A 60,948-nucleotide genomic window follows, 5' to 3' on the forward strand; every position below is an offset into this window, starting at 1 on the left:
TTTGGCTTATATTAAAATTATATAAATGCTTTTTCACAAAAAGTTTGGTTGAAATCGAATGAGCAGTTTCGGAGCAAATCGGATTTAAAAAAAAAAAAAACGGTTCTATGGCAAGTACCGTTAATAATGATTTTCAAAAATAGTTTTTTTCATTAGACGGTAGACCTTGTCTTAAAACTTCCAATTGAATTTTTTAAACAAAAATCGTTGGAGCCGTTTATTTGCATATGACTTCAGAAGCCTTTTGACAGCACTACTTTCAAAAGTTCCTTAAGAGTTGAGACATTCAGAAAAGTATATCTACAGAACAGTACACTTGCCAAACATTTGAGAAGGTTATCATATATGTACAATGTACATAAATGTACACAAATACTTACGTATAGATATTAGGAGTACAAAATGTCGTAAACAATTTACTGGCCTTGATCCAACCGGAAGTGCGCTTCTAAAACTTTAAGTTGAAATAAAAAATGACTGCAGCTACAAAATTAATTTTTAGCGCAACAAATTAGCATATTGGGCATTAAAAAAATAATAATTTTCCTATTTTCGTCTTCTAACTTCAATCTTATTTTAGCGGAATTTTGGTTTGAATAACAAAAAAAAAAAACTGTTGAGGCTATAAAAACCAATCTTAAGAAATTAAAATGAATTTAAATTGCTACAAATTTGGAGGTCAGCCAAACCTATGTATCTATTCATTGTGTTACAAAAATCAAAATATACGAGCGTGGAGACCTATCACGTTTTGTAGAGCTAGTCGCACTGATTACGAAACGGTATTTAAAAAGTCCCTAACACCCCCAAAATCTGGAGTTAATGGCAAAAAAACGGATTTTTGGACCATCACCCATTGAAAAAATTCTAACTTCTTGAAATTTTTACCCATTTGTACAAAACATGTGATTCAATCAAACCACCTAGAATTTATAAGCTGTCAAAGTTCAAAGATTCCATTTTTTTTGTCATTTTCTCAAGCTGTTTCAAAAATATATTCTTAAATAATATTCATTTCCAAATGAAACGAGGTATTTTTTATGAAAATCAGTTCAAAATTGGCTTAGAAAAATAAAATTTACGATTTCAACCCAGGCACAGAAATTCGAACGCTTGGGCACCGAACAAAAATGTTATTTTGGCACGTTGTACGATAACTTGGGCGCCAAGATTTGATAACGGTTTTTTGTAGAGGAGTTCAATACAATCATTTTTTACTATGGGAGGGGGGTCTATCTTCCCACCTTTAGGAGGGAGGTTATTTTTTTTTTTTTTAATTTTATTTAATTTTTAATTTTATTTTGTACGTTTGATTCTAATTTTTAAATCAATATATTTCAACCAATTGAAAAAATCAAAAATGGGTAAAAATTTGACGAAGCTAGAATCTTTTTGCAATGGGTGAAGGTCCAAAAAACCGTTTTTTGAACCTAACTCCAGATTTTGGTGGTGCTAGGGACTTTTTAAATACCGTTTCGTAATCAGTGCAACTAGCTCTACAAAACGTGATAGGTCTCCACTCGCGTATATTTTGAGTGTTACACAAAAAATAATTATTTTTATTCATTTCAGATTTTTTTCCGATTACTTCAGACTTTTTTTAACGGAAAATTCAATAACTCAAAAACTATGCGAGCTGCATTTTTTTTTTTGTTTGCGCAGCAAATAAATTAGTATTTAATTAGCTACAATTAATGAGAATAATTTTTTTGTGTAGCCAAATTTTTAAAAGGACAATTTTATAAATACCAAAAATGTCAGTGTATCTTGCCTGATATTCTCCTATCAAGTTCTTGTTAAAGAATATCCTCTCATGCAATTCGCGCATATATTATTCAAATATTTTTTTGTGATAAAAAACAAAAGTCCGGACAACTTTGTCAAACCGAAAAACTTTATTTTTTCAATTACCATTGTATACAGCTTGTAGGTTCCTCCCTTTTAAAGCTTTACAACATATTCAAAGAACAAGAGTTCCAGAAATTATGGTAAAAAACAAGAAGTACATAACCGATGAGTTTGTTTATGTTTTACCTGGAAATACATATATAAAAACAAATTTGTCAATTGTCATAATATTACACAGAACCACTTTCAAGTATAACTGATACCGACATTTATAGGAATCCTGAAAGGGCCAACAAACTTGCTCAGACAGACGTTCGCTTGCTCCTTCTTTAACACATGACGGATTAAGTTTTATTCTTTTAGATGGTTCCGTTTTTACTATAGCAAGGATATCTTTTTTGTTTCTGTCTGCATATTCTCGACTTTCAGGATAAAGAGTCCTCGAACCTTGATGTTTGTTCCTAGTATCGTTGCTATCGTTTCGTGAACGGAAGCAATTTGTCTTTTTAACCAATTTTTCTGTGTTTTTGCCCTCAAATTCTATATATTCCTATTTGTGTGTGTGTGTGTGTTTGGTCCTCGTCGGGTTGACAAAGCTGTTCTGTTTAATCATATCTCATCCTGTTTCCATCGTTCTTGAATCAACGCAAAAATGGAATTAAAGAATATCTTCACTTGACATGTGAACAGAGTTAGACCGTTTTCGAATTAAAACTTAAAAATTATGATAAAAATGATAACAATTGCCAGAAAAAATATAAACTGCTATCTCAGGGAAAGGATTAGGACCTTTTTATAAAGTTGCCAAAATTGTTCACAAAACCTAAAAAATTCAAAATCTAAACTATTCACCTAACTTTTTTCGCTGTACCTATGCAAGTTATAAATATTATCCGTTTCTTAACGCGATTTACATTTCAACAAAAACACAATCCTACAAAAAAAAAAAAAGAAAAACCTACAACTTATTATACTCAACTGCTAATTTCCATACCATGACCTCTCTCTTCCGTTGAGATATTCAAATAAAATTCCAAAGTCACTCACTTAAGCTCTAAAGCAGCAGTAAATACAAGGTAGGATAGCCAAGTTACAAACAAAAAAAAAAAACTCTAAAATTCCTCCATTCATTCATGAGTTTCTCGTCCGTCTCATAAAATCCTGGACACATTGTCTCCCAAAAATCCAGTGACATCTTCATTGCAGAAAGCGCATATATGCAAAAATATTTTTCGTCCGCGCTGCTGTCCCAATGCTACCTCTATGCACTAGGTTGGGAATACTAAAACATGAATTCCATTTCGTATAGAGATTGGTGGGTAGGCAAAGCCCATCCACAAACGAACAAACGCACAAAACATTATGCCCCAGCTGTTGTATATTTTTCTCTTCATCCCTGGGCATATGCAAAGTTTTGTCCAGAAAAAATGCAAATTCAAAACAAATATTAAACAAAAATAAAATAAAAAAAAAAACTCTGTTGGAGGATTAATAGATATTTCACCAGGACGTAATATCGAAACTTTATCGGAGCTTTACACAAGGAGGAATTTATAAAATTTTAAAATGTATCCTTACTCAAAGCTTTAATACAATGAAATATAAGAGAATTATAAAGAAAATTTGAAAAGCTTTTAATGAAACACAATAGAAGCTTTAGGGAAGATATAACTTCTTGCTTTGGGAAGCCTTACAGAAGGAAAGAGTTATACAATTTTAAAATATTTTAATATTTAGAGCACAAAGAAACTATAACTGACTGTTACTCCAAAAATTTGAAGTTTTCTTTAAGAATGTTAAACGAAACCTAAGGAAAGTTTTATAGAAACTTTTTTGAAGCTTTTTTTAAAGAAACACAGTAAAAGCTTTAAGGAAGATAAACTTCTTTCATTGGGAAGTCTTATAGAAGTAAGCAGTTAAGAAATTTTAAAATAACGTTTCAATTAAGATCCTAAAAAACATATATGTGCCCTTGATTATGAAAGTGGACTAAGGGCCGGTTTGTTGACACTCGATTATCTTTTAATCAAGGATTTTTGTATGGAATAATCCTTGATTAAAAGATAATCGACTGTGAACAAACCGGCACTAAGTCACTTTTTGCATTGTTTAAAGAAAAACTTAAATAATAATTTTCTTATAACGATTTAATTATATTTCTTTTATGAAATCACTAGAGGAGCAATAAAGAAGTTTATTTACTGCAATTTCGCGTTCAAATAAACTTTACCCCTTAAATAATAATTATTTTTAGGCTAGATTTGATGCCATTTTTAGGAGTGACTTAGTCCACTTTCATAATTAAGGGCACATATAGGACTGTTACTCCAAAATGTTTAAGCTTCCTTTCAGAAGCACAAAAGAAACCTTATGCAAGTTTTATACAAACTTTATGGAAGCTTTTAATGATTTTTCGAAATAAAGAATATTAATTTGAAATTAAAAAAAAAAACAAACAAACAAACGTAGGACTGTTACCCCAAAAACTTAAGCTTTCTTTCAGAAACAGCAAGAAACTTTACGGAAGTTTTATACAAGCTTTATTGAAATGACTTTTTAAAATAAAAACAAAATGTGAAAAATTGCACTTCCGCTGTAAAGAGCTTCAGCTAATGCAATTTTGCCCGTCAACCCCTTGAATACTGTTTAACCGGTAAAACTTGCAAACTGGTGAAATTCCTTTTGAAAGAAATCGGTCAAAACATGGGTTTTGCCAGATTTCATTCTTTCTTTTTTTGCTCGCCAACATATAACGTGCATGAATGGATGAGCCATCAGGAATATGCGTTTTGGATACCAAAACATCTTCTTCCCGAGTCCCGATGCTAAGATGTAGCCCCGCTCACATCCTTCGTATAACGTATGCAAACATTATACGGAAGGTTTTTGTAAGCCAAACACAAAAAACAACACAACAAAAACACACACAAAACATAATAAATGCGCGTGATAGAATCGATTGTGAATCAAATGGGGGCTACAAACAAATCGGCGCTGAATCCGTAATGAGCCTTGGCTTGGCCATCAGAGCCACAACCGCAAGATCTCTCTTTTTGCATTGATATTTATCGAGATATCAATATCTTTCTGGATAAATGTAGTAACATATTTTTATAAAAAAAAAAAACAAACAAAAAAAATCAGAAAGCAAACAGTTCTTTTGTGGAGAAGAAAAGTGTGATAGCCTCTGGACTTATGGTTAAAGCGATTGTGTTGAGGTGCAACATGTTGCCTCGCGTATTCATTCCACACTTTGTTTGTTTTCCATTGTTTTTCGGTTTGTTTTTCAGTTTTTCGGAGGAGGCGCATCTCTCGTCTCAGGTGCAACCCGCCAAGTAGAAAGATACCAGGGAGATCATCCTCCTCTCAGATGATGGCAAAAATGCAAAGTTTTTTATCAGTTCATTATGCAGGCGCGATGAGGAGGTAATCATGTGCAGATTATGCAGGCCTGAGGCCTTAAAAACATCTTAATCCATAAAGGAACGGTGCGATGCGATGGTGGCGGCAGCCAGCAATGGCAGCCGATTTGTACCTGGTGGCACATATCGTTGCTGTGGTTGGGGGCATGTTGGTTGTATTTGGACTGAGATTTGACTCTGCACACTCTCTCGCCAAGTGCCAAGATTAAAAAGGAACTTATGTAGGAACCTACTTGTCAAACCAGATTGCAAAGAACACGAAAGATTAATCTTTCAAGAATGGAATTTGCATGCAAAGGTGGCCCCATCGCAGTGATATTGAGTGTTAAGTGAGAGTTTAGAACTTAAAAAGGGTAGATATACAATACATACTTACAGGCTTTGTTCTTGTGTATTCGTGCTTCCTGTGTGGAACTAAATATATTTGCATCAAGAAGAAGATACTGAATTTCGACTACGGTTGTTTTTTATAAGGGAATTTTCTTCCTGCTGTGCAATGTACATTTTAAAAATAAAATTTTGCACACCCTTAATCAGAGAAATAACGAAAGCTTTGCTTTGTAGACCTGGTGCATACCAATACGGAAGAAGTCTTGGTTGAGTCTTTGTTATGCTCGTATATTACTCCCATTTTGGTCACATCCTGGTCTCATCTTATTCGCATCGTCTCGCACCTTAGTCGCATCTTGTTCACATCATGGTCGCATCTTGTTCGCATCGTGGTCGCATCTTATTCGCATCTTTATCGCATCTTGGTTGCATCCTGGTCAAATCTTGTTCGCATCGTCTCGCATCTTGGTCGCATCTTGTTCGCATCGTCTCGCATCTTGTTCGCATCGTAGTCACATCTCTTCTCATCGTCTCGCATCTTGATAGCATCTTGGTCGCATCCTGGTCACATCTTGTTCGCATCGTCTCGCGTCTTGGTCGCATCATGTTCGCACCGTAGTCGCATCTTGTTCGCATCGTGGTCGCATCTTGGTTGCATCTTGTTCGCATCGTGGTCACGTCTTGGTTGCATCATGATCGCATCTTGGTCAGATCCTGGTCGCATTTTTTTAGCATCGTCTCGCATCTTGTTCGCATCTTGGTCGCATCTTGTTCGCATCGTAGTCGCATCTTGTTCGCATCGTCTCGCATCATGTTCGCATTTTGGTCACATCTTGGTCGCATCCTAGTCGCATCCTGGTCGCATCGTCTCACATCTTGGTCGCATCTTGTTCGCATCTATCATTTTTAGCTTCTATAATTAAACATTTATTAGTATAGATTTAAAATATCCGCTTCATTTAAAATAAAAAATAATAAAATCTTCACGGAACTGATCACAAAATAATTTCTACACAAATCACGATCCTTTTTGCAACAAAAAAGTGCCTCCCGATTTTCACCTAACACACAGGTTATATTCTTAAGACCCGCAAAAAAAAAAGGAACAAATCTTCAAAATGTAACAACTATAAACCTATTCGTGTTAGTTTACATATACAAGATTGCGTGACTGGGTCCACCCTGTCAAATCCGCAGGCCTTTGTGGCAACTTTTTCGACATAATCCATATTCTACCAAAGCAAAGCATTTTCTCTAACACTCCCCAATTGTCATTAAGACAAACAATAGACCTCACGAATTGAATTTAGCGGGGGAGACGATGCGACGATGCGACGACGCTATACGGTTTAAGGAAACAAGTATGAGTCTAGTTCTTGCTATTCGTATACACGTTCGTCGTCGCGTCGTCATTGTTGGTCGCATGTTTTTCTAGAAGAATGAATTCTGGGCACAAAAACGCGCCAGCCTTGCATCACAGGCACACAGTGGATCGAAACTATGAAAAAGTGGTCATGGGACTGTAACTTCTGATCTAATGAGCGGATCCTAAAACGGTTTTCGCTATATTGCTTCTTGAAAATCGCAGAATTGAATCCAATAAAAAATCACAAAAAATGTTTAGTTCTTTAATTTTTTTTTACTTACAATAGCTGTTAACATACAAAAACTACCAAATCCTTATTTTACTACAAATAAAATTAATACATTACGTTATTGTCTTATTTATTAAGTAAAAAAAAGCGTTTACATATTTTGTTAACAGTCTTTTAAAATACCGATTATTTGCAAAAAAATTATTATGAATAAAAAATAGCTTAAAAAGGATTATCTTATTAATACAGTCAAATAAGGAGAAAAAAGGGGTAAATCTCGGAATGAATGTTAGTAGAAATTTTTTTTCCTCAATACCTTCCTTTTGCCATTCTATAACATATCTCAAAAGTCTAGAAAAATCTCATGTCCGCTTGTCGCGATTTCAAGGTCAAATCGCGAAATGGAGATTTTCAAAATTAGCAAAAATAGGCTATGGTATTATATACACATATGATACATGATTTCAAGGTATTTTTCAATGTTGATTCCAAAAAATCTAAAATCAAGACTATCTGACGTCTCTGGAAAAAGTTATACGGGTTTTTCATCTGTCAACTCATATTATTATAACAGTTGCAAACTTACTGCCGAAAAACCCTTAAAAGTTATGGAAGATGAACCAAATTTTGCATGAAGATTTTAGAATCCATCATTATTAAAAATCAAAACAATCCATTACAAAAAATATATGTACCTACGAAATAATTTTATTTTTTGATGGAGGGGCAAATTTTAGGATATGCACTAAAGAAGATTCTTGTTCATCTTAGGAATAAGTGCTAATAGGCTAATTTTTTCATTTTAATCTTTGTTTGGATATTCTTTAACTACCCTCAAAAATCTAAAAAAATCTCATGTCCGCAAGTTCTAATTTTCTTGGTTTGAAGATAAGGTGCAGATTTGAAAAAATTGAAAAACTACTCTTCAGATATTTGTGTCAGATCAACATGAATAAGGTACATTACTTTTCAGGGATGGTCATATTGATTTGATTGTGGGTTTTGTTGGAATCAGCGTTAAAAAATACCTTGAAATGATATGGGTTATGTTGGTATACATATAAGAATCTAAAGTTTTCTTATTATTTTTTTTTAAATCTGCACCTAACTTAGTTTAACCTGGGAAATTAGAACTTGCGGACATGAGATTTTTTTAGATTTTTGACATAAGTTATAGAATATCCAAACAAAGATAGAAACAAAAAAATTAGCCTATTACCACTAATTCCAAGATTGTACCAGGATGTTTTTTAGTGCACATCCCAAAATTTCCTCTTTTCTCAAAAAATACCATTTTGTCATAGATATAAATGTTTTTTTTGCATTGCATTGTTTTGATTCTTAATGATAATGGATATGAAAACCCTCATGCAAAATATGATTCCGCTACCATTACTTTTAAGGGTTTTTCGGTAGTAAGTTAGCAACTGTTATAATAATATGGGTTGAAAGATGAAAAACAGGTATAACTTTTTTCAGATACGTCAGATTGCCTTGATTTTAGATTTTTTGGAATAAGCATTAAAAAATACCTTGAAATCATGTATCATTTGTGTATATAATACCATAGCCTATTTTTGCTAATTTTGAAAATCTCCATTTCGCGATTTGACCTTGAAATCGCGACAAGCGGACATGAGATTTTTCTAGACTTTTGAGATATGTTATAGAATGGCAAAAGGAAGATATTGAGCAAAAAAAATTTCTACTAATATTCATTCCGAGGTTAAACCCTTATTTGACTGGATTATATGTAAATATGTGTTATTTAAAAATGAATTGGTATTATTATGAAAATACCAACATAAACATAAAAAATATGATAAAATATACATATTGTCAACTTAATAATGAAATTAATTTAAAAGATAATGATGGATTCATTAAAAAAAAAAAACAAAAAAGCAAACAAAATACGATAGGTATACCTACTTATACACTAAAATTATTTATCAAAAAATCATAAAGCTATGTACAGCTAAATATGAAAGACAAGTAAAATTGCAAATTAAAATGTACAATGTACATAAGAGCGACCAACGAATGATCAAATGAACGAACAAATGAAATTGTACATATTTTTAGAACAAATTTCTTAACAAAAAACTGGAGTTTAAATTTTTCAAAAAACCAAAAAAAAAAGTACATTTTATTTTCTTAAATAAGAAACAATTCAGAGAACAAATTGTTTTGTAAGACAAATTTTATTTCGAAACCATAACATTATTTTAAGCTACCCTAATACGCTGCTGAAGCGAAACGAAAATGTTTCTAAGCCTCCAAAGTCAGCAACGAAAGTCAAAATTAAATAATGTCAATAAATTAAAACTTGAAAATAATTTTGAAGAAATTAAAATTCACAAAGTGCAAAATTCTTTTGGACCAAGGAATTTTACCTGAAAAAACATTATTGAAAACTTTCCAAGTATTTAAGTACAGGTACCTAATAATATCATTTGTCAATCTCGTGTGCTGTGAAACGAAAAGCATAACAAAATTTTTCGTTGTGCTGTTTTTTTATACAAATTTCCGTTTCGCTTCAGCAGGATACTGGGCTTTAGAAATTGAAACATATGTATATATATTTTTTTTTTTAATTTAAACTTTAGTTAGATTGCTACTTTATTATCTAGATTTTGTTAGAAAATACATAAGCATAAAAAATTACAGTTCGTTCATTCGTTGATCACTCTGACAGTGCTTTACTCTTAAAAAACCTTAAAAACTAATTGTTTTTACTCACTCTTTCTTTATTTTTTTGGTCAATCTGCCTTACGTTATGTATTCAGTAGTTATTTCTTGGTTTAAACTACCCCATGTCGCTTTAAGCTTGCCAAATAACACCAACCCTCCCCTTTACAGATAGGAAAAAATAAAAAAAATAAATAAAAAAATACTACCTAAAGGGTTAAATTTATAAAGATGGTGCTCTAAAAAACGGGGTCGGATTCGGTCGGATCCAAATTTTTTAAAATATTATACACGAACTATTAAGCTTTCATTCTAGACTACTAAGAGAGCGGGCATATGTGAGCATTTTTTTAAAAGGATTTTCAAAGTTGAAGAGAAATTTTCAAAAAGGGTTATAGAAAAACGTGTTTTAGAATTATTTAGAAATAAAATTTTAGGATTTTTTTCTTAAATATATATTTTAGATATCAGTATCTTATCAACAAAATTTATTTCAAGAAGACATCTTAAAAAATGAGCCAGATATAAGAGTATGAAAATTTCTAAGAAAAACATCATTTTTTTTTCTTGTGAAATAGTCCCCACTTGAGACTCAGTATCTTGGAAACCAAAACATTTTGATAAAAATAACTTGTGGATTATGAAAGAAGGGACAATTTTCTATGATTAACAAACAAAAAATATGTACAAGAATGAAAAAAAAATTTTCACCCAATGTCCGGAATTTTGTACTAGACGTTCCACTGTGAGGCATAAGGCACAAAGGCCAAACTTCTACAACAAATAATAGTTCACGATTATTTTTCCATGTGAATACACTTTTTCGGGGTCTTAACGCTGCTATGCGATGTGATGCGATTCGATGTAGAAATTTTGTACCTTCAGGAATTCTTTGGAACGTGTGTATGTTTTTGCTCTAAGGAAAATGAATACTCCACCTACAATAAAATAGAGATGAGGCTTAACACACGAGAGAGAAATGAGTCAACAAGAGAAAAATTCATGAATGTCATTCTTTTTTGGGATCCAATGAGAATAAAATAATGTTTTTCTTCTCAAAAAGTATTATTGGCACAGGAGAGGACTTGATTCACCAACACACTCAGTAGATATTAAAGACGTCTTATAGAGATTTTATAGAGGCCTTAGACAGGTAGTAAAGACGTCCTTTAGAACATTTTATAGATGTCTGATAGAGGTGTTACAGGGGTATTATAAAGGTCTGAAAGAGGTCTTATAGAGGTCTGACAAAATTTTTATAGGGGGCTTACAGAGTTTCTATAGAGGTTTAGCATTGTATTTCAACAAGATCTGGCGTTTGCAATGCCAAAAGTCCACTTTTCAGATATAAATTTCATACAAGGGTCTTACAGAGGACTAAAGAGGTCTTATAGAAGTCTAACAGAGTCCTTATAGAGGTTTATGTGTTGTATGCCTGGTTTTTAGACTGTCAACAAGACCCTTTTGAGACTTAAATTTCTTATAATCATATTAAAGAAGGCTTATAGAGGTCTTATAAAGGTCTTAAAAAAATTTTATATTAAGGTTTAAACATTGTATTTCAACAAGTTCTGATGACACTTTTTAGGCTTAAATTTCTTATAAAAAGGTAGTAAAGGAATCTTATAGAGGTGTTAAAAAGGTCTTACAAAGTTCTTATAGAAGTTGCAGTGTTGTATTTCAACAAGTCCTGGTGTTTGGAGTGCAAACAAGGCCCCTTTTAAGATTTAGATTATCCAAGTTGCTCCTGTCAAACAGTATAAGAGGGAACAAAGAGACAAAGTAAAATAGTTTTTCTTTCCCTGAGTTAACTATTATAGAGTGCAAGTGTAAGAAAGTCGTGCATCTTATTCGATGTATCGCACTTGAGGGCACGCACGATTTCACTGCTCGTTCAGTCGCTGCCACACTCTTTCTATCCAAAAAACCAAAGAAAGCCCCAGACATTCCCTATTACGAGTCTACTACTACAAACTGTCCACAAAAGATATCACTACCCCGCATCACTATACAATGTCTAAAACTGCCCATGCCGATTTACAACTTCATATATCCCTGCCAGCAATGCATGCATATTGGGATGGCGGGCGCATCCCAGGATAAAAGTACTCCAACCAAAGCGCACACAGGTTGTTGTTGGGAAGAAACGATGTCAACAAATCGCGCGTTCTTCGAATACGCGCGCGCACGCTTTTTTTTAATGCAACGCGACAACGACGACACCGATCAGTACCGAAAATTCCAAAACTGCCAGGCGACACTCCTAAGTCGAGGCACGAAAAACTAATTTAAATTTAAATGGCCAAAGCACGACGACTTTAACCAAACTATCATCACCGTCGTCGTCGTTTACCCCCCTCCTCCCCTATTTACAAACTGAATGCCCAGATGGAGGTGGAAACAAGGTGGTGGCGGAAGGACTGTTCAACAGCCAGGAGGAGGTGAAGGTGGAGGATTAAAGGTTATCTGCGCACCGCTGCAATTAGTTGGCACCGATCGCGGAACCAATCACACGCTAGCCACCGGCTCAAGCGAAACAAAACGAAACAAAATGAAACAAAAAAAAAAAAACAAGCAAACACACAAAACAGCAGCAGCAACAAACATGACTTCCACTTTGTGTCCTAATTGAAATTATGTGATAACAGGTTACAACTGTTGTTTCCAAGTTTTCTCAAGGAGCAGGGAGTAGACAGACATACCTACAGAAAAGACAGATACCTCCAGAAGGCTGCTGAAGGCTTTAAAAGTGTTTGAAGCTGGTTTATGGGGTCCTGCCTCTTTAACGCGCGACACCAGTTTTCCATGTTTTTTAGAGCCAAACTAAAAGAACTTTTGTTGCTAGCAGCTTAGCTCAGTTCAGGTGTGGTGTTTGTTTCTCTACTTTTTTTTTTTGTTCAATTTATATTTCGTGAAGTTTTGTCTGTTGGCTGTCCTTATGGAGAGTTGGACATCTCAGCGAGACAGGGAATTCATGTCGCATTACATCAAGTGGATTTGATCAGGAAGAACAGGTACATTACTCTCAAAGTCCTGAGGAAATCTCAGTTACTTTTAGTTATAGTTTTTTTTTTCCTGTGTTTATTTGAAAGGCGGCAGGCAAAATGGTGCGGGTGAGAGAGAAATGAATTTCCTGCTTATACAGAAGGCGAGGAATCGGGTGCAGAAGAAGGCGAAACGATGCTGTTGACTGCTGAGTGGAAAGACACAAACAGTTCATGTCACATAGGCGCACATTAAATGAATGTACTACAAGCTGAATGAACGCCGAAGTCATTAGTTTGGTTTATGTCAATGGTGCTCTGGTGCGCCACAGAGAGAGAGAGGGTATGTGATGGAGAAACAAATGAGACATAGAGGCAAATTTCCTTTCAGAAATTGGATTTTCAGTTTGCAACATGGACAACACACAGGAAAATGGAGGAGGGATGTGTTGATTTTTGAAATTAGATTTGAGAGATTTAGTTTTTCTTGTTTTTCTAATTTGTTTACATTATTTTATCGAAATTAGATAATTTATCATTTTTGGACAATCGGTTACTCGCTTACGTAATGTTTAGTTTCTATGTATTTATTTTATCAACGAAATTTTGCAGTAAAATTTTCGGAAAAAAAGCTATTTCCAAGAGAAAGATATTTTAATTAAAAAAGTTATCTAAAAAAAATTAGAGGGAATATATAGCTTGTACAAGGACATGACAATATATCTATGGGAGATACACTTTCAAAAAGAGATATTGAAAAACAAAACAAAAAAAATTAACCTTGGAAATTACGAACAAAATTTCAAGAAAATCCGTCAGCAGCTCTATTATAGAGCAAGTGAAAAAAACATAATAACTTGGAGTTTAAGTAGGTACTAATGTTCTGACAGCACAGTTACAATTTTGAAAACAAATATAAGATTTTTGCATTAATTTCACCATTTTGCAAATCAAATTCACCCTCTTCCTCTTCTCCTCAGGGAAGGGATATATGCACATTCATGGCTACCTATACCTTAAGAGGAACGATATCGTGAGCACAACGCCAAAACCAGCCTTAAAGTTTTGGAAACTCAAACAAACTTATGAAACTCGTGCAACGGAGTTTAGGCAGCTAGGCAACAGATAGAGATAGAGAGTTGGGGTCGTCGCAGTAATAGTTATAATGTATAATTAATTTAACAGATTAGGTATTTTTGAAAGCGTTTTGCTCTTTAGCTTGTCATAAATTACACTTTATTATAAAAAATTTAATATACTATTCTGGAAACCAAAATCGTTATGTAAGGATTTTTACAGAATATAACTGCAAGTTTTGTTTCAATAAAAATGTTTTGAACCTTCAGCTATTGCACAAACTCTGCTCTTGTCAATTTTTAAACTGATTTTTAGATATTTGGGGAAGAAGGCGTTCAGACATTTCTAATGATCTATAAAGTATGTGATTTGGTACAAAATTCTAAACATTTTAGTTTTTTTTTTTACTATTTTCCGTCCCATGATACAATAACTTCACTGAGTCTCGTTATTTATTTTTGTATGTAGCTATTTGTTAAGGTTTCATTACTGTTTTCGGGTAAGATCTTTAGTATTTCTGTAAAATGTTTTATTGCTTCAAGTTCTTCTTAAAACATCAAAGAACCTGGAATATTTTTTTAATTCAAAGGTTGTTTATAGTATCATTATATAAAATGATATTTTTTTGGTGATTATTAGTTACATTAGTAAAACGTATTTCTTTAATTTGACGTAAGTTAAAAATATAAATCACAAAAAAATATCTCAAGGCCTTAATTTCTAAGAAACTATTGAAAAACATTTAGTCAAAGAATTCATTCACAGAATAATGCTTTGAGTTAAGACTTTTGCTTATCTCCAAACAAAATGTCTACCTTTTTCGGTAATAATAATAATAATGTCTCGATTTTTTGTTCATTCTCGTTTTTAATTAATCTTTTCGTTAGTGTCTCTAAAAACTTCTACTTTTTATAAAAGTTATCCTTTGATGCACTTTGGAGATTCTTATCTTATGCTCTGTCAAACATTTGGAATATATGCTAAAATCATTTGTTCATTTTTTTAATTCACATAACCTGCAAATGAGTTCGGTCCACAGAATATATCATCTCATTCCACATATATTTTTTCCGAAAAAAAAAACCCGAAAAAATAAGAAAAATTGAAATAATAAACATAGAGACGGTAAAATATCCTTCCACGAAGAAAGGCCCCTTCAATGCATAAGTACCCGAAAATTTAACAAAAAAATAAAAAATAAACTAACATGTTACATGGTTGTTGCTTATAGGTTATAGCAAATCTTATATCCTTCATATATGTATTATGCTCGCTGAACTTAATTCTGTTTTTATATTTTTCTAGCATTTCTTCTAACTCAAACCATTTCTTCGGAAAGCACATATCAGGCATTGGGAACCGAAACCCCCTTTATCAACCCCCAACATACGATTTTGGTTCAGTGCATTTATTATTATTATTTGTGAATGTCCTGACGGAGCACCAGAAAGCAAGCAAATAAAAATAAAATAAAGTGAAACTTTTTCGCCGAGTGCTCCCGCGGCACGGTAAAGCGGCTGAGATGGGGTGAGGAAGCCCCCAAATTTATATGAAAGAACCTACCCAAACATCTTTTCACTTCGGTTACTTCTTAATGAGGACCGAGGGATATTCTCGCGGATGTTTTGCTAATGGAATTTTTCGTCCTTCTTTCTCTATAAAAACCCAAGGTAAAACTATATATGTATGTATAAGGAGAAAAATGGATGTGGGAGGGATAAGGGGAAGAAAAACTCGTCGTGCAAACGTGCCAGTTGTAATTTTTGTCAAGAAGCTATAAATGAAATGGAATACTGTCGTATAGGTGAGTACTATAATGGGAAGCCAACAGACAGGGAAAGGGTACAAAATTCACCTTCTGAAGATGCAAGAGTGGGCTTGAATTGAGGCCGAAACTAAAAAAAAACAATAGCAAATGCATTTTTAACGTCAATAAAAGGGATACATATACCTACACAAGGAACATCACGAACCCTTCTTCTTTTACTGATGCTGCCTGTTCCTGCTCTCTCTGTTAATTATTTTTAACATCCTGTATATGTTGCCAAAAAAAGACTAGAAGAAGTTTTTTGTTTTCCTTGGAAAAAAAGGACATACTAAACGGATGGATGAACGCTATTCCTATTGCCTGATGCTGTCTTTGGTTATTTCATCTAGCAAAGTCTTATATGGAATAGGACAGAGCAGCACAGAGGAAAAACAAAAAGGATCAGTGCATTAATTTTTAATATGAAAATAGCTTTGACAGCTCGTCGAAAGTGATTGTTATTTTTTTTTTGTTTTAGTTGATTTGTTAAGAAGTTCAGTGCAGCGAAGTAAAATTTAGACAAAATATCTTTTATTTTTTGTTGAATGCATTCGAGCAAGAGAGAGGTTTTGTTTTTTTGACGAAAAAGAATCAAATACATTTTAGGTTTTTTTGTCAAAAGAATTTTTTGGCATAGATATGGTTTTGGCAAAAAGACCAGAAAAGACGAATGTTTGCAGACCAAATTTTCTTTTTTTCTGATATTTTTTTACTTATGTACAATTAGCTAGTTAAAAAATTGTTCATTGAGCAGAAACATTAGGTACATTTGTCTTCATATCACATAGCTCAAGCGATTTTTTTTTAATCATAAATGTGAAAGGGAATACATTTATGTATATAAAAAGGTTAACTACAAGGAGTATTTTTTTTTTCTTCGAAAATATATAAAACTCGGACATTTCTTAAATTGTGTTTTTGGCAACACCTAGTGACCGTATTTTTTTTTTTTATATATATATATTTACTAAGGGGCAAATAAGGGATTTGTAAAAACGATTTGGTTCAAAACCTGCTAGTTATTAGCTTTCGTAACAAAATTACATTAAACCATAAATTGAAAAAGATGAAGACTTGACACCAGAACTTTTGTATGGAAATACCGAAACAGTACCGATATGGTACGTGGACATGGATATAGCTCCACAGGACATAAATCTATAATGGACATTTGTCTAACCTCAGTTGGACATTACTTCACAATTTCACTATGGACTTTGGTCTCGCTCAAGTGGGCCAAAATTTGATGTTTTTTTTTTAACCAATTTCCTTTAAAAAAAATTTAAAAAAATGAAATTTCATGTACATATTTCTAACGTTATCATTTTAACAAATTAAACAATAACAAGCAATTGGTCGCATAAATGTTTACAGAAGTATTTGTCATTTTTTTTGTATATATTTGTCAATTTTCTGTCACTTAATTGTGACACACAAACACATTTGTAAAAAATGTCCATCACATGAATAATTAATTTATCAAATCAAACACACATTTTTTATCAGTTTCACTATATTTAATTAATTTTTGCAATAAAAAACCACAAAATAACAAAATTATTAAAAAATTTCAGCTTAGGCCCATTTGCTGAAACGAGTCTTAAATATTTATGTGAAACATAAACCCTTAAGTTCTTCATAGCGATTTGCAAGAACTTCAAATTGTGTCATAAATTCCTCTAAGTTTAACATAACTTAGGGGGAAGAAATAGTAGAACTTAAGGATTTTATGTTACTTTTAAGCATTATTAATTAAGAAAAAAAGAAGTAATATTCCTTAAAAAATGATCTTGGTTGCAAAATAAAGAGCAATTTATTAGTCTAATAATAATTAACTTATTTTCATACCCCCTTATCATCAGAAAATGGTTTAATTTCCCGCACAAAATTTTTAACCACTGTTCATCATTTTTTTTCATATTTTCAAAACATATTTTGACACACAAACACATTTACAGATCAAATACATTCACATTAACACATTTTTTAGAATCAGATTTATCACATATTTTTGGTCACTTTCTCTATTTTAGGCTTTTTTCTTGCAATAAAATTCCACAAATGTTAAAATATAAAAAAAAAAAATTTATTCTAACTGCTAAATTGCTCAAAAACTGATTTAATTAATTGACATTTATTTCGATGTGACAATTAAATTTGAAGTTCTCAGCTATTTATATCATGAAAGTATATCATTGCTAGGATCAACCTAAATATTTTTTAGAAACGTAGAATAAACTAAGTAGAACTAAAGAACTATGTTCGACCTAGCTAAGATTAGAATTTATGACTAGTATGAGCAAATGGGCCTTAATTGCTCAAAAAAAATAAAATTAACTGACGTTTGTATCGATTTGACATTCGAATTTGAAGTTCTCAGCGATTTCTCGCATGAAAGTAAAACATTTCTAGGTTAAACATAAATTTTTTTTAACAACTTAGAATAAACTAAGTAAAACACAAGGACTATGTTCGACCTAGCTATGAATCAAATTTATGATCCGTATGAGCAAATGGGTCTTAACGAATTAAAATTTGTTCGTACGAACAACTTATTTTTTCCTATTTTTCTGATTTTAAAACTAAAACTTCAAAAAAAATCAACTTTCAAAACAAATTCTTCGAAAATTTTATTTTTCAAAAAAATCCAGGTTCCTACCGTATTTAATAATGATTTTCAAAAAATAAATCATGAAGATAGAGAAAAGATAGATCCAAAAACTAAACTTATTCAAAACTTGTACATGACAAGTACCGTTATTTTTTGTCCAAAAACTTAATTGCAAAAAATCCTCTTCCTCTTCCAAATTATGTCAATTGACCCATCCATTTAGGCCGTAGTTCAGACAGGTAGACTGACAGACGAACTACCGAGACCCATTTTTTTTGCAAGTAAAAATTCACAAATTTATTTGTTGGCTCTTATTTGTTGGATTATGTCTCATTATGGTGGGACATAAATCCAATATGGCATTATATCCTTGCGCCTTGCAGCTTTATTCAATTGATAAATTTATGAGTGAATAATAACTTTGTTACGGCTGCGTTGCAGCGTTTTTTCAATAAAGCCTCATTTTTGCTCGGTTTTCATTTTTAGCCTACGTTAACGAGAAATAAATTAAACGATGAACATAGGAGTATTTTCATTAAAAACCTGGCCAAAAACATAACAAAAAAAAGAAGTTTTTATATACTAGTTCTAAGCCTGAATTGTAAAAGAAAACACCATCTAATATTTCCAAAACTTTTTTAATGTCTTTAAAAGATAACGAGTTTAATTTTTTTTTAGATTTCTATCACAACTTTTCGATATCGCATATTGAATTCCACCTACCAAAGTACTGAACTCATTTTTTAACAAGCCACGATCGAAAAACATAAAAATAAATGCAGCATATTGAGATTGACCCATGTATATTTTGCACCCACTTTGCCAAACTTTTTGGTGTCAATTTTGGTTTTCAGAATTTGTTACTTGCGACTATAGGTACTGGCAGGGAATACAAATTTCTGTTGCGTAGGTAGAATTAAGGAGATTTGATGCATTTACTGTAGCTTTCAATTTTTTGCACGTCGGACGCTTCTTTGTGATATGAACTGGTAAAGGTGCCATGGAATCTCCAAAGACTACTATTTATGTACTTCCACAACTAACGTGAATTCTTTTTAGAAATAAACCTTTTTGATAAAGCTGAAAGATTTTCAAATTTCCAACCAAGATAAGAATTAAAAAAAGACTGCCTATACCTAGTACTGTTAAAAAACTTTCCACTTTATGAACGCATTTTATTATATTACTCTGAGGCATTTCTGAATCAAAACCTTGACTATCCTTTCTTTATAATTACACAACTAGTTCGAAAATAAGCTGTTAATGGTTTCAACCTATCAAAACATCATAAATCAATTCTACTACTATAATTGTTTTCTCAATGTCTTTATTGTAGCAATAACAGACCTTGAAAAGCCTTAAAATATGCTTACTCACTATAACACGCAATTCAAATCAAATCAATCCAATCCAAGTCGAAGACAATTATTATTTTCCTCTACGAATAAATTCAACGCACTTACTTATAGGCTCGCCAAACGTACAAAAGTACAAACTGCTTATACATAAATTTAGTTTTTATGTGTCGATAAGATATAAATAGACCGAGAGCCGGGAGCAGATTTCTTGCGTGAGAGGTAACCGATTCATATGAATGTCAGAGGTAGCGTGGGTCATGGTGATGACAAATACCTTAGTCTGCCTGCATTTATTTGGGCCGTTGTCGAGAAAAAGCGCATCAAAAGTACCATTTTTCTGAAAATCGATTTAGTGAGGGTAACCACTTAAAATTTATTGATAACCAACGCCACATACTCACTGATAACAAATATACCAATGGCAGACATTTTAAGTGTGGCCAAAGCCCCGGCAGACTGTCCCGAAAATGCGTTTTTTTTTGGCGTTTTTAGACTTTGGGGTAACCACCTAAAATTAATCGCATCCTGTAGCGGTGGACTCCCTGATAACAAAAATACCCATGGCAGACATTTTGAGTGTGGCCAAACCCCCGGCAGACGGTTTTGAAAATGCAGTTTTTCTGAAAATTGATTTATTTAGGGTAACCACTTGAAATTAGTCGCATCCTGTAGCGGTGGACTCCCTGATGACAAAAATACCCATGGCAGACATTTTAAGTGCGGCCAAACCCCCGGCAGAGGCTCCCGAAAATGCAGTTTTTCTGAAAATTTATTTATTTTACTTTTTCACATAACTCGCGTATTATTGGACCTAGCAGAAACAATTGTAAGCAATCTTAAAGATAATTGAATTTCCTACAGAATATGTTAAATAAGTTTTTTCGATTAAACCTTCGGTTTAAGAGTTAGGGTGGTTTTTTTGAAGCAAGTCAAAGGGTGATTTTCTTATTTTCGTCATATCTCTTTTATTTGAGCTTTTTTAAAAATTAATTTGAAGTAAAAGTTGTAGATATTTTTATTACCTTCATTTATTACATTAATGGTTTTTCGATTTGACAGACCGTTTTCGATCTGTAGGAAAAAAACTTCAAAAAGTTTGCAATTTTTTATATAGGAAAAAGGTTCTACATAGTACAGGGTAATTTGCAATAAATGTAACAAAAAACCTAGGCGTGTAGGTTGCACTCAGGCAAGAAAAAAATTGTATAGTTTTAGGCGGGGAGGGGTAAAAAGATTGCAATTTTTTATATAGGAAAAAGCTATTTAAAAAATTGCAAACTTTTTGAAGTTTTTTTCCTACAGATCGAAAACGGTCTGTCAAATCGAAAAACCATTAATGTAATAAATGAAGGTAATAAAAATATCTACAACTTTTACTTCAAATTAATTTTTAAAAAAGCTCAAATAAAAGAGATATGACGAAAATAAGAAAATCACCCTTTGACTTGCTTCAAAAAAACCACCCTAACTCTTAAACCGAAGGTTTAATCGAAAAAACTTATTTAACATATTCTGTAGGAAATTCAATTATCTTTAAGATTGCTTTACAATTGTTTCTGCTAGGTCCAATAATACGCGAGTTATGTGAAAAAGTAAAATAAATAAATTTTCAGAAAAACTGCATTTTCGGGAGCCTCTGCCGGGGGTTTGGCCGCACTTAAAATGTCTGCCATGGGTATTTTTGTCATCAGGGAGTCCACCGCTACAGGATGCGACTAATTTCAAGTGGTTACCCTAAATAAATCAATTTTCAGAAAAACTGCATTTTCAAAACCGTCTGCCGGGGGTTTGGCCACACTCAAAATGTCTGCCATGGGTATTTTTGTTATCAGGGAGTCCACCGCTACAGGATGCGATTAATTTTAGGTGGTTACCCCAAAGTCTAAAAACGCCAAAAAAAAACGCATTTTCGGGACAGTCTGCCGGGGCTTTGGCCACACTTAAAATGTCTGCCATTGGTATATTTGTTATCAGTGAGTATGTGGCGTTGGTTATCAATAAATTTTAAGTGGTTACCCTCACTAAATCGATTTTCAGAAAAATGGTACTTTTGATGCGCTTTTTCTCGACAACGGCCCAAATAAATGCAGGCAGACTAAGGTATTTGTCATCACCATGACCCACGCTACCTCTGACATTCATATGAATCGGTTACCTCTCACGCAAGAAATCTGCTCCTGGCTCTTAGACTAAAAGTTTCCAACTTGTAACACAAATTACTACTTATACAATTGAAAAACAAAATTAATACTCCACACTCAAGTCTAATCTCGTTTGCATAAATTAGGTTAACCCGACCACCAGTTGCGTTTGTATATTGCGTTCAAATCGCCCAATAATTTTACCCCATTGCGCCTTTATGGCCTCAAGCCACTAGCCAAGTCAAGTCATACTTCAAGCAAGCTGTGTAGCAGCGCAGCGCGCACTGCACCCATCAATCAAAGCCAAATCGGAAACCAATTCTACAGTCTGTCACTTAATCGATAGTAGTTTCAATTGAAAACCACTTCTGACAACATTAAGCTTAGGAATTTACCCCATTCAAGCTCGACTTTTTTTTGATTGATTGATTGATAAGGTCCCAACGACACAAAACAAAACTCTCTTTAAAAAGCCACCACCACTTCTAAACCATATCCACACAGGACTTTTCATAGCTAAGATCGCTGTTACTAGGTTTTGAACATATAAGTGTCATTGGGTGCCTAACGAACTCGAGTCTACCAATCTCAGAACATGTCACATAAATTACTCCTCTGGCGGGATGCGGAAAAGAAGACGTGACGCGACGGTGCGGTGCGGTTCGGTGACGGACGCGCGGCAAAGGAACGCAACCCCAAATACCAGCTTAAGCAACAATTTATATCTGATTTGCGAAATTAAGCTGTTGACACATAACATCATGTACCACTTGTCCCCTGTGTGTATTTTTGTACAGAAACAAAAAAAAAAAATCTGCCAGATACAACTACGACTAAGACCCCAGACGCGTACACACACTTTGTCCGGCGACATCAGCAGCGCACAGCGGTCCAAAATAAAACCACGACGGCTACAACGACGACGACTGTCTAAATGCATTCAAATAACTCTAACTCACGACTCTGCGTTCGATTTGACTTCGAGCACTGATCTTCCCTCTTCCCCTCTCGCTCACCCAAAACTCATGGAGACACATAGTGCCCCAATGATTAGACCATATCTTTTGGTCAAGTTGACAGAGACACAGAGCTTAAACGCGAACGACTTTGAAAAACTTCTCTAAAATCCACTCTCGAAACTGTATAGAAACCAGGAACAAGACGAGAGAGATAGTCGGGGTCCTAAATGAACTGATGATTAGAAACGGACGGACACGCCACGCGGACATATACACTCCAATCTCTAGCTTCACTCTCTTTTATTTGTGCATTATTTGTATAAATTATGCGTATAGCCTAGCGGGGAGTATGCTTAGTTTCCCAAAAGGACTATACGCATGCGCAACCAATTTAAGATCTGAATTCAAAGATACTTTGAGGTACACTACTACACACATACCTACAAACCAACAAGAGTTGGTCATGGACGTTTAAATCACGCATCACATGCTTAAATTGCTTATGTGCCTGCTGGATCGGAGTGCGAGGTGCAAGGTCCCAATCCCCAAAGCAACTTATAACGAAAGGTCTGATGAGACGGGGTGGGGGGAGGGGGGGGGGCAGTATACTCATTACTTCATTATATTGTTGCACAACTTAAGCAACTTTTAGTCGTTTGGATGGATTTTGCAGTGCAAATCCCCAGCAGACGGAGAGAGAGATGAATCAAGTGCCGTATGCCGGATATAAAGTGCAGGCGGATTTGGTGAATTTCACCAGGTAGAAATGATGAAGATGCTTCATTTAAGGTCTGGTTTTTTCTGATTCTTCCAAAAAATGTTAAATATTTCTAAGTTCGCAAGAACAGAAAGTGAGTAAAAGTCAAGTCAAAGATCCGAATTGAAATGAAATAACAAACAGATTTTTTGCTTGGGAAAACTTTTTTATTAAAAATCGTTTTAGACACACCGTGACATAACAAGAATTTTCGACCTCAACTTTTGGCGAAGAACCTTTTCAGACCGAAATAAACGAATACCGGGAAAACCCATGATTCACTGAAGAGACTCTTGATTAAATTAGAAAATCTAGTGATTTTTTGTGGCTTGCAGTGATTTTCCCGATACAACTTTTGGTTTGCAATCCCACCGTGATTTTATCTAAGACCCATACATTTTACCGAGTTTGATTTTGACTTGGCTGTGAAAATTTTAAAAATCTCTTAATTTGATGTCGTCGAAGCATGATTCTAACACAGAAACACGTGTTTTACTGATACCTAAACGAAGCGTGATATTACAAAATTGATCCGCGATTTTATCTTGAAAATCTGTGCATTAAGGTGTTTGACCCTTGATTTCAATTAGGGAATTTCGGTATTTCACCCGTTGATGTAGTACTTTCACGAAGACACGTCGCCGTTTTGTTCTGTGATTTTCCATGCGATCCTTCAGAGGGAAACCCGTGAATTTTAACAGAGTTTTACACAACTTTAACAAAACGAATCGTTATTTGACCGACGAAATTTACGATTTATGCACGTTGAACTATGATTACACCAGATTGATCCGTGAATTTACTGAGAAGGCTGTGACTTGATCTGGTATATCCGTGATTTAACCGGGAAAATACGTTGACCAATAAACGGCGACTTTACGAGAGAAATCTATGATTAATATTATTTTGTCAAGAATTTACATCAGTTCACTAAGCCTAATTTTTTTTTCGTAAGCAAAACCTTCAAGGCTTGGGAAGGTGTTGTAAATAACAAAAATAACAACTAAAAGTAGAATATCTTCAATTGCATGAGGACATACACGTCACCACAGAACATCATTCTATAATGTACTTATATTTTATCTGGGTAGGACATAACACCACATTACTGTTATAAACTCATTCTCCAATGTATTGCAATACATGTTTGTAGAAAAATAATTATGTGGAGTTATTTCCCACCTGACAATATGTTGTACATATTTAGAAATTGCAACATCAACAAAAAATTTCTGAAGGGAAAATAACTATTGGTTACAAAATAATTAAAAAGTCTGCTGTTATGTTTTAACGTATTAACTGTTGAATTGGGCACTGCTGGGTCAAAAAATTTGCACTACGGTGGGATATCGGTCCACTAATAATTCTTTTAACTTGAAACTTGTAAAATAATCTAGCTATGTGTTCAGGAATACTTTTGTATTTAATAGAACTCGGGTACTTCAATAAACCATAAACCGGTGAATAGTTAAAAGTCTTTTATATTAAATTCTTTTGTATACAAATTGTTGAACTAATCACTTTATCTAGATTTCTTGGTTTTAGTATTTTCTTGAAAACTGGGGTCTCAAAATTGAGTAAAACTTCTAAATGGTAATACAAAAAGCCGATGCAAGCTTTTGTATTGAAAAAATCAATTTCATCTGTCGAATTTAAGTCAAAGCTTATTAACGATTTTGTATGTATGTATTTCAATGATTAAATTCAATAACAATGTGACACAAAAAAAGGCTAAAACTAATCTTATAATATCATTTTGCGATACCAGCCACTTCAGTCCTATAATTCAGATTGGCATGCATTTCGACCATATTCCACAAACGAGTTGTAGCAAATTCTCAGCCAGCTTTTGCTGCCTCAAACAGGCCGTCAGCTCCAGCAGTTTTGTTGAAATTCAGTTTGGATAGGACTTCCTTCACTTATTCCAGATAGAAGAAACAAATTGTTAGGCTTTATCGTCGTAGAAAAAACTGAAGGAAAGTCTTATTTCAATTAGAATATGAGCAATCTGGTTGAACATTGATTGATCCTGGCCTTTCTGATTCTTAAGGTGTGGGAATCTGACGGTGTTTTATGTAGGCTAATGTATAAAGCGTTACACCAACAACCTTATCGTGGCCAAAAAGGCAAAACCACGAACTTGCAAAATTGTAATTTTGAGAAAAACGGATTTAAAGTGTTGGAAACTCATGCAATCTTATGGAAATTCGTGCAACGGAAATTGATAGTTTAGGCTTTTAGGCAACAGATAGAGGATGAGGATCGATGCAGTGAATACAGGAACAAGTAAAATAATGCATTAAAGCGAAAATGTCAAATAGGTATGCAGATTCACGATTTGGGCGTTATGCCGACGATATAAAAAGCTTGGAACTTCGAACTAGTTTGAGGAGCAATATTTTAAAATCTATTACAATCAGAGAAATTGTTTGGTGTTTTTATTACAGATAATCAAATGGTCTTTCGAAATGATTGATTGTAATTTTAAAAAAAACTGGTGTTTTAAAGCTTAAAATATTAAAAAAAGGGGCGATCTATCATAAAAAAAAAATTTAGTTTGAAAGGTTGATGTATAAAACTTCTTGGCTATTCATTTGGGTTTAGGACCTCTTCATCAAATATTCCAGTTATTAATTTGTGATCTCTTAACAACCTTCTTGAAGAAATTCACTTTCCTTTCTACAACTGCGAGTATGTTATCTGTAGATTGTGTATAATGATGCATATGAGTGTATATCTACTACAAAACAGCGACATAAGCTCAGAGCGCTCAGAATTTTGTTCAAATTTATTCATTCGACATAATATCGTGATTTAATGAAAAATGCTAATCGTGTCATGTCTTCCGATTGTTGTGCACGTGTATGAAGGAGGTAGGCAATTCATATTCTTCTGTACTTTTGCCATCATGCAGGTAGGTTACATGTAGGTAGGTTCAAATAGTTATATAGAGTTATATACGCAGAAGTTTATACACTCTGTAGGGCTTGAGTATAGAGGCCATAGGATAAATAGTACGAGTATGTTGCATAGAAAAAGATAAACTCATAATCCATTCGGAACTATAAGAAGGCAAAAGAAGAAGAAATTGGAGGTTTTCTTTCGAAATAAAACACCAAAGATGAGAAGAAGATATTTGTTGCAGTGGCAGTTTTAATATCGCGTTGCTAATGAAGTTGAAGATTTATTTGTGATAAATGGGACAGTTGAGGTGTTGAAAATCATTTTGTAATCAATGACAGTGGAAATATGGAATAATTTTAAAAGAAGCGTGAGAGACACCTACTGTAATGAGTCGTTTAGTAGCACAATTTTAAAGCACAAATAATACAATGTAAGCAAAATACAACAAGGAAAAGAAGTTAGCAGGCGAATGTTAAAAATTTCAAAGCAAATCCCACATTAATGTATGATAATTTATTAAAATCGATTTGATACAAAATTTCCATGCTTAAATTACTGCATACACTTAAGAACTATTACATTACAGACATTTAAATTAAAAAAGTTTAATTCACAATGGAAATTAAAGAGAAAGTCGCCTAATTGTATGCAACATTTTTTTTTTAAATACCACAGTTTGGTGATTGAAATTTTAAATGTTTGAAACAAAAATTAATCATTTAAGTTGTTTTGATTTAACACATGAAAATTTTATTCACGATACATAAAAAATGAAAATTTTGTTGGTTCACTATGGCGTATGCGTACGTTTTTTGAAAGAATTTATGTTTGCTTTCGTCGCTTTTTCCATTCTTGCTCCCCACATGTGGAGCCTTGAGGTGAAACAGTAAATTGAGTTTTATTCCAGGTCATGAAATGAGTCAAAAGAGAAGAATTAGATTGAAGTGGAATTCTAAAGTTTGACAAGATTACTGAGCTCGTTCAATTTCATTTCTATCAAGAGCTTTGGCGTTTGGAATAACAAAAAGAAATTTAAAGAAATTTGAATTTAACATCAACTTGTTTTAACACAAAACACTCACATTGCATAACCACAGACTTGTGTTGAATTAATTAAATACAAAAAAAAACTGAATGGATTATTCTAATATTACTTAATTATAAGAATTAAATTAAGTTTAGCTAAGAATAAGTCTGGTTCTTAAATAGTTAAGAGATTGCTTAGACAAATATGTATTGTTGAATAATTTTGTATAAGAAAAAAAGTTTAACAATTCATTTTTTTTTAACCATAAGTACACAAGTTTCTTAGATTTCGCCATATATTCGGAAATGTAGAAATTCAAATTTTATTTATTCTATATCCTATATCCTATAAGAAAATCTTGCAAACGACGCAAGTAGCTGATTTCAGCGAAATTGTTTACACAAAAATCTTTTTTTTTTGCCTCTATCTTTTTTGTGAGTCACTTAAACTGAGTTAAACTGAAGACTTACAATTTTTTAAACTTAAAAAATAATTAATCTCTATTTTGACTTTCAAAGAAATTATGCCATTAAATTTTTATATAACGAAGATTTTTTAATTTTTTTTTTTGTTATTTATTTTTATGTTTTTTATGTTTTTTTTTTTTATGTTAAAAGTTTATGTTAAAAGGGAAATAGCGACAGCAAAACAATGTAAAATCAATAAGTACCACTTTGATTTAACTATTAAAAGTTTTTAGTGGTTTCCTTCTTAAAAGTAACACAAATCAAAGTAGTTCATCTTTAAAACAACCACATTTCACCTTCAATTTGTTTTTTCCCTTAGTCCAGGTCCTTATTTGCCACAATGTACCTAGGTACATTTTTTAATGTTATCAAAATTTTTACCGCCGTTTTTTTGAGAAAAACAACTACATATTTTCACTTCGGTAGCATGTCAACTAAAGCTAATTTTTGTAAAAATTTTTTTTTCGTACAGTTTTTTTTTCAAAATTTTTATTTATAATATTAAATTTTGTACTATTTTATTTTCATAAAAAAAAAAGGATTTCCAAAAAAAATTTAAAAATTCTTTGGTTCATATAAACAAAAAATCAAATGGCATACTTAGCTTGGAGTTCGAAGATGTTTTTGTAATAAAAAAAAAAATTTTTTTATTTTTAAAATTTAAGTTAAATTTTTTTAAATTAAATTCAATTTATTCAAAGCTTTGACATTCTTAGCTAATTTTATTATATGAGCAAGTACGTGCAAGACACTAGTGCATTTTATTTTACTATTGTCTTCATGCATAGCTCATTGATTTTGAGCATAGTTACAAAGGAGATGGCAGCGTTTCTTTATGTTTTGTAGAAGGAGTGTTATAAATTCTTTGATATCTCTGTGTAACGTGTTTATCTTCAAAATTCTGTAGTTGACGAAATGTTTTTGTAAACTTTATTTACCGATATTTTTTAAACAAATATCACTCAGAAAAAACAGAAACGAGTGTGAATCTATATTTCCAGAAAGTATGGAGGATGGCTGAAAGATCAAGTCCTACTTCTCGCTTTTCACCTAATCGATATTAGATAAATTATAATTCCATATTCATAATTTAAATTAGAAAAACAATTTTTAGGGGTACTACATGGACTGAATTATTAAACAATAATTCAGAAAAACGCCCCAGAAGACTTTCCGAAAGAAAAACCCTAAACACAAAGTGTACAAGGACATCGGTATTTGTCTTTTTTCCAAACATTCAAAAGATTCCATATTTTCTGAACGCAAATAATCATGTTTTAAATAAAAATATTTGAATCAATCTATAAGGTTTTTGTTCTTAATTTTCTCAGTGTTAACATCAAAGATTTCTTAACTTTCAATATGCTATTTGTTGCGTATGACGACTTTAAAAATTTGAAGTTCTTTTATTACACTTATAAACTTTTACATGTCAACCTAATTTGGTGTTTTTATCAAAACTCATAAAAACCGACAGATGCATTAATGTGCAACACGATTTTATTTCAAACCGGTCCACTATGTATTTTTGGCCTCACAAGATTGCACATAAAAATTACAAGCATAAAAGAATGAAGACGGAACAAATGACTTTCAGTATCCCTTCTTTCCTCAAAACAAGATGGCAAGTTATTTTGTTTTTTTGGTTCCCCATTCAGTTAATTAATAAATTTGTCTTCCAGAAAATCATACCACTTTTACTAATCTGTCTGCAATCAGTGTTATCGGCAACAAGTTTACAACCTTGGCATTTCCATCCACCAAATCATAACGTTCTTATTCCATCGAATACATGGATCAAACCAGGTGCTGATGTAGCTCGCAGTATTAAAATCGATTCGAAGGACAAATTTAACGATGAAAAACCTAATCTGCCGTGGGTAGTGCATCAAAATAATTATATTAAGCCAGGTGATATTGTAGCCAAAGTTCCAGAAGAATAAAAAATAAAAATTTTTATATAAAAATATTAACTTTTTTTTTATTTTCAATATTCTAAAGTATCTAACAACTATTAAAATTGATTCATAACCATTTCTAAGAAATCACACTTAATGCCTTCTTTCATAAACGTAACCACCATTGCTACCATATTGGGTACCGACAGATTCGTACGAGTTGGAAATGACTGGAGCACTGATGGTGCGAATAATTCCACCACCACCTCCTCCAATGCTTCCTCCACCGATCAGTTGTCCTCCACTTTGATATCCAGAACCACCGGAGTATCCGCCACTAAGACCACCAGAGTATCCGCCACCACCAATCACTTGTCCAACACTTTGGTATCCAGAACCACCGGAGAGTCCTTGTCCTTGATAACTGTTTCCTCCACTAATTCCAGAATCATAAGCAGAAATTAGACCACTATTTCCGTAATAACCACTGTCTCCTCCAGAAATACTGTTTCCAGAAATACCACTAAGCCCAGTGTCGTATCCGGCATCGATAATTTCAACACTTGGAGCTTGAACTTGAGAGTAAGTTATCTGAGGTTGTTGAGAGTAAGTTATCTGAGGTTGTTGAGAGTAAGTTATCTGAGGTTGGATCTCTTGTTGTACTTGGTAAGTGCTTACAACTGGGCTTGAAATTATTTGAGCAGGAGCTTGGTAGCTGATTGAAGATTGTCTTGGTGGCAAGTAGGTATTTGTGAGATGACTGACGTCAGCGGCTGCCAAACCAATAAATGCGAGGACGATGAAGAATTTCTACGGAACATAAAATAAAAACTGTTTTAAAACATTTTAAAAATAACCTTATACGATCTTATTTTTGAATTTTGTTGCGAAAATTGTAAAATTTATTTAACTATATGACGTCAATATACTCATTAATATTAAGTGGCAATGTTTGGTTTATTTTAATAAAAATTCCATTTAGGTACTTATATTATTTTAATAAACAGTAAAATGTTTTTCCTTGATTAAAGAGTCAAGTCAGAAGATTCTCGTCTTCGGCAAAAGCATTTTGTTCTTAAAGTTTAGGGTTTTCCAAAAGTGCCACCGGGATAAAATGAATCTTATAATTTTGGGGATTCAAAAATGGTAAAATCGTTTCAACTTATTGGTTTAATAAGTCCGAAAATTTGATGGGTCACCACTCAATGAATGTACCTACCTGCATATCTACGAAAATTATTTGTATGCACAACTTTGTTAATTCCATCAACTCTTAGGGGTCATTTATGATTAATTTGTTTTTTTTTTTTTTCTACGATTGGGAACGGTCTCGAAAAGTTTCATAAAAATGCGTGACAATTTTTTTTCTACTACTTACTTAAGTAAAACAAAAAATATAGAGCTTGGAATACCGCATAAGGGTAAAAGCCCTTATCTTAAAGGTATTTATAAAAAAAAATTGGGAAAAATTGTTATTTGATTTTATTAAAGCATATTTTTGAGAATCTAATCTTGAGAGCCATTTAAAAAAAAAATTATAATATAAATATTTTCTAAAATTTTTCAAAAAAAAAAAGTTGATATTTCGAAATACATATTTCACTAACACGTTTTCAAAAAATTTATTTTTCACAAAAAAAAATTAAATATTTCTTTAAAAATCCAAAAGTTTTCTAAGTTTTTAATACACATAACGGTTACTTAAACGCTTATGTCTAAGATATATTCAGAAACCAAAAAATCCGGTTCTATGGCAGGTACCGTTAATAACGGTTCAGAAAATATTTGTTGCATTTTAAAAGTGTTAATCAAAATCCTTAGAGCCTTTTTTGAAAAAAAAAAAGTAGCTTTTCTATTTCTGTTATATGACAAGTACCATTAGTTTTGGTCCTAAAAAAAATTTCAATTTCTCCTCACCGCAATTTTGCAATTTTTCTTCAAGAAGGGTGAGCTCGATCCACCATTAAAAATTATAAAAAATAACAAAAGTGGATCTCATAAAATTAGTTGTTATCAGTCTAGTTTACAAAACTTCTACAAGTTAAACCATTCTGATGAAAATGTTGATCAACATATAAAACGTTTCCAAAGTAATAAAAAAAAAGCAGTTTTTTTTTATTTTTTTAATCCATATTTGCGACAAATATAACGCATTTTCAACATTTTCGTTGAAAATTTGAAATTCGAATTTGAGAAGATTCTATTCATAAAAGAAGTTTTGGATGATTGATTCCAATAGTCTTGATTCTATTTATCAGAAGTTCTTTACGCATGTTGCCTATTTCTCACTCTTACAGCAGCAAAGCCTATGAAAACCATTTTTGAAGCTTAAGATATTTGAAAATTATTTCAGAAATTCTAAGGGACAAAAACTTAAACTTGTAAAACCCAATTAGCTTTTTTTTTTAAATACATTTATTGTATCTTTATTTTTTCGAAGGTTTTGGATGAGCTCTTTGGCTTTATTATCCTTTAACCTTTAGATTGTCAATTAAAGCAGAATTTTTGTTTTATTTCACGATAAAAGAAAGGTAGATAATTCAAATCGAAAGCTATAGTCTATTGTACCAAAAGCTGAGAAATTCGGGTGTTTTTGACTTATTTTAGTTTTTGGCACTGCTGTTTGAAAACTAAGAATATTAAAAAATTAAAAGTAACGGATTGGACGCCCGAAATCCCTACACAGATTCGAAAAAACTATTGGCTTAAAATATTAAATCTTGATAATTTGTGGCATTTTGTTAAAATTTGAGTTTAATTATTTATTATTGCAGAAAAGTTCTTTTCTTAGGTTTTGAATTTCTAGATTTTCTTTATTTGAATATAATGCCTAACTCTCAATGTTTTTTCACAGACTTTTATTAAATAGATTTATTGGAGAGAAATAATTTTTAATTTCACTTTTTTTTTTACATATATGTAACTTAAAAACAAAAAGAAAGCACTTTTGTCAAAAACTTATTTTTACTAACCATTTTAATAGCTTAATGCGGACTTTAGCTTTAACGATTAACACTTAAACTATTCGAATGAAACTCAAGAACTGATGTTCCCCCAAATTGTGCAAAGAAATTTATATCAAAAAACTTATTTGGATCAAAATTTTGCATCCTAAAAAATTATACAATACAAAAAAAAAATACCTGCTGCAAAAGATTATAAACGAAAAAAAAGAAAAATGAGCAAAAAAAACTCATTAAAAGCAAAAGATAGGTGTGTCGTAATAAAAATATAAGATTCATAGCAACACATGTACTGATTTAACCACTTAATCACGCTATGCTAAAGGTGAATCAAGTTGAAGGCATCAGTTTGGTCGGAAACCGCAATATTACCAGAAAACCTGTTCAAGAAGAGCTGCAATGTCCAGTATGTCGGTTTCTTTTGAATATTTTGACTATAAAATAAAATAAATAAAACAAACAAGAACACTAAGTTAACATAATAATTAATGTTTGGTCACATTTAATTAAGTTCCAAAGGTAGGAAGGTACATAAGTTTGCCATTAATTGTTGTGATTTCACAGATACAATCTGATTGAACTTAAAATCAATCAGATGAAGATTAATGATTGTGACCCTTTGTTTAAGATATACGACAAAAGTAGGGTTATTTATTTTTTGTTTGAACCTCTAAATAACATTGACATTATTTGTGTGAATTTTATGCACTAATAACTTTGACAAGAAGAAGTCTTATCTTAACTTATTTTCAAGTAAAATTTATTTACATTACAGACGCTTATTATTACTATTTTTAATACAAACAAATTAAAATAACAAGCCCCTTAATTCCACTTAAATGAAAACAAATGCATATCCAAAAATTGGTACTTAATCAGTTATTATGTAAATAAAGCTGGACCATGCGTCAACAACACCTTCTTCTGGTTTTCTTCAACTTGACTTGATTTCATTAATCTCCTTAAGGAAACAAAAATTATAAAAAAAGAAAGTTAATAAAAAAAGTAGTTTAGCCTTGATGAGTTTTTTTGCAAACCTGAACTAGAGCAAGTTTTTCGTGCAGCAACTGTTGATGAGAATTAATATTAAGTAATCTGATCGACTGAACAATTCATAAAAGAATGATAACTTCGAGGTTACCTATCCACCCGCATTTATTTTATTTTTCAATCATTATACGAGTATCCTTTGCTGTAGATCGAATACCTCGTAAGGTCGAAAACGAGAAGAGTTTAATAAATTATCTGGGTTTTCAGAATTGTCTTGATTAAACTTTAGCCACATACCTTCTTGAACATAAACGAGAGTAGTGCATTTTACATTCTCTATGGTCTTCTAAACCAACATGATTCACAGTTTGGAAATCACGTCAGTTGTAGTGAAAAATACTTGTTTTTTTAAATGTTTCAGGTATGACCAGGCATCCGCTACATAATGAAACAATTTGTACATATTTATGTTTGGCTTGATTTTTTTTGTATAGATAAAATTAAAAAAAGTTTTTTTTTTGTTTATTTTAATCTTTAACACAATTCATTTAAATGAATAGTATAAATTATCAGATAGCTAAAATTTTAAGCAAACTTTCATAAATAAATAATGATATTCACTCTAAAACTAATGCAATAAATCATTGAATTTAACGACATAAAAGTCATACTTTTGCTACGGTTTTTGTACTGTTTAAGAGATTTTTATCGCCCAATAAATGTTAAAATCATGGTCAATGGTTTATTTATATATTATTTTGATTTTCATATAAGGTAGAAAATACAATAAAAAAAATATTTATCTTTGTACATATTTCCTGAAAACAAAACTGAACTAGTTTATTTTTTGCAATATTTATTATAACCCGTTTTTATTAAAATGCGACATCTTTTCAAAAACTATCACTTTTGGAGTGAATATAAATTTTAATATTAAAGGTTAGTAGTTATTTAATTAGAAATCTTTTATATTATGCAATCTACTAACAAAAATAATAAACAAAAATAGAAAATGTTATGATATGTTAATCAACTTATGAGAGGCTCGTCATTATGATAATAAATATAAGCATAAATAAATTTATTCACGATTTTTTTTATTTATAATTATTTTATGCAAAAAGATTTTGTGCATTTATGTTATGGTTAAGCTCAGCCGAAAATGTATCTTTCCACCTAAACAGTGTCGAAAATTTATCCTCGGCTAAATATTCAACCCGATTCACACACCGCTTTAATTGTTTATTGCTGAACTTTAAATTCCATACAATTTTTCTCAATCTCTAAAATAAATAAATTGCACGACTGGGGTCGCACGTACTTGCTCTTATGCTTAAAGTAACTATAATGTTAAAGCTTTTTATTCAAGAAATTTAAAATTCGATATTTTGAAGAAATTTCATAAGTAGTATAAAAAAATTAAATCTGTTTTTATAATTAATAAAACTCCGTTTTAAAATATCTTAAAAAAAAAAACAAATATGCCATTTTATTTCTCGTATAAAAAGGTATTTTTAGAAAAAAAATTTTGAAAATTGTAGGAGCCGTTTTTTAAAAAAATAATTTTTTATATATAAAATTTTTTTAACATTTTTCAAAAAAAAAGTTGGTATGCCATTTTGAAGAAATAATTAATTTACATATAAAAACTAAATTTCAAAATTTTTCATTGATCCGTTTTCAAAAAATTGATTTTTCAAAAAAAAATTTTGAAATATTTTTTAAAAAACCAAAAATGCGTTTTTTGAAAATTTTCTAAAATTTTAATATTATCTTTACTTACACACTTTTGTATAAAAATTTTCATTTAAATCGGGTTAATTTTGTACGAGATATTCAGAAACGAAAAAAACCGTTCTATGACAGGTACCGTTAATAACGGTACAAAAAATATTTTTTTTATTTAAAAAGTTGGCCCTTATGTGTAGTATTACACACAAAAATTTTAATCAAAATCGTTAGAGCCGTTTTTGAAAAAAATTAACTTTTCTATTTCCGTTATATGGCAGGTACCGTTAGTTTTGGTCATAAAAAAAAAATTTCAATTTCCCCTCTAGGGAATCACCAAAAACTGCTAACTACCAAGTTTGAAGAAAATCACTTCACTCGTTTAGGCTGCAGCTCCAGATAGAGACAGACGGACAGACAGACAGACAGACAGACAGACAGACAGACAGACAGAATTGCCGGACCCACTTTTTTGGCATTCTCCATCATCGTAATGTCATGTAAAATTGTTATCTCAAGTTCGATTTTTTTTACGAATCCTAAACTTGCCCTATAGTACCTATATCGCAAGTAAAAATTAAAAAAAATTCATATAAAATCTGCTCAATTAAGGTCTGCCATTACTTTGATCAAAAAGTGTTCCGTTTCAAATTTTCATTTGTTGGAGCAAAAAACATTCAACATAAGAATAGCACAGGGTTCCCAGGTTGAGGGGAAAATCACCATTTTTTGCCGATTTTCTTAGACGAAAGGGATAAAATAGGGGACGGGGATAAAAAAGGGGAAAAAATATCTAAAAGGGGAAAAATTTAAACTTACAAAAACGTTAGACATAATCTTTGAACAATGGAATCAATTTAAATAAAACTTAATTTCGAAATAAACTATCGTATTCCACGCTAAGTGGATTTTTTAATTTGACAGCTCTACTAAAAAATAGGGTGCTTCCATTTTTTAATTCACTCCTCAAAATATTTTCAGCCAGCAGCCGCGGCAGTAAAAAAATAAAAGTAAAAAAAATACTTATACATTTTTAAGACATCGTTGTTAAAAAAGCTTGCCTTAATCGGCATAAATACTCTATGATTTACAAAAATACATTAAATATAGAAAATAACATCCATTTTTTATTAAATTAGCACTGATATTTTAGATTTACCCTCAAAATAAAATTTATGAAGTAGTTCCATACTTCATAAATTTTATTTTGACAGTTTTTAGTTTGAAAAATGATATGTATTTTGAGCTTCATATTTGTTAGTTTTTTTTATTTACTTATGTCCATTAGGTATATAGTTTTTATTTTTATGAATAAATTAAATACAAAATTAATGTTTAAAAAATGATTAAAAAAAAAAATTTTTTTTTAAATAAGTAGGTACTTGCATTTTTCTCTGGAAAAAGGGAATTTTTTTTTTACGAAAAGGGGAAAAATAAACGTTTTGGTGTTAAAAAAAGGGGATTTTTATTTTGAAAACCTGGGAACCCTGGATTAGCAGCGTATTTACTTTAACTCCTTACATTTCCGAATTAACTTTTTGAGACTTGGTTCACTTCAGCTTTAAGCCCTCCAACTACACTGGTCGGCAACGAAAATAGAGCTTGAACCAAACCCTACTTTTCTTAAGGATATTTGTGTGCTGAGTCTGAATTCGAAGTCAAAATCGAATTACATCACCGTTAATTTTCTTTTTGTAAATCTACTTATACAATCTCAAAATACTATATTAAAACGTTCTAAAGGTATTTATTTTTTTTTTTTTTTAATATTAATTTTTTTTTCTCAAAGATATTGAAACAAGAAATTTATGATACATATCTTGAAATAGTTATTGTTTTTTTTTTTCAAAGTAATGAATGGTTTTTTGAACAAGTTTGCATCGTCAGATTTGGACTTTAAAAAAGAACATATATAAGGGAAAAAATATATATTTTTGACAAAACATATCAAAAAGAACTTTATTGAAAATTAGTTTTTGAGACTTTATAGAGAAAATAGTGATGAGTATAGCTCAAAAACTAAACGTGATAAAATAAATCTGTAAACAGTTTTGAATTCAGCACACTAAAATCTATTAAAATCACCCAACAAAGTTCTTGCCGCCGACTTTTTTTTGTTGTTTTTTGCCGACCAGTGATATCTACCTACCAAACCAACTTTAATTTTTCAGAACCAACATGCAATCTCATCTTCATTGTTATCCAATTTTTTTTTAGATCGCGTTAATACTGCTTAGAAAATTTTGAATACAAATTTTTAGAAAATAAAAATATATTAAAAATATCATTAAAAATATGGAAAATTTAAATTTCGTTATTTACTGTTTAACATACTTTCTTACATCTGCAAAACCTAACAGATTTAATAAAAAAAAAACTTGAATTCAAGAAAATTTCGTATTTGAGAAAAATTAATGAGTGATCGAGATTAATAGACCCTCATGAAAAATTTACAATCTTTTTACTCAAAACCACCTTTTAATATTTTGACAAAAAAATCACTTCAGCGCAGGGTTGTAAAAATCATTTTTTTTGATGCAGTTGTTTTTCACAATAAATTAAAAAAATATTTGTTGCAAATAAAAACATTTGGATTAAAAAAATATATTTTTAGCAACTGCAACAAAATTTGCATTAAAAAAAACTATTGAAACTGAAAAAATATTTTCATTGAAAATAAAATTTTTATTGTAAATAAAGATATTTTGCATTAAAAAAAATTTCATTGCACATAAACAATTTTCTGCATTAAAAAAAATTCAAAGCATGTATTAATGTGTGTATTAAATATTCTTTTTTAATAAACGTCGAAATCTTTCAATTTTGGCTATTTGACCATACATTAGCTATTTCAACTATAATATTGAACGTAATGTAAGGCTAAATAGTCAAAATGGTAAGAAATTCGACGAATATTTAAAAAAAAATATTAAATGCTCACATTTTGTATTGATTTTTTTTTTTTTTTGTTTTTCAATGCAGAAAATTTTTTATTTGCAATAAATTTGTTTTTTTATGCAAAATATTTTACTTTGCAATAAAAATTTTATTTTTTTAATTTCAAATGCATTTTTTTTTTCAAATTGATATTTTTACAACCCTGCTTCAGCGTACTTTTTTGACCGATTATTATAGAACAGATTTAAATGTCTTACTATATTTTTTTTAAAGCAGGTTTGAAATCTATAAACCCTTTTCAAACTATATTATTTAAACAGCATTCAAGTCTGTATACCTTGTCAAGAATTTATGTTCCACAATTCAACTCAACTACTTGCCCGAGATATTTCCTATTAAAAAAAAAATCATTTCAGATTAATAAAAAAAAATTAAGTGAAATTTTATAATGTCTCTGACTGTACATTACAAATCATTAATAGTAAAAGCACAGCTTTATTGGTTTTTGTATACACTAAAAAACTTTATAAAAGCTAAATGGTTGTCATATTAACTACAGTAGTATAATGGTAGATAGCACAAGTACAATCTGAATCAATATTTTATGCTAGTAATGCCTTTTTTTCAAAATTATAACAAGAAAATAAATCTTCTGCAACCAACTGAAAACTGAAAAGTGATGCTTAAAAAAACTGTTATTTTTTAAATTAGATTTTTATTTTTATAGAACTTTTAATTTTGATTTATCATTTACGTTCTTTTATAAAAAATAATATTTGACGAAATATATTCTATAATTATTTAATTAATTTAACGCTTAACAATTTGTTACCAAATATCTACAACTTACCAAAAAAAAACGACTTATTTACTTACTTACAATAACAAAATTTAACGTTCAAACTTTAAGCCTGAATAATGAAATTCTCTTACAAAAACATTTAAATACTGTAACCGATCTTCTTCTTTCATATAAATTTGCTTATGGAACTAAGCGTGCTCGTTGATCATCGTCGAAATGTGCCAAATTTCCGGTGTTATCATTATCGGGCTCCTCCAATAATATACTCGCGGATCTTCCGGTATTCCCAGTCGAGTTGATGTTTTTCGCCTTAAAAAAAAAGAAAGAAAACCATTATTTCTTACATTCTCAAAGATACCTTTTTTAGACAAACCTCGCTTTTCGTGTCCAAGACGAGTTCTGTGCCTTTCGAGCCGCGTAATAATCTCGGAATAGGTAAGTTAAATTGAAGTTTTTCCTGCCCGGCGTTATATCCGGTTGTGCCTGTACCTCCTCCCGATGGCGTCGTAGAGTTTTGAAAACGTGACAAAGGATTCTGGAAATGCATGTTGATATTGAAATTGCGATGTCCTTGTTTGCTGTTTTTTGCATAAAAGTACCCAGCTGCAATTCCAGCAATCACTAAGATTCCCAATAAAGTATACCATACAGTTGCAGCTGTAGAAGCTGTGGCAGTTTCCTCATTCTTTTCCATTGCAAATAAATCAGATGAGATATCATTGGAAGATTGTTTTGTACATTTAAAGTATTCATCGACAATTGAACCATCTTGACACATACATTCATAACCAAATGGACCTTGAACACACAGACCAGAACATTTCTTATGATCACACACATTCGAGACTAATTTTTGACGAGACGGGCTATTGACCACGATATCTTCGGCATTGTAAACGTTCAAATAGAAAGCTTGACAAGACGAATTGCCATAAAGACGACATCTAACAGCCTCTTTGGCTCCAGTGTTAACAATGAAGGCTATATTTTCATGGATACTCAAAGCTGACGGATGAATAATTGCATTTTCTTTCCGAACAACGGTCTTAATCGTCCGATCACTGCCCCGACGATAACTTAACGATTGCAAGGTCTTTGAATGAGCATCGACAAAGTACAGCTCCTGTTTGTAAATATCAGCTTCAAGAGCCGTTACCAAAGCTTGTTTTGTACCCATAATTGCATGCTTAGATCCGTCAAGACCTGCGATGCAAATATGTGTCAATGGAGCACTGAAGCCCTGAGCCATTACCGAGGCGTAGAAGAGTTTCCGTCCAACTGCATCAATGGCAATAGCCCGGACGACTTCAATTGGTGGGAGCTTAATTACATCGCCACAGACTTTTTGTCCAAAGTTGCAAGCCCTGATTGCATAGCTATTAGATCGGCTTACTACATAGACATTCCCGGTTATCCAATCGACCGCTACTTTAGTAGGGTTTTCAACGATAAGACCTTGGGTGATTTCCTGTTTCTCAAGATCAAATTGGAAGAGCCCATTACTGTCCTCGGTGGTGTAGAACAATTTCTTCCGCTCGATGTCAACATCAAGCCCTGATATTTTGGTATCATTCACAGAGTGCACCACCTTCAAAGTTATCGGAGACTCACTCAAGCTTCGAATTTCATTGTGAGTCGTGAAGAATAGTGAATACCGACTGTCTAAAGCCTTACAACTAACTTTGTCAGGAGTCAGCATAAATCCACTATAACAAGTACACCGGTAACCTCCGTTTGTATTCGCACAAAGCTGGGCACACGGGTTGGGTCCTTCAACACACTCATCAATATCAATACATTTCTTTTGATCCACATCCAACTTATAGCCATCAAAGCAACTACACTTGGCTCCAAGTGGAGTCGCTTTACACTTGTGTTCACACGTACCTCTTCCGCAGGCAGTTTTGCATATATTTGTCTCATCTTGGCCACCCTCACAATCGTCTTTGCCATCACAAGTTCGAGACTCATCGATACAAGTTCCATCTTTGCATTCAAACATACCTGGTTCACAAGCCTTCACAAATTGCGAATGGGTGCTAGAATTATACCGATCACAATTCAGCTCATCGCTACCATCACGACAGTCTTTCTCGCCATCACAATGGAAATCGTTCCGAATGCACTCCATGGTCGACTTGCATTGGAACTCATACACGCTGCAACCATGACATCCAACTTCATCTTCACCTCTTGGACACTCAGCGGTACCGTTGCATTTGGCTTTCATGTCTAAGCAAATTGTTGGATCTGAGGGGCATTGGAATTTCTTTGGTTTTCCCATGAGGTCAAAACCATCATCACCACCTCCGCAAACAATCTTGGGTTTGTCGTCAATGCACATAAGTTCGTCGGAGTTATCACCGCAATCGTTATGACCATCGCACACGAGTTTCTCGTCGATGCATTGGCCGATGTTGCATTTGTGCATGCCTGCAGCACAGGTCTTGGGAGCTGTAATCAAAAAAAAAATTAAATAAGTGTCATGGTTTGATGCATTGGTTCGATCAAACTTACCGCATTTCTCATGTTCGTCCGAACCATCGATACAATCAACATGTCCATCACATACCCAACTCTTGGCGATGCACGTACCAGACGCACATTGGAACATATTACTTCCACAAGCTGGCTTCGAACCGTCTTCTTCTTTATTACAATGTGTTTCGTCAGACCTGTCACCACAATCATCGAACCCATCACAAATGCTACTCAAGTCAATACAGCGACCATTATTACAGGCATATTGATGAGCATGACACTTTTTTAAATCATCTAACAAAAAAAGTAAAGGTTATTTCAGGTTCAATACAAAACTTTAAGACCTCCCTTTCTTAACTTACCGAAATTTTCACAATGATCTTCATCGCTACCATCTTTACAGTCTCTGTGTTTGTTGCATCGAACTTCATTCAATACACATTGCAACGAGTCATGACACATGAACTCATCGAATGCACAGATAACTCGGGTCTTTTTGGTCTTCAAGTCACAACCTTCCTCATCTGAGCCATCAGGGCAGTCTTTATTACCATTGCAACGTCTTGATGTTGTCAAACATTCACCCGACTTACAACGGAACTCACAATCTAGAGATTCAATACAAGTTTGATTGCGAGAATCTTTGTAGACAAGACCTGACGGACATAGACATTCTTGTGAATTCTTCCCAGACGACACACAAACATGAGAACATCCGCCATTATCATGCAAGCATGGATGATCGATGATTGTTTGAGGATGACTTGATAGAAGTTGAATTTTGTCGACCATTTTCAGGCTTGAAATTTCTAGTTGGAATTTCTTAACCGATCCCAAGTTGCTCTTGTGAGTCCAGTAGATGTATGGAGAACGCAAAGTTGTCCAGAAAATATCATCATCAATGAGAGCCATCGAAATTGGTTGAGAGAGACGTGTTCGAAGAGGGAAATTGTGTAACTCTTCGAACATTGAAAATTCAATCTTGCCACCTTCGGTATCTACCCAGTAAAGAGTTCGAGTCTCATAGTCAGGGACTATTTGAAGTGCACCCATTCCTCTGATGTCTTCGAAGACGTGGGTGTGGTCCCCGGGACCTCCAAGAGATTTTAAGTCGATGTGGATCTTGTTGGATGACTTCAAGGCTACAAACATTTTTCTACAAAAAAATGGAAGGTGTTAAGACGACCTCTTATATGATAACACTAGCTTACAAAAAAATACAAATTTTGGACACCAAGTGCCGTTATACTTTAAGTATAGATTTGAGCTCAGAAAACTCGAAAATCTTATCTAAAAAAATGTTTATGGATAGGTTTTCGAGATATGATTTTTCAAAGTTTTTTGTCTATTTTTTTCCATATTAGTATTCGGGCTATATCTTGAGTAATAAACGATCAATCTGAACACAAAAACAAGCACCTAAAAGCTGAAGAAGCAAGCAAGAAACACTGGAACAACTTTTTTGCGTCACTCCAGATTTTTAAATGTAATGTATCAAAACATTTTTTAAAAAATTGATTTTTTAAAGGAAATTTTTGTCAAAAAAAAATTTCTTACTGAAAGAACAAAATCAAAACCTTTCGAGTCCTCACAGTTAAAAAATCTTGTGTGTAGTAAACTTTCTGAAAAATAAAACAAGACAATTTTCTTCAAAATCTATTGATAAATTATAAAGATATGACCATTTTTGTAAAGATCAATATTTTCGACTCTTTTTTGTTACTTTTTGAGTTTTTGTCTATAACTTGAAAAGAAAGCAGAATTAGAAAATTTTTACTAAGAAATTTTTTGTACATAATTAAATTTCCTATCAGTATGTATCTTTTAAAAAAAATTTAAAATTAAATTATTGCAAAAACTTAAGAAAAACTATTTAAAAAAGAGAAAAAAACGATATTTTTGACTATTTTTATCTTTTGAGCATTTATAGATATTGAACATGTAACGGAAAAAACAAGATATTTTTTTTATTATTGAAATTATATCTCGAAAACGCATCCATCGTAATTTTTTTTTAAAGTGATTTTCGAGTAAAAGTAGTGGGATTGAGTGTTGATTTTGGCTTTAAACCAGTGTAATTAACTTACCCTTCTTCAGGTAAAAGTCCAAGTCCAATGGGTACATCGACTCCGGAGAAAAAGTGTACAATTGCACGTGATCGCATTCTCATCGAGTAAGCCTCCACTGTATGTCTTTCCGAATCGGTCCAATAAAGATTTTGAGCCAAATGGTCTAAAAGTAACATCTTTTACTGACTACCTTTTCTAAGACCCCTAAAATTTTTCAACTTACCAAAAGCCATTCCTGTGATATTCCCCATATTTCCACGAAGCAGTGTTTTAATCTCCTTAGAAATGGAGTCATATTCAGCAATAACCTTCTGAACTGTATCAGCAATCAATAAAGTTCCGTTAACAGTGTTATAAGCCATTTGATGAATAAACAATGGCAAAGTGTGCTCCTGAATGACTTTATGCTTGCCAAAAGTAGTATGTTCCATTTCCAAAATGACATTCTTCAAACCCACATAAAGCTTTTGCTTCTTCATTGACTTGGTGCATCGAGTTCGATCGATTGCCAAAGACATACCATCAGGGCAGCCACAAGTTGCGGTATTATTTGCTGACAAAAGACACAAATGTGTACAGCGGCGATCTTTGCATGGATGATCAACTCTTTGCTGAATAGCTGAATGATAAACATGGACGGCGTAGATCCTACGATCTTTGGCTAAAACTTCATGACCTTTGCCGGTGAACTTGTGACAAGTATGAACACTTTTTGTACCCCAATCAGACCAATACAAGTTGTCTTCAAACACTGCTATTCCATAAGGATGTTTGAGGATATCAGACAGGACTAATCTTCGGTCGGATCCATCCATTTTGGCACTTTCGATTGTCATCAGTTTGGCATCGACCCAGTAGAACCGTTCATTGGGAATGTCAAGAGTTATTCCATTTGGCCAATGGATGTCGGATTTGATAAGAGCCACAGGATCAGCACCGTCCATGGAAGCCCTGGCAATCATTGGTCTCATACCCCAATCAGTCCAATACATCAAACCTTTTTGAGGCCAGAGGGCGATTCCGCGGGGCTGATGAACGTCGATTACAACCAAGGGCATGTAATAGTGGCCATTGCTTGAACAGACTGCTATGTGTCTTAAAACATTGTCCGAAAAATAGATATTCCCTGTTAACCAATCCACTGCTAGGTCTTCGGGAGCATCAAGACCCGAAGTGAGTAGAATTTCTTGCTTCGAACCATCTTCTCGAGCTTTTACAATACTCTCGGACTCATGGTGTATGTTTGTCCAATAGATATTCTGTCCATCATACGCAACTCCGATAACCAAAGTCAGATTATCAGCGACTGTATAGATATGTCGTGTTTTCAAATACATTCCAACAACAGTCTTTTGAGTTGTGTACAATAATAAAGGCTCTCCACTTTTAACTACACAAGTTTTATTATCAGATTTGAGTTTGTACTTGTCTTCGCAATAACACATGTATGAGCCAATTTTGTTGATGCAACCTTGACTGCAAATTCCATAGGTTTCACATTCGTTTATGTCATCGCAGGTGTTTTCGTGACTATTGTATTGATAGCCTGTTGGACAGACACATTCGGGACCTGTTGGTAATGAGTGACACGTACTATCTAGAGGACATTGTTTAGATTCACAGTTGGAATGTGCGTCGGAGCATTTTCCATTTTCATCACTTTGATCGTGGCAATCGATTTTACCATCGCAGACTTTCGCTAGATCGATGCAGGTGTCATTGTCGTGGCAGAGGAAGAGTTTTTGGTCTAATTTGCAATTCCAGACTAGATAAATGAAAGATGGATATTGTTTAAAACGAAAACGAATTTTTTAATAAAATAAATTTTTCAAAAACCGATCCTGATTTTGACGATGTTAGTGTTTTAAGAAAATATTCGAGGTTAACATAATTTATGACAAATTTTTTTTTGGCTTTGCAAAATTGGTACCGAGCAATAAAAGCTAAAATATTAAAAAAAAAAATGACAAAAGAAGAATGACGAAATCAGTTCTAAACTTTATAAAAAGCGGTTTTAGTTCTTCACAAAAAAAATTCTAAACGGAATTAGTAATACTTGTACTGAAGAATTAACAAGTATAAACTACATCATTTTTTGTAAGCGTAAAATCTAGACAGAAAATATTTATACTTTATGATTTTTCAAGTAAAACTGCATTTCATTTGTGGTAGGCATAAAACCAAAGTACTTTCTTGGAGTAAAAATTAAAAGTAAATACTAACATTTAAATAGAAGCACCTTTTTCCAGGTTTTTCTTCATTTCTTATTCATAGCATTCATTCGAAATTCATAGAAAATATTTTTTTTTTAAATTATAGATTCAATTTTGATGTTTTTTTTTTTATATTGTTTCTAAAATTATTTAAACCCTGGGAATAATCATAAAAATGAAAAATTTTGAAAACAAAAAAAATAATAGTTCTATTTTACAGAGTGATTCAAGAGTAATGTACTAAAAAACTATTGGATTGAGATGAGACAAGCAAAAAATCAAATAGGATGGGGACCTTTTCACTCCGTTCAACAGGGATGGGCAATTTTTTAAAAATTTGACTTAGCTTGGAAAAAAGTTATTAAAAATCATCGGTTATAATTATGTACAATGACTAGCTCAGCTATACTGTTTTGTAAAGCTAAAAACTTAACTTTTATTATTTTTACTTGCGATATAGGTACTATATATCAAGTTATGCATTCGTACAAAAAAAAAAAGTTGAGATAACATTTTTCCATGACATTACGATGGTAGACAATGCCAAAAAAGTGGGTCCCGGAAGTCCGTCTGTCTGTCAGTCTGTCAGTCTGTCAGTCTGTCAGTCTGTCAGTCTGTCAGTCTGTCAGTCTGTCAGTCTGTCAGTCTGTCAGTCTGTCAGTCTGTCAGTCTGTCAGTCTGTCAGTCTGTCAGTCTGTCAGTCTGTCAGTCTGTCAGTCTGTCAGTCTGTCAGTCTGTCAGTCTGTCAGTCTGTCAGTCTGTCAGTCTGTCAGTCTGTCAGTCTGTCAGTCTGTCAGTCTGTCAGTCTGTCAGTCTGTCAGTCTGTCAGTCTGTCAGTCTGTCAGTCTGTCAGTCTGTCAGTCTGTCAGTCTGTCAGTCTGTCAGTCTGTCAGTCTGTCAGTCTGTCAGTCTGTCAGTCTGTCAGTCTGTCAGTCTGTCAGTCTGTCTGTCTGTCTGTATAAGGAGCTACAGCCTAAACGGATGGACCGATTGATGTCAAACCTGGTATGCAGCGTTATTTGGCGACTCTCCAGAGGGGTTTTTGGAATTAATTTTTTTGGACCAAAAATAACGGTACTTGTCATATACCGATTTTAGTAAAATTGAAATATCTCGAAAACGGCTCCAACGATTTTTTAAAAAATTCAAGTGTTAGTTTAAAGTTTAGGTCTATCTTCTAATGAAAAAAATTTTTTTTGAAAATCATTATTAACGGTACCTGCCATAGAACCGTTTTTTTCAAATCCGATTATCTCCAAAACTGCTTATTCGATTTCAACGAAACTTTTTGTGAAGAAGCATTTATATAATTTAAATATAAGCCAAAAATAAAATTTTGGAAAAAATTATTTTTGGATTTTTAAAAAAAATTTGAAAATTTTTTTTTGAAAAATCAAATTTTCGAAAACGGTACATTTAATTCTTTTGAAATTTTGTTTTTAGATGTTGATTAGTGATTTCTACAAAATGGCATACCAATTTTATTTTTAAACTTTTTTTCCAAAAAATTATTTATAAAAAATTAGTTTTTTAAAAAACGGCTCTAACGATTTTAAAATTTTTTTTTCTAAAAATGCATGTTAATATATCAATCAAAACTGCATGCTTGTTTTGGAGGGCAATTTAATTTCAGATTTTATTTAATTTTTTTTTAAAAACGAATTTTATTTTTTTTTTCCAAATTTCTATATAAAAAGTCTTAAAAATTTAAACAACTTTAACTCTAAGAGCAAGTTCGTGCGACCCCAGTCGTGCATTTTATTTTTAAATAGAGCTGTGTTAACGAAAGTATTTGGAAAATTAATTTTCAAGCTCAAAATTAAAAATAAACTATTTATAATTCTTTTCAAAAATATTATGAAGTTAATAATTAATTTTGTTTTCAAAATGTAATGCTCTCATTATAGTTGTTAATCAAAAACAGAAAATCGATTGTGAAAATAATATCGATAAAAATATAAATGAAAAGGGCTCTTCAAAGAAAGCCCTTTAATTCTTTGTTCTTTACTTGGATGGGCTTCTTGGTAACTTAATTCATGAAAAATTAACCAAATTCAAAGAAATTTTATGTACGAAAGTGTTTTCTTAATTTTAAATTAAAAACTAAAAAACATTTCCAAGAATATTACCTTTGGATATAAAAAATAATATTTTTTCTGCGTAAAATCATTTTTTTTTTTTTCAAAATGATTAAAGAATTTTTTTAAACTATGATTAAATATCAGCTTTAACAGTTTCTTCAGAATGACTTGCCGATTTTTTAATTTTTTGAAAATTTTTTGAAAATTTTTATAAACAAAAAAAAATTTGTTTTATAAAAACGTTTTCTACAATTTTCAAAAAATTTCAAAAATTATTTTAATTATCTTTTATATTTCTTTTAAAATTAATATTCAAACAATCTTCCGAAATAAAATGAATAATCGTTGGCATAATGTATTGAAAGAAAGTAGGCGTTGAGCTTATAGTGGTCGCTATAAAAACTGGCTTTAGTACGTAATGAGTAAATCCCTGTGTTTCGTTATGTGGGTCGTATTTTTAAATAAATACAAAATAAAGGTGCTTCATTTTAATAAGAAATCACTTGACTTTAATTGACTTCACATAAAATTATCCGTTTTAAGGTCTTAAAATTAAATGATTTTTTTATTAAATTAAATGGATTCTTTTTAAATTAATGCTTTGAAGAAATTAAGAAGATATGTTGGTTTAATTTAAGTTGGAAAAAAAATATATAAAATTGAATTTAAAACGGATTACAATTTTAAGCAGATAAAATATGTAGAATATTGTATATTTATATTTAAAAAAAAAATTCCGAACCCAATGATTGAGGTATGATAGTAAATATTTTAAAAAAATTTGAATTTCTAAATAAAAATGAAAATTGACTAAATGCATTTGAGATTAAAAAGAAAATATTTATTGCAAATAAAAAAAATTTGGGCAAAAAAAAAAATTATATAGCAACTGAAAAGTATTTGCTTTGAAAAAAAAAATATTTGTCGCAAATAAAATACATATTTTGCATGCAATAAAATGTATTTTAAATAAAAATATGTATGCACTGAAAAAAAAATTCAATTTAAAGGTTGCATCAAATTTTATTTTTTTATTCGTCGAATTTGTTACAATTTTGGCTATTTGACCATACATTATCTATTTCAACTGTAAAAACCTAATGTAAGTCCATATACATATAGTCAAAACTGTAAGAAATTTGACAAAAATTTAAAAAAAAAAATATTTGATGCATGGAACTTTTTTTAAAGCAGAAAATAAATGTTTTTTTTTTTAATGCAAAATACTTTTATTTGCAATTTTCAATGCAAATATCTTACAGTTGCAAATTTTTTTTTTTAATGCAAAATATTTTTAGTTCCAAATGCAATAAATATTTTTTGTATGCAATTTTTTTTTATTTGCAATAAATATATTTTTTGTTAAATGATTGTTGTTCGAATAAAACTAAAATCATGAAAATCGGTTGTAGTTTGGCAAATAAAATTTTACCCAAAAACTTAAAACCCCTAAAACTAAGGTCAAATATTTACTTATTTTAATTGTTAATCAAGCTTTTTTTTTTTTTTTTGATTGAAAAAAAAAAAATATTTTGGAAAAGGTATCAAAATTTGAACTTACCACAACCCTTCTCGTCACTTCCATCACCGCAATCATCAGCTCCATCGCACACCCACAAGTGACTTTCCAAACATTTACGATTCTGACAGAAAAATCCCGAACACTCGTGTTCCGCTTTTAAACAACCTGCTGTCTCATCTGATCCATCATGACAATCTTTCTTTCCGTCACACATGAAATGCATCGGAATACAGCCTTTATCTTCACACGTGTACTCGGTATCAGTGCAATTCTCTGAAGGCCAGCCAGATTTGCCTTCACATTGAATCTCATCGCCGCCATCTGGACAATTTTCATCGCCATTGCAAACAAATGCTGATGGAATGCACGTTTTGCCATCCGAACATTGGTAATAATTTGGCTTTCGACAAAGTTTGAAATCTATTAAAAAATGTGGTTTAATATTGCTTTTAAATAAAAGCTTATCGAACTTACCGCAATCTCTCTCGTCGGAGTTATCTGGACAATCTCTTCGAGAGTCACAGACTTTTTCCATTGGAATGCATGTTCCTTCTTTACACTCAAATTCTCCATCTTCACAGAATTTGATCGATTGCACTTGATGAAGGCAGAAAATCGATGTGATTGCTAAGACCACTAGCAAGTGGATCTTAGCCCTGAAATTTTATAGCAAAAAGACACGTGGTATTAGACAAAAATCATTCTATCGTTTATTAAAAAAAAACTTACATTTTTAACAATTTAAAGTTTTTACAAACGATTGATATTCTGGTTTAACAAAAAACAAAACGAAGAAAAAACTTTTAATTAATTTACAAAAAAAGATTACATTTAAACAACGCGATTCTGAAAAAATTATGCAAACGAGAAGCATACGGCCTCCTGGTATGGCAAGCCGAGCTTAAACTGTTTGCTTCCTTATGTAAAGATTAGACCGTCCAGTGAACGGTAAAAAGATTCGATTTAGTACAGAAATGTGATGTAAAGAATTTAAATTTTTGTTTCCCATAAAAAAAATTGTGTTCTTAGCAACATGTTGCTAGTCATTTGAGTTATTTATGTAATTGGAAAAAATGTTTTGTTTTCTGAAAAATAACACAAGTACAGGGTGACTGACAGGAAAAAATGCAATGCCAATTTTCAGCTTCTTCAATACAATTTTTAAAAAACTTAAATAAAATGTGTCTAACACAGAGTTGTAAAAATATCAGTTTAAAAAAAGGATTTGAAATTTAAAAAAAAAATATATATTACAACTAAAAATGTTTTAAGTAAAAAAAATTGTTATTGCAACTGAAAAATATTTGCATTGAAAATAAAATTTTTATTGCAAATAAAAATAGTTTGCATTAAAAAAATTTTTATTACAAATAAAAAAATTTTCTGAATCGGAAAAAAAAATTCAATGCAAAATGTGTGCACTAAATATTTTTTATTTTTTTCAATATTCGTCGAATTTCTTACAATTTTGAATGTTTGGCCTTGCATTTAGTGTAATATTATATTTGAAAGTAAATAGCAAATAGACAAAATTAAAAAAAAAATCCACGATTATTAAAAACAAAAAAAAAATATTTAATGCACACATTTCGCATTGATTTTTTTTTTCGATGCAGAACATTTTTTATTTGCTATAATTTATTTTTTAATGAAAAATATTTTTATTTAGGTACAATACAAATATTATTTTCAATGCAAATATTTTTAAGTTGCAATAAAATTTGGTTTGCAATGCAGAAATTTTTGTATTTGCCATGTATTTTTTTTTTTAATTCGTAATGGAAAACAAATGCATTGAAAGATAATTTTTTACAGTCTAGGTGTGAGGACTGAAAGACAAAAAAAGTACTTTATTTCCAATCAGTTTAAATTTGGATAGATCCTAAGCAATTTAACAAATCTTATTTTTAGAATTTTATTTATCGTTTTATATTGACATTCTGTTAAAATGAAAAATAAGTGTTACTGATAAAAATAATTAAATTTAATTTTAAAATTACGTCAACAACTTTTCTGATAGTTTTGATTTGCAAACGATTTTTTATTAGAAAAAAATGAAAATCAAGTAATATTTTTGAATTTTTTCAAAAACAGAAGAGAAATTTCTCTTGAGACATTTCTCTTGAGACATTTCTCTCAAGACATTTATCTAGAGACATTTATCTAGCGACATTTATCTAGAGACATTTAACTAGCGATATTTAGCTAGCGACTTTTATCTAGAGATATTTATCTAGAGACATTTAGCTAGCGACTTTTATCTAGAGACATTTATCTAGAGACATTTGTCTAGAGACATTTATCCAGAGACATTTATCTATCCACATTTATCTATCCACATTTATCTATCCACATTTATCAATCCACATTTATCTATCCACATTTATCAATCCAGCTCCCAGAAGCTTTTTCGCACCCCCAACTTCCAACGCTTATATGTCGGGATTTTGAAAAAGGGTAAAAAAATTTTTTGATACCCAAAGGTAAGGGGGACTCTAACCTACATTTGGGTACAACTCTCATCACTATAGGTCCACGGGTCCTCAAACTGGGAGAACTTAAAGGTTAAAAAAAAAGTTAAGCCCGATGCTGAAAAAATAGGCATGATTTGGCGGTTTAACATGGAAGATGAGCTTTTTAAAAATCTAACAATGTGCAAAGCGTAAGCCCATGACACAAGCTACCATTTGGCATCACTGCCAAAAATTTCTCTCAAGCGGTTTAGCTTCCAGGAGCGTTCAAAGGTTCGGGGATTTTTCGAAAAAAACAATTTACCCGAACTTTAAACTGGATTTTCTCGGAATTTTGAAAAAAATCCAAAATCCCGATTATACCACTATCTATCGACATTTATCTATCGACATTTATCTATCCACATTTATCAATCCACATTTATCTATCCACATTTATCTATCAACATTTATCTATCAACATTTATCTATCGACATTTATCTAGCGACATTTATCTATCCACATTTATCAATCCACATTTATCTATCCACATTTATCTATCCGCATTTATCTATCCACATTTATCTATCCACATTTATCAATCCAGCTCCCAGAAGCTTTTTCGCACCCCCAACTTCCAACGCTTATATGTCGGGATTTTGAAAAAGGGTAAACAAATTTTTTTGATACCCAAAGGTAACGGGGACTCTAACCTACATTTGGGTACAACTCCCATCACTATAGGTCCACGGGTCCTCAAACTGGGAGAACTTAAAGGTTAAAAAAAAAGTTAAGCCCGATGCTGAAAAAATAGGCATGATTTGGCGGTTTAACATGGAAGATGAGCTTTTTAAAAATCTAACAATGTGCAAAGCGTAAGCCCATGACAGAAGCTACCATTTGGCATCACTGCCAAAAATTTCTTTCAAGCGGTTTAGATTCCAGGAGCGTTCAAAGGTTCGGGGATTTTTCGAAAAAAAAAATTTACCCGAACTTTCAAACTGGATTTTCTTGGAATTTTGAAAAAAATCAGAAAACCCGATTATACCACTATCGGGTAGTTGAGAATATAAGCTTTCATATGGCACCACTCCCATGTCTCTAGGTCAAAGCGTTCAGCTCCCAGAAGCTTTTTCGCACCCCCAACATCCAACGCCTATATCTCGGGATTTTGAAAAAGGGTAAAAAAATTTTTTTGATACCCAAAGGTAACGGGGACTCTAACCTACATTTGGGTACAACTCCCATCACTGTAGGTCCACGGGTTCTCAAACTGGGAGAACTTAATGGTTAAAAAAAAGTTAAGCCCGATGCTGAAAAAATAGGCATGATTTGGCGGTTTAACATGGAAGATGAGCTTTTTAAAAATCTAACAATGTACAAAGCGTAAGCCCATGACACAAGCTACCATTTGGCATCAATGCCAAAAATTTCCCTCAAGCGGTTTAGCTTCCAGGAGCGTTCAAAGGTTCAGGGATTTTTCGAAAAAAACAATTTACCCGAACTTTAAACTGGATTTTCTCGGAATTTTGAAAAAAATCCAAAATCCCGATTATACCACTATCTATCGACATTTACCTATCGACATTTATCTATCGACATTTATCTATCCACATTTATCAATCCACATTTATCTATCCACATTTATCTATCAACATTTATCTATCGACATTTATCTAACGACATTTATCTATCCACATTTATCTATCGACATTTATCTATTCACATTAATCTATCCACATTTATCTATCCACATTTATCTATCGACATTTATCTAGCGACATTTATCTATCCACATTTATCAATCCACATTTATCAATCCACATTTATCTATCCACATTTATCTATCCACATTTATCTATCGACATTTATCTAGAGACATTTATCTATCCACATTTATCTATCGACATTTATCTATCCACATTAATCTATCCACATTTATCTATCCACATTTATCAATCCACATTTATCTATCCACATTTATCTATCCACATTTATCAATCCGTCCAATTATCTATTGACATTTATCTATCCACATTAATCTATCCACATTTATCTATCCACATTTATCAATCCACATTTATCAATCCACATTTATCTATCCACATTTATCAATCCATCCAATTATCTATTGACATTTATCTATCCACATTAATCTATCCACATTTATCTATCCACATTTATCTATCCACATTTATCAATCCACATTTATCTATCCACATTTATCTATCCACATTTATCAATCCACATTCATTTATCGACATTTATCTATCGACATTTATCTATCCACATTTATCAATCCACATTTATCAATCCACATTTATCTATCCACATTTATCTATCCACATTTATCTATCCGCATTTATCAATCCACATTTATCTATAGACATTTATCTATCCACATTTATCAATCCACATTTATCAATCCACATTTATCAATCCACATTTATCTATCCACATTTATCTATCGACATTTATCTATCCACATTTATCTATCCACATTTATCTATCCACATTTATCTATCCACATTTATCAATCCACATTTATCAATCCACATTTATCAATCCACATTTATCTATCCACATTTATCTATCGACATTTATCTATCCACATTTATCTATCCACATTTATCAATCCACATTTATCTATCCACATTTATCTATTAACATTTATCTATCGACATTTATCTATCCACATTTATCTATCCACATTTATCTATCCACATTTATCTATCCACATTTATCAATAGAGCTCCCCCAACTTCCAACGCTTATATCTCGGGATTTTGAAAAAGGGTAAAAAAATTTTTTTGATACCCAAAGGTAACGGGGACTCTAACCTACATTTGGGTACAACTCCCATCACTATAGGTCCACGGGTCCTCAAACTGGGAGAACTTAAAGGTTAAAAAAAAAGTTAAGCCCGATGCTGAAAAAATAGGCATGATTTGGCGGTTTAACATGGAAGATGAGCTTTTTAAAAATCTAACAATGTGCAAAGCGTAAGCCCATGACACAAGCTACCATTTGGCATCACTGCCAAAAATTTCTCTCAAGCGGTTTAGCTTCCAGGAGCGTTCAAAGGTTCGGGGATTTTTCGAAATAAACAATTTACCCGAACTTTCAAACTGGATTTTCTCGGAATTTTGAAAAAAATCCAAAATCCCGATTATACCACTATCTATCGACATTTACCTATCGACATTTATCTAGCGACATTTATCTATCCACATTTATCAATCCACATTTATCAATCCACATTTATCTATCCACATTTATCTATCTGCATTTATCCATCCACATTTATCTATCCACATTTATCTATCCACATTTATCTATCCACATTTATCTAGAGACATTTATCTAGAGACATTTATCTATCCACATTTATCTATCCACATTTATCTATCGACATTTATCTATCCACATTTATCAATCCACATTTATCAATCCACATTTATCAATCCACATTTATCTATCGACATTTATCTATCCACATTTATCTATCCACATTTATCAATCCAGCTCCCAGAAGCTTTTTCGCACCCCCAACTTCCAACGCTTATATCTCGGGATTTTGAAAAAGGGTAAAAAAAATTTTTTGATACCCAAAGGTAACGGGGACTCTAACCTACATTTGGGTACAACTCCCATCACTATAGGTCCACGGGTCCTCAAACTGGGAGAACTTAAAGGTTAAAAAAAAAGTTAAGCCCGATGCTGAAAAAATAGGCATGATTTGGCGGTTTAACATGGAAGATGAGCTTTTTAAAAATCTAACAATGTGCAAAGCGTAAGCCTATGACACAAGCTACCATTTGTCATCACTGCCAAAAATTTCTCTCAAGCGGTTTAGCTTCCAGGAGCGTTCAAAGGTTCGGGGATTTTTCGAAATAAACAATTTACCCGAACTTTCAAACTGGATTTTCTCGGAATTTTGAAAAAAATCCAAAATCCCGATTATACCACTATCTATCGACATTTACCTATCTACATTTATCTAGCGACATTTATCTATCCACATTTATCAATCCACATTTATCAATCCACATTTATCTATCCACATTTATCTATCCACATTTATCTATCCGCATTTATCAATCCACATTTATCTATAGACATTTATCTATCCACATTTATCAATCCACATTTATCAATCCACATTTATCAATCCACATTTATCTATCCACATTTATCTATCGACATTTATCTATCCACATTTATCTATCCACATTTATCTATCCACATTTATCTATCCACATTTATCAATCCACATTTATCTATCGACATTTATCTATCCACATTTATCAATCCACATTTATCAATCCACATTTATCAATCCACATTTATCTATCCACATTTATCTATCGACATTTATCTATCCACATTTATCTATCCACATTTATCTATCCACATTTATCAATCCACATTTATCTATAGACATTTATCTATCCACATTTATCAATCCACATTTATCAATCCACATTTATATATCCACATTTATCTATCGACATTTATCAATCCACATTTATCTATCCACATTTATCAATCCACATTTATCAATCCACATTTATCAATCCACATTTATCAATCCACATTTATCTATCCACATTTATCTATCGACATTTATCTATCCACATTTATCTATCCACATTTATCTATCCACATTTATCAATCCAGCTCCCAGAAGCTTTTTCGCACCCCCAACTTCCAACGCTTATATCTCGGGATTTTGAAAAAGGGTAAAAAAAAATTTTTGATACCCAAAGGTAACGGGGACTCTAACCTACATTTGGGTACAACTCCCATCACTATAGGTCCACGGGTCCTCAAACTGGGAGAACTTAAAGGTTAAAAAAAAAGTTAAGCCCGATGCTGAAAAAATAGGCATGATTTGGCGGTTTAACATGGAAGATGAGCTTTTTAAAAATCTAACAATGTGCAAAGCGTAAGCCCATGACACAAGCTACCATTTGGCATCACTGCCAAAAATTTCTTCCAAGCGGTTTAGCTTCCAGGAGCGTTCAAAGGTTCGGGGATTTTTCGAAATAAACAATTTAAACGAACTTTCAAACTGGATTTTCTCGGAATTTTGAAAAAAATCCAAAATCCCGATTATACCACTATCTATCGACATTTACCTATCGACATTTATCTATCCACATTTATCTATCCACATTTATCTATCCACATTTATCAATCCACATTTATCTATCCACATTTATCTATCGACATTTATCTAGAGACATTTATCTATCCACATTTATCTATCGACATTTATCTATCCACATTAATCTATCCACATTTATCTATCCACATTTATCTATCCACATTTATCAATCCACATTTATCTATCCACATTTATCAATCCATCCAATTATCTATTGACATTTATCTATCCACATTAATCTATCCACATTTATCTATCCACATTTATGTATCCACATTTATCAATCCACATTTATCTATCCACATTTATCTATCCACATTTATCTATCCACATTTATCTATCCACATTTATCTATCCACATTTATCAATCCACATTTATCTATCCACATTTATCTATCCACATTTATCTATCCACATTTATCTATCCACATTTATCAATCCAGCTCCCAGAAGCTTTTTCGCACCCCCAACTTCCAACGCTTATATCTCGGGATTTTGAAAAAGGGTAAAAAAAATGTTTTGATACCCAAAGGTAACGGGGACTCTAACCTACATTTGGGTACAACTCCCATCACTATAGGTCCACGGGTCCTCAAACTGGGAGAACTTAAAGGTTAAAAAAAAAGTTAAGCCCGATGCTGAAAAAATAGGCATCATTGGGCGGTTTAACATGGAAGATGAGCTTTTTAAAAATCTAACAATGTGCAAAGCGTAAGCCCATGACACAAGCTACCATTTGGCATCACTGCCAAAAATTTCTCTCAAGCGGTTTAGCTTCCAGGAGCGTTCAAAGGTTCGGGGATTTTTCGAAATAAACAATTTACCCGAACTTTCAAACTGGATTTTCTCGGAATTTTGAAAAAAATCCAAAATCCCGATTATACCACTATCTATCGACATTTACCTATCGACATTTATCTAGCGACATTTATCTATCCACATTTATCAATCCACATTTATCAATCCACATTTATCTATCCACATTTATCTATCGACATTTATCTATCCACATGTATCTATCCACATTTATCTATAGACATTTATCTATCCACATTTATCTATCCACATTTATCTATCGACATTTATCTAGAGACATTTATCTAGAGACATTTATCTATCCACATTTATCTATTAACATTTATCTATCGACATTTATCTATCCACATTTATCAATCCACATTTATCAATCCACATTTATCAATCCACATTTATCTATCCACATTTATCTATCCACATTTATCTATCCACATTTATCAATCCAGCTCCCAGAAGCTTTTTCGCACCCCCAACTTCCAACGCTTATATCTCGGGATTTTGAAAAAGGGTAAAAAAAAATTTTTGATACCCAAAGGTAACGGGGACTCTAACCTACATTTGGGTACAACTCCCATCACTATAGGTCCACGGGTCCTCAAACTGGGAGAACTTAAAGGTTAAAAAAAAAGTTAAGCCCGATGCTGAAAAAATAGGCATGATTTGGCGGTTTAACATGGAAGATGAGCTTTTTAAAAATCTAACAATGTGCAAAGCGTAAGCCCATGACACAAGCTACCATTTGGCATCACTGCCAAAAATTTCTCTCAAGCGGTTTAGCTTCCAGGAGCGTTCAAAGGTTCGGGGATTTTTAGAAATAAACAATTTACCCGAACTTTCAAACTGGATTTTCTCGGAATTTTGAAAAAAATCCAAAAACCCGATTATACCACTATCTATCCACATTTATCTATCCACATTTATCAATCCACATTAATCTATCCACATTTATCTATCCACATTTATCTATCGACATTTATCTAGCGACATTTATCTAGCGACATTTATCTATCCACATTTATTTATCGACATTTATCTATCGACATTTATCTATCCAAATTTATCTATCGACATTTATCTATCCACATTTATCTATCCACATTTATCAATCCACATTCATTTATCGACATTTATCTATCGACATTTATCTATCCACATTTATCTATCGACATTTATCTATCGACATTTATCTAGCGACATTTACCTATTCACATTTATTTATCGACATTTATCTATCGACATTTATCTATCCACATTTATCTATCGACATTTTTCTATCCACATTTATCTATCCACATTTATCTATCCACATTTATCTGTCCACATTTATCAATCCAGCTATCAGAAGCTTTTTCGCTACCCCAACTTCCAACGCTTATATCTCGGGATTTTGAAAAAGGGTAAAAAAATTTTTTTGATACCCAAAGGTAACGGGGACTCTAACCTACATTTGGGTACAACTCCCATCACTATAGGTCCACGGGTCCTCAAACTGGGAGAACTTAAAGGTTAAAAAAAAGTTAAGCCCGATGCTGAAAAAATAGGCATGATTTGGCGGTTTAACATGGAAGATGAGCTTTTTAAAAATCTAACAATGTGTAAAGCGTAAGCCTATGACACAAGCTACCATTTGGCATCACTGCCAAAAATTTCTCTCAAGCGGTTTAGCTTCCAGGAGCGTTCAAAGGTTCGGGGATTTTTCGAAATAAACAATTTACCCGAACTTTCAAACTGGATTTTCTCGGAATTTTGAAAAAAATCCAAAAACCCGATTATACCACTATCTATCCACATTTATCTATCCACATTTATCAATCCACATTTATCAATCCACATTTATCTATCCACATTTATCTATCGACATTTATCTAGCGACATTTATCTAGCGACATTTATCTATCCACATTTATTTATCGACATTTATCTATCGACATTTATCTATCCACATTTATCTATCGACATTTATCTATCCACATTTATCTATCCACATTTATCAATCCACATTCATTTATCGACATTTATCTATCGACATTTATCTATCGACATTTATCTATCCACATTTATCTATCCACATTTATCAATCCACATTTATCTATCGACATTTATCTATCGACATTTATCTAGCGACATTTATCTATTCACATTTATTTATCGACATTTATCTATCGACATTTATCTATCGACATTTATCTATCCACATTTATCTATCCACATTTATCAATCCACATTTATCTATCGACATTTATCTATCGACATTTATCTAGCGACATTTATCTATTCACATTTATTTATCGACATTTATCTATCGACATTTATCTATCCACATTTATCTATCGACATTTTTCTATCGACATTTATCTATCCACATTAATCTATCCACATTTATCTATCGACATTTATCTATCCACATTTATGTATCCACATTTATCTATCCACATTTATCCACATTTATCCACAGACATCTATCTAGAGACATTTATCTAGAGATATTTATCTAGCGACATTTATCTATCCACATTTATCTATCGACATTTATCTATCCACATTAATCTATCCACATTTATCTATCGACATTTATCTATCCACATTTATCTATCCACATTTATCTATCCACATTTATCTATTAACATTTATCTATCCACATTTATCTATCCACATTTATCCATCCACATTTATCAATCCAGCTCCCAGAAGCTTTTTCGCACCCCCAACTTCCAACGCTTATATCTCGGGATTTTGAAAAAGGGTAAAAAAAATTTTTTGATACCCAAAGGTAACGGGGACTCTAACCTACATTTGGGTACAACTCCCATCACTATAGGTCCACGGGTCCTCAAACTGGGAGAACTTAAAGGTTAAAAAAAAAGTTAAGCCCGATGCTGAAAAAATAG

General features: G+C 32.1%; 2 protein-coding genes across 3 annotated transcripts; both read right to left on the bottom strand.

The window, feature by feature from the left end:
• Positions 1-30,029: 30,029 nt before the first annotated feature.
• Positions 30,030-31,101, bottom strand: LOC129909660 (keratin, type I cytoskeletal 9-like). Its single transcript, XM_055986735.1, has 2 exons — positions 31,096-31,101; positions 30,030-30,686 (listed from the first exon to the last, which is right to left on the bottom strand). The coding sequence occupies exons 1-2, from the start codon at positions 31,099-31,101 to the stop codon at positions 30,030-30,032; spliced, it is 663 nt and encodes a 220-aa protein (XP_055842710.1).
• An 8,049-nt stretch (positions 31,102-39,150) lies between these two features.
• Positions 39,151-50,553, bottom strand: LOC129911091 (putative vitellogenin receptor). Of its 2 annotated transcripts, XM_055988762.1 has the most exons (10): positions 50,353-50,553; positions 50,098-50,279; positions 49,663-50,043; positions 44,031-45,572; positions 43,826-43,970; positions 42,101-42,894; positions 41,775-42,032; positions 39,857-41,711; positions 39,631-39,792; positions 39,151-39,566 (listed from the first exon to the last, which is right to left on the bottom strand). In XM_055988762.1, coding segments are annotated over exons 1-10 (5,442 nt in total). In that variant the 5' UTR covers positions 50,355-50,553; the 3' UTR covers positions 39,151-39,445. The 2 variants fall into 2 exon arrangements, with proteins under 2 accessions (XP_055844737.1, XP_055844736.1); XM_055988761.1 differs by having other exon boundaries at positions 39,631-41,711; positions 50,353-50,552.
• Between the last annotated feature and the right edge of the window lie 10,395 nt (positions 50,554-60,948).

The sequence above is a fragment of the Episyrphus balteatus genome, chromosome 2 (assembly GCF_945859705.1).
Source record: "Episyrphus balteatus chromosome 2, idEpiBalt1.1, whole genome shotgun sequence".
NCBI classification, from domain to species: domain Eukaryota; kingdom Metazoa; phylum Arthropoda; class Insecta; order Diptera; family Syrphidae; genus Episyrphus; species Episyrphus balteatus.

Bases quoted from the DNA above. Each gene is read 5' to 3' on its own strand.
- LOC129911091 (XM_055988761.1), bottom strand. The intron at 50,044-50,097 runs GTAAGTTCGATA...ATTTTTTAATAG, and splicing joins CTCCGACGAGAGAGATTGCG to ATTTCAAACTTTGTCGAAAG. The intron at 39,567-39,630 runs GTTTGTCTAAAA...TTTTTTTTTAAG, and splicing joins TCTTGGACACGAAAAGCGAG to GCGAAAAACATCAACTCGAC.